The 60,948-nt window shown below is 31.4% G+C and overlaps 3 protein-coding genes across 5 annotated transcripts; 1 reads left to right on the forward strand and 2 right to left on the reverse strand.

Moving 5' to 3' along the window:
* Nucleotides 1–29,457: 29,457 nt before the first annotated feature.
* LOC108329434 (serine/threonine-protein kinase Nek6) lies at nucleotides 29,458–35,197 on the reverse strand. 3 transcript variants are annotated; one of them, XM_017563629.2, is made up of 14 exons: nucleotides 35,085–35,197; nucleotides 34,303–34,490; nucleotides 33,813–33,879; nucleotides 33,132–33,197; nucleotides 32,935–32,981; nucleotides 32,169–32,214; nucleotides 32,002–32,082; nucleotides 31,880–31,922; nucleotides 31,743–31,792; nucleotides 31,333–31,414; nucleotides 31,193–31,242; nucleotides 31,009–31,082; nucleotides 30,862–30,913; nucleotides 29,458–30,781 (listed from the first exon to the last, which is right to left on the reverse strand). In XM_017563629.2, the coding sequence occupies exons 2-14, from the start codon at nucleotides 34,422–34,424 to the stop codon at nucleotides 29,648–29,650; spliced, it is 1,914 nt and encodes a 637-aa protein (XP_017419118.1). In that variant the 5' UTR covers nucleotides 34,425–34,490; nucleotides 35,085–35,197; the 3' UTR covers nucleotides 29,458–29,647. The 3 variants fall into 3 exon arrangements, with proteins under 3 accessions (XP_017419118.1, XP_017419119.1, XP_052728151.1); XM_017563630.2 differs by having other exon boundaries at nucleotides 34,303–34,414; nucleotides 35,085–35,191; XM_052872191.1 differs by lacking the exon at nucleotides 35,085–35,197 and adding an exon at nucleotides 34,855–34,873 and having other exon boundaries at nucleotides 34,303–34,414.
* Nucleotides 35,198–37,649: 2,452 nt separating this feature from the next.
* On the reverse strand, nucleotides 37,650–40,034 carry LOC108327554 (chaperone protein dnaJ 6). Its single transcript, XM_052872192.1, has 8 exons — nucleotides 39,739–40,034; nucleotides 39,519–39,617; nucleotides 39,312–39,413; nucleotides 38,899–38,958; nucleotides 38,678–38,784; nucleotides 38,510–38,592; nucleotides 38,160–38,244; nucleotides 37,650–38,081 (listed from the first exon to the last, which is right to left on the reverse strand). Exons 1-8 carry the CDS (start codon nucleotides 39,814–39,816, stop codon nucleotides 37,868–37,870), a joined length of 828 nt encoding a protein of 275 aa, XP_052728152.1. The 5' UTR covers nucleotides 39,817–40,034; the 3' UTR covers nucleotides 37,650–37,867.
* Nucleotides 40,035–57,125: 17,091 nt separating this feature from the next.
* Nucleotides 57,126–60,603, forward strand: LOC108329533 (probably inactive leucine-rich repeat receptor-like protein kinase At5g06940). Its single transcript, XM_017563784.2, has 2 exons — nucleotides 57,126–59,726; nucleotides 59,909–60,603. Exons 1-2 carry the CDS (start codon nucleotides 57,440–57,442, stop codon nucleotides 60,271–60,273), a joined length of 2,652 nt encoding a protein of 883 aa, XP_017419273.1. The 5' UTR covers nucleotides 57,126–57,439; the 3' UTR covers nucleotides 60,274–60,603.
* Nucleotides 60,604–60,948: the final 345 nt, after the last annotated feature.

Here is a 60,948-nt window from a genome sequence, read left to right on the forward strand (position 1 = left end):
ACTTTCGGTTATTTGATTAGTTTTTTTTTTATCATCAATAAACAAATATATTATTAATGGCACAAGGGGTGTCTCTCTTAAATTATAATGTTAAATTCTACCTAAGTATGTTTTTCAACCCTCCCAACCCTACCCTTTCTTATACAGGTTTTGATTTTACATTCCCAACCTTTTCACACTCATATCTTCCTGTTTCTCTCCCCATATCTTCATTAGTTTTGTTTCTCATGAAGCTTCCATGTCACCAAATTACTTCACATCTATAATCACCAATCCCAATATGTTAAATTGATATTCCTCAACCTCTTCTTTCTTACTATTATAAGATACGTCTTTACCTTTTATCTTATTATTATATATTTTTTATTATTTCTTTTAGTGAATTTAAGTACATGATAAAATAATCAATGGATCTTGATAATCTGCTTTTGTTGGATTCTCTTTATTCTATAGTAATACTTTAATGTTAAACTTTCAAAGAAAATTGTTATAACTATCTTCATCTAATACTTGTCATCATATTCACTGCAGATTAAATAAAAGTAATAGTTACATTGGTTTTATTATATTATATTTTTATTGTATTTTTGTATCTATTATATACTGATATAACTAAACGAATTGGAGAGTGTTGATTAGTTTAGGTTATTAATGTTGACTTTTGATTGACTGTAACTAGTTCATATATTATACTATAGGTTCAGTGGTTCCATTGGTTAACATGATTTCTTATATTATAATTGGTTAATTTGATTTGTTAGTAGAAGAGGAGAGGAGAACAAAACCTTGAAAAAATTATGTAATTAATGGAAAACACGTTTAATTAAAACCTTAATTAACCATTAGTTGGTCCTTTTCTTTAATGTTAGTGTTCTTAATGTTATATACACTTTATGGTAACGTTTCATCTCACACTTATCGCTCTCTACATTTATCATCTTCATATTTTAAAAAACTATTATGTATTATTTTTCTCTAATATTGAGAAAATATTTGTTTCCTCTATTATATATATAGATTTAGTCTTTGAATCCTGAAAATAATATTAAAATTGAATTAGAAAAGGATAATATTGATTTAACATTTATTAGGTATGGCAGAGCTATTGATGGAAGGCACGCAGAATCTCTGCTTCTGCTTATGCTTTATAAGAAAGCTTCCTTCATCCTCACACCAGTCATTGAGTGCAACTTTTTTTCCTCCATACCCATACTGCAATGGGATAAACAGGTCAGGCATGTGTTACATCCATCATAGCCATTTCACATCCTTCAACATGGTATACCCAAATTTATTACTCAGATGATTAAAGAGTCATAGAAAAAAAATGTTATGTAACTATGTATATAGTATATTGAATATGACATTTTTTTTTGTGAAAAACTTGTCTATGGAATATTATTTTTTAGTGAAAAATATGAGGAAGTTTTAAGTTTTATTATGTGGTTCCAATTTAATCAATAAAATGTGATGTTTTACCAAAATAATACTCAAGGTGGGTTTATTACGCCATTGTATACGGAAAAGGAAAGTTAAATGCATAGTGATTAGACATTTAAAATTCTTTCTTTGAAATGTTGGATATTAAGAAAAGAAACAGATTTGGTTGGAAAGAAAAATATGAGATCCACGTCTATGTTTTAAAAATTATATAATTATGTCACGTAAACAATATATTTATTTAATGATTTTGTGTATGCAAATTGTACACAAATGATTTCCCTATATATAAGATTGGGAAGGAAACTTAAATAATATCCCACGTTTCTAACAATCAAAGTGTTACTAGTATTAATTAATGTTGTTTTTTCGATATCTTGCTTCTATTTTTGTTTTGCTTTTCTCTAAAACGAAACGAGGAGCCAAACGTACATTTTAGAGAAAACCTTTTTAAAAATAATTATAACTTTTTTATTGAAGAAAAATGGTGAAATAACTTTTTAAAAGAAATGTTAAATGAAGTTGCATTTTAAATTCATATTTCGTCTCTTCCATCGCAAACTAAGTGTCCATTTCATCATAAATTAATTGATGTTAGATAAATAATAAAACAATTTTAGAGAGAACTTTTATTAAAACTAACAAACATTTTTTAATTTTCTTTTCAAACTCCTACGTTGTGTTTTAACTGTAAAGTATGCAAGTCATAAACAATATGTTACTTATAATTTGAAGAATGTTAATCATAAAAAATAATGGATATCATCTCAATCTCAAACTAAACAAGAAAGGAAAGCCTTTTTTTTAATCACATAATTAAGAGTAAACATTATGCAATAATAAACTTCATTTCAATTTATCTTCTTCTTCTTTTTCTTATAAACACAAATTCAATGTACAAATATAACAAATTAATTATTGAGTTGAAACAAAAACAAACAAGGTAAAACTAGTTAATAATTTAATTGGGCTAATTGATAAGCTAATAACTTCTAGCAGACAAAACTGATTGTTAGTTGATAAACGACTTCCATTTTGATAAGTTGACTATTAACTAATGAGTTCTTAATATATAATTAAGTTTCGAGATAATGAATTAGTTTATTAAAATAAAAGTCTTTAGTAAACAAGCTCATAAAGTAGTTGATAAATAATATAAAAGGATACAACTACATAAGTTTTACTGTATAAATAAAATGTGTATTCCTAAAAAAAAGTTTTAATATTTTTATTTTCATTAAAAAAAAATTGTATATGTGATTCTTTTTATTTGGACAAGTAATTTTTAATTAGATTAGTTTATATAACAAATATTAATCAAACTTAATTTTTATTCATTTTTCAAAAAATAAATTTTTAACTTTTTTATTTCTCAATTTAATTTACTATTATATTGAATTAATTCTTTACAACTTTTATTGTGTGTAAATTTCATGTAACATCGTGAAACATTTATTACTTTAATTTTTAACTCTAAATACTTTTTAACTTGAGCTACATAAAGAATTAAGAAATAATTCAAAAAATATTAAAAATAAGGTAATAATTAATTATCTCTGTAAAATTCAAAGGAAAAACTGAATTAAGGATGATAAAAAAATTATTAAAATACAAGATATAATAATATAAGAAAATTAAATAAAGTTAAATTAAGCTTATAAGCTATAAATTAAAAACTTCTAGTAAGTTACTTTAAGATGTTTATCAAACACTTTTATGTTAGTCAAACTACTTTATAAACTAATCAAATAAATTTATAATTATTAAGCTATCGACATTTTTAAAAATTTTAAAATGATAATAATTATTAGAAAAAAAAAGTTAATTGAGAAATGACGTCGAAAGAATAAAACGAATACTGAAATATGAACGAAGGAGAGGGGCATGAAATGTAAAAGTAAAATAAAATAACATCAAAGAAAATGAATTTAGTTTTATGTGTTTCCATGCAAAAATTAATAATATAGTAGCTAGCTAAATGATCATGGAGAGACAACAATTTGGAGTTCAGAAAGATTGAAGTGAATTGGAATATATAAATTCAAACCCTACATTTTTCTCTCTCATTAGTAAAGCATACAATAGTTTAAGATCTTATTATATATGATTAATAATATAGTCAAAATAATGCATATAAAAAGAAAATTAACTATCATTCAATAAATAAACTAACTTGTAGGTTAGGTTTAAATTCAAATTATATATCATAATGATTATTCCTAGATGTATTTCATCATCTATCATCTACATATATTTACTTATACAAATTTGAATTAAAATAACCTAATTTTGGATGATTGAAATAATTCTAAGATTACCAGTTTGGCCTTGAACTAATTTTTGGAAAGAAGTGGGCCCTGCAGATTCCTTTTTCAGCATAGTATTAGCGTCTATTCAGCATTAATTTTGTGCTATTCACAAATTTATGAACCAAAAAGAGATGACTTGGATCATGTCAGCCTCTCCAGCAAAGTTTTCTGTGTAGCAGAAAGCGTGACCATTGGATTGGTATCTAATGATTAATCAAGGGCTGTAATACTTCAGAATAATTTCATTGCTGCAGGTTTCTACAAGATTTTTCATATAATCCTGTGCATTGCAGGTTTTTGAGAGGATTGAAATTTGGACCTGCCATATTTAGGGTGGCGGTATCCCTTTATTTGTTACAGTAATTGTAATCTGATAGAGTCTAAAATTTATTTTATTTTTTATGACAGATCAAATATTAATTATCATCTTGACCATAAGTCAGGTCTCTTGATAGATCTTGAAACCCTATGTCCAAAAACACACAAATTTGCAGAGATCATGTGATCACTTTGTCTCCTCAAAGAATATTGTCGGAAATCAATTATGGTAGTTCAGTCGGTGGGCCTGACGATCTTTATTTCAATGGATACATATTTTCTTTATCTCAATGGAACATTATGCAGGGCTTGAATTTCACCCCACTTAGTTAGATACTTGAAGTAATCACGCAACTAATTAATAACCTAACTTTACATATAGCTGAAATTTTTTTCTCAATGTAGAGACATAACCTAGGGTGTAAACTGTAGCGTAATGAGAGTATATTGGGTGTGTTTGGTTGTTTAGTTTAATTTTTGGTCTGTTTGGTTTTCTTCCTAGGTAGCTACACGATATGTGGCTTAGATTACCTATTATAGCTCCCTCCTTTAAACCATTACAATTAATTTGTTTCTTGGGATTTTAGCTGCTTCAACAATGATGTCTTCTGAGGTGGAAAAAATGGCAAAGATACAAGTCACAGATCATGCCAACCAGGCAACGTTAGGCAGCATTATTGTTTCAGCTTTCGACAGTTTGAAGAAAACGCTTTAACTAAATTAAATTTGAATCATATTTTCCCAATAGCCCATGTAAGAGGTTGACAGAGCATGCAGTATTACGCAATCCATAAAAACCATGTAATTTTGGGAAGAACTGCATGATCTGTCTCCCGTTGATGGAGGTACGATTTTGCAGTATTTCAATCGGAATTTATTCAATTAATTGTCAACACGCTTTGTACATGTTATTCATGAAACATCATTTGAAAAAGTCCTTAATTAATTAATTAATGTATTTGAATGAGTTAAAGCCGCCCCCATCTTGAAGTGACTAATGTGAGAGAAAAACGTGCAGACACAATAAACATCTTTAAACCCTAACAAATCAAATCCTCTTGGTGATTGATTTGCATGTTATGTACTCTTTTTCATGATATTTTATTTTTTTGCAATATGCCGTCTTATCAAATAAAAAGTAGACCAATAAGTTCACTTTTCATTGTACATAAATCAATCAAGAGAAGTATTTTATCTTCTGTTCATCAACAGTTACTCTAATGAAATTACAGTGCTATAGCTTCTGTACATGTATACATATATATACTACAGAAATGCACGCATGAAATGTACAGTAACGAAATCTTCTCTGATTTGGTGTATGTATTAACTCTTTGAATTGATCTTGCTGCAGACAAATAGAATAAAGGGCACAGTGTGAAGGTGACAGAAGGAGTCCCCACAGACAGTTGATTATGTCTGCATAATGAAAACTTGGATATAGTATATGGGTTGGATTAGTGTAGAGAGCATATATAATGTTAATGTAGGTATATGGTTATTGTAGAGAGATTGTAGAGAGAGCAGAAAGAACACATGGCTACTGGACCCTACAAAAACATAGGATCATAAATAAGGGATGAAAATGAGGGTAAGCAAGAAGAAAGTGGTGGCACAAGGTGCTTCTCTCCTCTGGTTAAACCGATGGCCATAAGTCCTTCATTTCATTAAGTTTCTCTTAGTTGGCAAAAAGGACAATATCCCACAAGTCTTCCATCACTGAACCAAAGTTAATGTCTTTGCACATTAGTCAGCTATCAATTTCCTAATTATTAATGACCCATTTTCCATTTCTAGTATTTTCCTTCCTTCCTTTCCCCACTCGGTTGCCCCTTTTGAAGCATACTATTGCCCTCAAAATAATAACTCTATACAAACAATCATGAACCATCACTATGTAGTAGTTTTTTTCTAACTAGACCCAGCCCTAAACATCAATGTTTTTTCTCTTTATCTCTCTTAACGTTTCTGTGTTATCATAAACAACCTCATTTTTCTTATGTCCAATTTTACAATATCTCTTCGTTAATATTGCTTTTACTCTTGCTCTTTTTATCTCTTTCCTTTTCTCCACGGCTGTATATACACTTTAAGGATGTCAAACCATCTTTATCCTATCAAAAGTATTACTAATTCTGCTTTTCTACGGAAGAACGTGGCTGAAAAATTGAATAATTGGTGTAAAATTGTATCCTCAAGTCTAACTTTGTGTTTTTAGAAATATAATGTTTTTCAAAAAGTGTCTTTGCTGCAAAACAACAATGTCCATTCAGAAAACGCTCCCTTGTTTGTACTTTTTTTTGTGGGCACTCCCTTATTGTACTTGTAACATATAAGATGCCCTGCTTCTGAAAACATATTACGTGTCGTGTTTTATTCAGTTCATAATTAGTTCACATATTTTACAGAGAGGTTTTGAACCGAATGTTTATCTTAACATACACCCACACATGCCTATCATAAAGCATACTTTTTTTGTATGTGTATTCTTTAAAATAGATATGAGAACATCATCTTTCGTCAGAAAATAAATAAAACGTAAACATGTCATAGTTTTCATAAATTTCTATCTTTAAATGAGAGAGGGAGAGAGAAGATATTGTTTTTCCATTAAGTTTGAAGTATTTTATAGTTTATCTTCAAAACAATGTTTCTTTATTACGAGGGTTACTTTTGTACGAGACTTTCATGATTGAAACTTAGGAAAGAAAGAACAAAGGCAAACTACCCTACTAACTATAGTGTTGATATATACATATACCTCAAACTTATATGATAATCATAATGATATATAATCATAGAGCCAAACATTCTTAATTTATTAATTTGTACAGATCACAGCTAAGAGCTTTATTTTTCAACAAAGAAACGCATCTAATAATGATTGGTACGCGAAAGCAATATGTACTATACATCACTGCATTCAGACACAACAACCAAAATGTTCACTACGTAACCAATAAACGAATATATGTACAAGTTTTAGCAGGTACGTTTCCTGACATATACTGTAGAGGCTAAAATAAAATACAAGTGAGTTAAACCATAGCATAGGATACATGTATAAAAATTACAACCTAAAACATCCCTTTACAAATAGAAAAATAGGTAATAAACGTTCTTTAATATAATTATAAGCATGTTAGGATAAATATCTTTATAAATACTTTTAAAAGAAAATAAAAGTAAAAAAGTAAATACTTTAAAACTAACCTAATCTTATAAAATTAACTTATATAAAAAAATATTTACCTCCACTTATGAAATATAAATTTGCTTATTTTTAGTTGAAGTGATATTTTTAACACATTCCTCAACTCAACATATATATTTCAAACGTGAAATTAGACATTAATAATCATCTCATAGCGGTCTGACGAGAGATGATATGATAAATCAAACATACAATAAATCTCATTACAATAGGCTTTAGATGACTCTGATACCATATTAAAAAGTAAACTTTAAATTTAACTCAACTTCATCAAACTAACTTATGATCTGAATTTTGCACACACTTATCTACTTTAAATTCACTTTATCTCTAATTGATGTGTGATATTTTAAAATATTCTTTTATAAAATAAAACTAGCTTACGGGTAAATTAAAAATATAGTTTTCGATAAGTTAGATGAAAACCTAAATTATTTCATTTGTTCCCATTTTTATAGGAAAATCTCAAATTGATTCCATTTTTTATACATCTATATTTGATTTTTGTTTTGAAAAATTTGATGCACTCAAGTCTTTTCTGTCAGTAATGCATTAACATTATCAAAGAGATGTCACGTGTCAGTTTATGATTTTTTTAAATGAATTTTAATTATTATTTTTAAAAGAATAAAAATTTGTCACATGTTAAATTGACATCGTGTCACGCGACAGTGTAGTGTAATGTAACAATTGCAATGTCACGTGTCAACATCATACCAGTTGTCATTGCCTTAGTCTCAATTTAGTTCTATTTTTATTTTGTCTTAATTCAGTCCTAATTTTTTTGAGTGAAATAATTTCATTCATTTTAGAGTTGAAATGAAATTTAATTTTTGTATAAATATTATACAAATATTTTTATTAAAATTTATATTTCTATTAAATATTTTTAACAATATTAAATTTTTTTATATTTATATTTTACGTTCAACTTTATTTAAAATTGTTTTCAAATTTTAAATTTATTTTTTAAAATTGTTATAAAATTGTTTAAAATTATTTTAAAATTTTACTGTAAAATTTTTATTTTTAAACTAACACATTTTGTATAGAAATTAATTAATTTTACACATTTTAAAAATATACAATTATTTTAAAAAATTGAAATTTTTTAAAAAATATATTTAATTTTATGAAATGCAGTTGAAATAAGTTTAACATATTTGTTAGATTAAATTAATTTTCTTTTCTATTAACAACTATAAACAATTTTAAATAAAATTCAATGTAAAATATAAATATAAATAAACTTAATCTTATTAAAAATATTTAATAAAAATATTTATATAATATTTATATAAAACTTAAATTTAATAAATGAAATTCTTTGATTTTAAAAATAATTATAATTAAATTGAGACAATAAAAATATAAAAATCAAATTAATACTAAGACAATAACACCTAGTATAATAATAATAACACAACACGTATTGTCACTGTAATTGCTACATTATACTGTCACTACCACGTGACATCACTTAAGTTTTATATGTAACAAATTTTTAGCTTTTAAAAACAATTGAAAAAAAATAATTAAGAAAATAAAAAATTATAAACTTAGTGCAGTACTAACAGAGTCTTCAAATTTTTCAAAATAAACCAAATTAAAACGTATAAAATAACGAAACTGATTTCAGATTTCTTTAGAAAAATGGAAACTAATAGAATGATTTCACCTAATTATATTCAACTCATAATAGTGATTTTTAATTGGTTAATAGTTAATTTAGCACCATCAATTGACCATTTGTAAATGTGATTATATTTAAATGGTCGTATTCTAGCAAAGTAAAATAACTGTTAACTAAAAATATGGTCGTCGATAAAAATTTTAAGATAACTATTATAAAAGTCAATATAATTGTAATGAATGATTATTTGTATAAAATTGTCTTGTATAGCCAATGCATGACCTATATATTTTTAAAAATTTTCTAATATTTTAAAATTATTAATTTTAATATTAGACACTATTTATCAATTTTTCTGATAGTGATGGTTAGATTTATTTCTCTATTATTACCTGTTAATGATAGGACATCCACTTAGATATTCATGTCACATGTTGCTTTAACTATTAGTGTAACATATTTAAATATATAGCAAAAGTTTTACGTAAAGATGATGTAAAAATATTATATCACAGTCTTATCATAAAATTTTATAAATAGTAAGTTTTGTTTAGAGATGTTAAAACGAGTAACCCGACCCGATTCGACCCGATCCACCATGGGTTGGTAGGTTAAACGGGTTGGCTTATTGATTCACTTAATTAACTTTTTTTGACCATCTTTTTCTCAAATTCTTATAACATGTTACTTTGATCGATCAAATTGAACCAGTAATAATTTGACCAATTGATATAAAAGAAAATGAAACAAAAGAAATATATTGGTATATATATATATATTATAAGCTATCAAACATAAAATTTTGCCAATTTAGTTTAATGAGATATACACAACCGTTTGACCAAAAAAGTACATATAGTCGTTAAATAAAATATATAGCACAAGATAAAACTGTCATCTTTGTAGATAGGTTTAAAAACAAGATAAAACAAATGATATATTCCTGAATTATCGAATCTATAATATTATCCATCTATTAAATTAGAGTCCTGAATGGACAAATTCACAGTATTATCCTGTCTTGAAACATCTTCTTCTTTATCTCCATTTATAATATTATATATCTACAATCTTAGATTGCAGAGGGAAACTTTTGAAAAAACAAGCTCTATTGTTAAGTAAAGGTTGTGCATTTTGAATAATTAATTTAATTAATTTGATTTCAATAAAAAAATAGGATTTGAATAATTAATTTAATTTAATTAAAAAAATAAGTAGGTTGGTGAGCCAACCCAACCCACCACGGATTCAACCCGTGTGAGTCGGGTTCTTATTGAGCAGGGTAAAATTGACCGCATAAGGTTTTGTATTTTTTTCCAACCCAACCCGGCTCAAATTCGTAGTGAGACAGATTAGCTCACGAGTTTCAATCCATTTTGACGACACTAGTTTTGTTTACTTCAAATAATCATATAAATTTCAATTTCTAATTAGTTGACAATATAAAATCGCTTTAAACTGTGCAAGCAAAATAAATCATGCTGCATTGCCATTAAATGACAATGGAGATTTTGAAAAAATGGGGATCGTCATTAAAAATATGAAGGGCTGAAAATTATAATTTAATCTTTACACATGGCCCTATATTTTTGGTATTTTCACTCAATAAGAAAAAAGTTAGATGTACTTTTGGAAATAATTATTATAAAGTGAACATATATTTACAATGTTTATCTATGGATGATGCTGTTAAATTTGCTGGAAATAAATTTAAAATATTTATGGAGAGTTGAAACTAATTGAAAGTAAAAGATATGTGTGGACAAAATATATATATATATATATATATATATATATATATATATATATATATATATATGAAATTGTAAATTATTTTCATAATTTATATCAAATTAAATGATATAGGGTGAGAATATCATAAAATTTTACTTACGTAAATGTTTATCTCATAAAATAAGTTCGAATTATTATAATTATAAATAAACTCATCTTTATAACTAAAACTACTCTTATATGCTTATCTATAAGCGTCAACTAATTAATTCTTAAGAGTAAAAAATATTCATTAAATTTGCCTCTTTTCTTTTCATAACTATCCTTACTATTAATGTTTCGCAGTCTCCAAAATGGTTGTAAATGCAACCTCTCCTCCCTAATGGGAGATATTTAATCTAAAATAACTAATACAAACATTGTGAATTGAAGCTAAAAATAACAAAATGAAACCAACATCGCACTTGTAGTTTAAGAGTTATAAACAAGAATGTGGTTGAGATAGTACAATCTATTTAACTAATATAAGACAATATATTTGATATGGTATATTAATCAATTACACATTATCATTGCATAGGAGACTTTATACATTGGATGAGCTAAAGGTTCCGGATGACCTCAAGGTTCAGCTTTACTTAACTTTTACAATTGATTTATTATCTTTTCATTTAATTTCTATATCATCTAATTTTCATTTATGACATTTTTTACTTTGACATTTGTTTTTTCCTCTAAGTTAACTACTTTATTTTCACTTGAGTTTTAGAAAAGTTACAAATTAATGATATTTTTTTTGTTGTGGCTGTAAAATTGTCAATTTTATTTTATCTTTTATTAACAGTGTTTTTACTTTTCATGTACCTTTTGACTTGGTTCTTTATGACGTATGAGGTCCATTATAAGTTTTTACCAAGGATGGATCCCACTATTATATCATTTTTATTGATTATCATGCTTATTATTGTTTGGTTTATCTTATGAATAGTTGTTTTTCATTATTGTTTGTATTATCTTATGAATGTTGTTGTTAGGTTTTTTATGTCTAATGTTTTGTAATAAACTTGAAACTCAATGTAATGCTATCAAATGTTTTCAACATAATTGGTGATTACTACATTTCTAATAAATTTTGTGAATTACAATATTGTCACATTGTTGAAACTAGTTCTTTTCTATTTGTTTTAGTTACTAGTCAATTTTTGGATAAAGTTGTTTTTCCTATTGTTCATGCTACATTAGTGCAGAAATAACTTTCAACGTCACCCATTAGACGTCGGATTACATAATATCCAACGTAAAAATTTGACCGGTGACATTTTCGTAAATAAGTTGGTCATGTAGACGTCGGTTAGTAGGGGGTCCGACGTCTAGAATATTATAGATGTCGGCCCCCCCTGTAGCAGACGTCTATATGGCTGACAGGGTAGGTGAAAAGTTAACCTGGACGTCAGGCACCCTCCTACCCGACATCTATATGCCCCGCGAATATTAATTTTTAAATCGAAAAGACGTCATATTAGTGAGTGCCTCGACGTCTATACTGTTATAGACGTCAGACCCTCCAAGAACCCGACGTCTATAGGCCAATATAATCCAAACGCGAACCCGCGAGGAGTTACGCTCACTGTTCATTGTCTTCCTCCTGTTTTCTCTCTGCGACATTGAGTTTCTAGGTGTGTTTTCTCTCTTTTCGACCATTTAAATTTAGTTTCACTCTGATTAAATTAGTCTTTGAGAAATATCATTCATTTGAACCGATTAAAATTCGTTTTCGTTGCGTTTTGGTGCAGTTTCTGGCGTGTTCTTGGGCGGCATTTTTGACTCTTTTTGGCCTACGTTTTAGGTCGTGCACTCCTCCATTTCCCTCCATTGCTTTTTTAATTTGCTAAAAAGGTTAGCTTCTTTGTTGTAAACTTATTTTTTATGCATGTTATTGGCTTTTGTGTATGCATGTTATTGGCTTTTGTGTATGCATATTATTGGCTTTTGCGTATGCATGTTTTTGGCTTTTAGGTATGCATGTGTTATTGACTTTTGAATATGCATGTGATAAAGTTTAGTTGTGTTATTATAATTGGCATGTTAGATTATAAGTATCAAATCATTGATTGAAACTTAGTTCCCGTTTGAAATTTAACACAAACGATTAATCTTTTAATCGTTTGTATTAAATTTTGAATTGTCCGATTGGACAGTTTGGAAAAATTATTTTTCATAATTTTCTATAACATGTACGTTGGAGTTTATGGATAAGATTGATAAAATTTCGGTTCAGTATTTGTGTTGTTCTCCGGATGCAAATTTTATTGTGGTCATCCTTGACTACTCTCATATTTGGTTGATGGGGATCCCTTGCGCATTGTGGCTGTCGGACGAGTACTTGAGGGAGGCAGACTATTCGTGGTGTTCCCATATTACCCCACCACGTGCGTGTGACAATTGATGAGGTTCGGGATCCCCAGGCTCAGGTGCTTGTACCCACTCTAGAAATTCATTTTGTGGGGGAGGTCATAGGATCATTTATAGCCTAGCCTAGAGCATTGATCATGTCACACATTGTTACTCCACAGGTATAATATTTTTATTATTAGTATTTCTATGTTAAATTTAAAAATATTTATTGATAACTTTGTACGGATTTGTTGAATCTTAGACCATTCAACCTTCTGGTAACACACTTGAAAGCAAACAATATTATTTGCAAACATGGATGGATGAGTCAAAAAGAGACGTATACCTTGTGCCATACATTGATGGGTATGTGTTGTTTGATGTAAAAGTTCATTAAAGTTTACTTAATTAGTTTACTAATTATTTATTATTCATGATAGGTCTCATTGGCAGCTAATGGTCATCATTCCCAATCAATGTAAAATTATATGGTTTTTTTCGCTGGAAAGGAAGATGAGAAATAACTTGAGAAGCATGCTTCAAGGGTAAGTGTTTCTCCAAAAATGACTTTGAATTTCATGTTGACCTTAAATTTTTATGATAAATATAATTATATTAATTTTACTTTGTGTTTTCAATCTAAATAGAGTTATGGGTAAATTCCGAGGTCAACTAGTTCAAGTTTTGTATCCAAAGGTTGTAAGTCATTTATAGTTCTAATTCATTTTCTATGTTATTGAATGATCTAAATTCTTGACTATTTAGTTTGTCATTTAGTGTAACAAGCAGCTAGATTCATGGGAATGTGGCTTCTATGTCATGTCTTGGATTAAGACCATCATCCGAGCTTCCATTACAAATGACTGGAATGAGGTAGTGATGCATACCTTCAATACATTACAAATCAAATTCATCTTTGAACATATATGAAACCATAATGAATCTTTCTTCATTTTGCAGTGCTTCAAGAGTACATCTCCTATACCAGAGGACACAATTAGGCAGATAACGCAAGAGTGGACAACTTATCTTCTGCAAAGATGGAGTTAGGAACACTTATATTTGTTGTTGAACATTATTAGGTTTAGTTTAAGTTTATATTTTGATAGTTTTGGTATTGGATTATTTTTTAGATTAAGTAGAACTTTCTTTAGTTGAAACGCGTATATATATATATATATATATATATTACAGTATACTGTTTTGGGACAATTTTTTGTTTTTCAGGTATGGTTTTATTGTAAAAATAAATTAATTTTAAAAAAAAAAACACATCGTGGACGTCTATTAGTACCATGTCTAACGTCTATATAGACGTCAGATATTTATACATCTAACGTCTATATAGACGTCGGACATACGCCCACATCCGATGTCTATATAGACGTCGGGTATACCCAGCCGACGTCTGATTAACGTCACTCGCAAAGGCGTCGGGTCTGGATCTGACGTTAAAATGCCAAAATAACAAACATCGAAAACCTTTTCTGCACTAGTGTTATTAACTAAATTTCAACTCCTATTATTTTAAGTATATATGTCTTTGAAAGGTGTATGTTTGGGTTTCTAATTATATTCTTTCTTGAATTTATTTTTTCATTTGTTTTATTCTTTGCTCATAAGTTGAATGTAGTAAACTATCTTCTCATTAAGCAATGTGTTTTTCTTCGTTTTAGAGATGTTCAAAAGAGTTATAATTGTTATCTTTTTTACCAACCACAAACTCTATTTTTCTTGTCCTATTATTTTCCTTGAGTATTATTCTACTCATTTTCCTTTTACTTCCACGACCCTACAGGGTTTTATCTCAATGATCATTTTTGTCAAGGTGATGTTGTAAACAGTCTTGAAATTGAAAATTGTATGGATGACAATATTACTACTTGTAATTATTGATCTCTTATCTCTTTAGTATCTCCATATGTTTAAGTCCACAATTTCACCATATTTTATTTAGTTTTTATATTCTTCTTCCTTTTCTTCATTCTTAACCACCATAGTTTTTTAGCCCTCTTTCTATTTTTTAAGATGTCCACTTGATCCACTTTGCAAACAAATTATGCAACAAGAACATTTTGCTTTATTTAAGATAATTACTTAGGACATGTCTTCCCTTCCTCGTTGTCAAATGCGACTCACATTACTGCTTTTGCTGTCACTCTTTCATTCTCCTCCCTTTCCTTCCCTTTTTCGTCGCTAACACGAACTGTATTGTCATGTCACCATTGTGGACCTCCATTTCCTTTTCATTTTGAAAGCAGCGAGAGGTTTGTTCTATTGACTTGCTTATTTTTCTGTTTCATAATCATTTCTTCCTAATGCAAGTATTTCTTAATGTCTTATGTTCAATGTGGAGGTGGGAAGGGTGGTGGTTCTACGGTGGTTCTCGAGTGGTTCTCGAGTGGGAAATGCTAGGAAGGTGAGGATGGAAAGAAATTGAAACAATAACTTTTAAAAAAAAAAAAATAGGAAGAGGTTTAAATTCAAACAACAATCGAAGCATAAAGTAAAGAATAGGCTTTGATTATGAACCGAAGTCTAAAGTCTTACATTTTTTACCTCGCTCAAAGTAGAATTTCCAAAAAAAATCAGTGTCAAAACTCTTACCTGCATTCGTGTAGTAAAGTATGTTATTTGTGTTGAGAATCATGAAAGATTGAGGATCAAATAACAATGTAATTATATGTTAAGGGTGATGAATTGAACCATATAAGAAATGTGATGGAACTATTTAGGTAGTTATGTTACAGAGAATGGAAATGAAGGGTAAGGCTATATTCTTTCTAAGGAAGAATAATATAGTTTGATAAGATTAAGGTAATGAAATTGTTAGGGATGCTCCTTGAACTTATACTTAGACTCTACTCAACTCTCAAACCTATATAAAGAATGAAATTTTGGCAATGAAGAATGCAATAGGTTTCTATAGTTGGTTTAGGAATCGTGAATTCCTTCTCTATTAAGTTATAATGAACTAACCCTATATAATGGTTTGTGGACAAGTAAATTTGGGGTCAGTCTTAGGTTATCATATTACAAAATGTGGAAAAGTGATATGGAAGTTAAAACGAGTGCCCAACTTCTAGTGTTCGAGCAATTGCATCAATCTGGATATTAAGTTTAAAGATGTCGTAGTCTTGTGTTTGTAAATGTGTGACTATATGATTATATGATATGATGAAACAATTGAATGTTTCATTTTAAAAATATAAATTTTGATATGACTGGACTTAATAACATTAGCTTACCCTTCTGCATTTTATGTTGTGTATATTTTCTTTTCTTTTGCAACGATCGTTATTTTTGGCACAAGTAGAAGATGTTGCAGGTTTAAATAGAGGAAATCAGTAGATGTAGTAGAGTCTATGAAAATGGGATATGTTTCTATCTGTTTTGGGATGATTGTAGTTAATATGTAATAGTAATATCATAGTCTCATCATATTTTGAAAAACTAGATAACGATAGAATCTAAATTTTAAATACTTAATTGTTAAAGACTATGGTATTGTTATTGGAATATATTATCATGTACATTTATCCTTCTCCATGGGACAGGTTTGTCTCTTTATCAACTTTATAAGTACTCGAGAAAGTAGATATGTCTATTTTCTCATGTTGATACACATTAACCATGTGCTTGAATGAAGGATTTTATAATTTTAAAGACATTCAAATATGTTGAATTTGAATTGATCTCACTTCAATGTTTTTTGTTTTGATAAGGCAATTTAGATTTAGTAAATTTTAATTTTCTTCTTTAAAGTATCTCAATTACCACAAAATTTTAAAAAAAAAATTGTTAAAAATTAAAAGAAAATATAAATATTGATAATCTTTTGTAGTTGATCTTGATTAATGTTTTTATTTTATTTTAAAGTTCTTTAATATTCTTTTCATTTTATGTTTGCAAAAAATTTTCTCAAGTTCAACAGGACTATTTCCAAATTATGAAATGCTAGATTAGGTAAAACACAAGTAAGATAACACCAAGTCAAGCTTATGTAAGATCGAGCCAAGTTAGTCCGCATTAGACTCAAGCCAAATTGACTTGAGCCAAGGTTGAGTTGAGTCAAGTCAGTATGGACCTAACTTGAGCCAAGTAGGCTCCTAGCCCAATGAAACCAAGTTGGCCCTAGCCTAAGTCGAAACGAGTTGGCCCTAACCAAGGTCAAGCTGAGTTGGCCTAGGCCTAAGTTGAGGCTAGGTCGAGCCAAGACGATTCAGACCCAAGTGGAGTCAAGTCAATTTGGGTTAGGTTAAGTTGAGTCGGAACATTTCACAATTTAGTCAAGTTAGGGGTCCACGTTCATTTGAGTCATGACCTACCCACATTCACCTAAGTTAGGCTAAGCCTAGGTCAGTCTTAGTTTGAACAAAATTTGTTCGATCTAGCCCAATCAAGACTAGTTTGGGTTAGGCCGAACCGAGTCTAACTAGTCCAAGTTAAGGTGAGTCTGCTCGTGCTTGATCAAGTCGAGTTTGCTCGAGTGAGTCAAGTTGAGTCTAGCCAAGTTCAAGCTTAGGTCAAGTTGAGCCAGCTCGAACCAAAATCAAGTTGAGTTAGGACGACTCCATGTTCATTAGAGTCTAATTCAACACATGTTTAACCAAGTTAGCCTAGGCATAAGTGGATCCTAGTTAATAAAGATTAGGTTGGTTCTAGCTCGATTAAGATCAAGTCAAGTCGTGCCTAAGTCGAGCTAAGTCCTCATATGCCTAAGTTGAGCCAAGTCAACCTGAACCCAAGTTGAATCAAGTCGGTTCTAACCCAAGTTGATTCGAGTCAATTTGGATTCAAGTTAAGCTGGGACAAGGAAGTATTACATTTAGTCAAATTAGACTAGGTCTATGTCAAGTCAAGCTTGGTCAAATCAAGCTTGAATTAGGTCAAGTTCGATCCAGATGAGACTGAGACAAATCAAATCGATTTTAAGTAATCCAATTAATTTAATAAAATTCTAAAATGTTAATTTCTTTCAAAATTCCTTACTAAAACAACATATTATATCATAAAAAATTTGAAATTCTTAAAATAATAATTGCTCTCTTAAAATGCTTTATCTAAATACATGATCTCCTAATATAGCATAGAACGAAGGTGGGTATAAATAAACAAAGTAATCATGGGGTTTTCTTTATTGAAGTGAGTGAATGGAGAAAGAGAGTGAGGCCCTTGAGTTGAGAAGAAGTTAGCACAAAGCAAAGCAAGAAAGATAAGAGATGAAGTGGTACCTTGTCCAAAAGTGGTGTGCCGTATGTATGGGATGTTTTTCATGTCATCGTTTAGGGAAAGCCACCCTTCGTACCACATGTAAGAAATAAAGAAAGAAAGAAAAGAAAAGAAATCCTATAGTATCTATCTCTCTACCTTGTCTTTTACATTGAAATTTGAGCGTGTCCTCAATTTTCACCCTAACAACATTTTCAGCACCATACATTACTTACCCATGCCTTCCCATCACCCCTCAGCCAAATCTTCCTCATGTTATTCCTCACTTGCTCAGCCTTCTGTCGGGTGATTTTCAGATATACATCCCTCTTCACATCACCGTTCACATATCCAACACTTTCATTAGGTTAGTTATGAGTACTTATCAACAGGGTATAGACCTAGACTAGCTAGCCACTTCCTCCTCTTCCCAATAAACTCAATAAAGTCATGTTCCCATCATTTCCATTTTATACTACTTTTGCAACTTTCATCAATATATATAAATATATATACATATATATATGAGCACTTGTGTTAATTAGCAATTTATCTCTTTTCATTTCATTTAAAGAGAGGATTCAAACTTTGATACATGGTTCAATCAAGTAGGTTAAACATTCTTGATGCTAACAAATAAACTCCACTAAAGCATACTTTAGAGAGAGAGAGAGAGAGAGAGAAAATATGGAATTATTACATGGTTGCTCATAATAAAATTATATACTTTTGTGTATGGAAAATACGCTAGATATAATAAAGGTGTTTTATGTTTAGGGTTTAGGATTTTACTGATAGACAATGTAAATATAGCCCAAACCCTAAATAGATAAATGATGAAATTGCTGACAATTTATTACACTTTATTTTTTGAAATAGATCCTGAGTTTTGTTATACAGCAATAGGGGAACAGCTATATGAATATGATGATTATGCAGCAACAAAGTATGTGTGTAGCATGGTACTCTTGATATATACTGCATGTGCTTTATACAAGGATCTATTCCTTTTGCGAACAAGATATTGGTATGGTAGATAAGATAACAGAGCTAGGAGAAAAGTTTGGTTGAATTTGTTTGTTTACTGGTCTGTCGAAAGGTCTGGGTTGTTGAGTGGATGTCTTTTCTTTTGCTTTCACTTGTTCCGTAACTGAAGGTGTCTTTATCTCCCTCTTTTCCATTTCATATCAATAGATCTTGGAGCACCAATGAAAGGGTCTCCTTTTTTTTTCCCTTATGAGGGAAAGCAGATTCAACATAGATGCACACAGCTTTTGTAGTCCCGAATGAATGACTTCCACAAGTTTATGATATTTACTAGACATTAAATATTTAGGACATGGTAATCCGAAACCCCATTAATTTAAAACTGACATTCTCTTTGGAATAGTGGTTGGTGTTGATGTTTCAATCACCATCCGTGACATTAACTGATTTTGAGTGGCATGTCTAGGGAATTTATGTGCCACCTTTAATGAGAATCATAAATGCAAATTTAGGAAATGGAGGATCTGTTGCCTCAAATGGTTTGGCATTGGCCTCTGTGGCTTCACTTCCATTGCTTTCTTCGTCACATCTCACAACCATCTTCTCATAGATTTCAGCTTAATTAATTGACATTGACATGGCACATGGAGGACTATGCCAAAATCCAAACGCTGCATGTGACCCCCGACTGTCACGTGCATCATCTCATCCATTTTATTTTCTCGTTTTTCTTTTCTTTTCTTTTCAGATATCCTCTGCTAAATTCATTCACTCCCTCTCTGCTTATTCCCTTTGTTGCTCATGGAAAACATCTGTCCCCACTTTGATGTGTGCCAGATGCTTGTGTTCCTCATGTCCTTCTTTTTTCTTGCTTTCCATATTATACTGCAACATTCTTTTCTGTGCTTTCGCTCTCTCATTTTATCTCAAGCTTTTTCCTAATTTCTTCTTCCTGTATGTCACCAAAATTTATCTCCATCTTTTTCTTTTCCAGAATGCATATTTTAGAACATAATTCTCAACAATGAGGATAGATTTTTGTCGATTGAAATATTCTTTTAACCCATAAGGGTGCAAGGTGTTTCACAACACGTAATTCAAAACAATCTCAAAACACATTTTATAATATGTATTTCAAAATAGAATCAGATGTCTTTGGAAGTAACTGTTTTATGATAATGGTCATCAGATATTTTCAAAAGGCGTTTTCTGGAATTAGGTGAAATAATCACTCTTACGTAACTCTAATAATGTGTTTCAGAAAAAAAAAAATAGATGATGTGGGTGGAATTGAAATTTTAAAATATAGAGGTTCATAAAGAAAAAGACATTTACAAGGCGGTTGAGTATTTCTTTTGTTCGGTTTCCATTGGGCTAGACCCAAGTATAAGTGGGCCCATTTTTTTTTTTCAATTGTAATATAATGTGAATAAAAATGTAAGTGAGGCGAGCCATTTGATATTGTTAAAATGAGTGTGAGAAAATATTATACATATTTTTTGTTTTATATGAATAAATTTTTGTCTTGATACGTTCGAGGTTTTTTTTTTTACGTAAAAAATTATTGGTGAACAAGTTAATGTATTAAGTAGGGATTTTAGTATTAAAATAAAACTGAATTAAGTGTTGATTTTAGTCTTAAAAATTATTATTTTTATATATTCGAAGTTTTGGCTCTCCAATTTTCATGATTATTCTCGTATTCAACTAATAAATCAGCAAGGGTTTAAAACAAAAACGAACGCATTTGAAATGTGAATACACATTGGGTTAAGAAGGATTTTCTCGATGGACCCAAAGAAAATGGTTTATATAGGAGTGATGCTCCCTCCACCACCTCATCTTCTTCCTACATCTTCCCAATCCTTTTTAAATTCTAAATTTATCCTTTTTACTTTTATTAATTTTTCTTTTTATTTTTTAAAATCCTAATTTCAATCTCCTCTTACTTTCACTTTCTCTTTCACTCTCACCAGCAAGTCCTCCACCCCCATTGTCACTTTTTCTCTCTCTTAATTTCCACCTCTGTTAACACAAAATTTAACAAAAAAAACAAATTTTGCATGGTATTAACTTAAAACATTTATAACTTCTGATGAGTTTTGAAATATCATGATTCCATAATATAATCTACTAAAAATCTCTTCTCCACTTTCTTGTCTTTAAATAACCAAACTTGAAAATCTATGCTTAAATTTGAAACTCTGAACCACTAGGAGATAACCTTTGTCGTTGTAAACCAAACCGTTTAGGTCATAGGAGCTGAACTTAAACCGTTTAGGCCATAGGAGTTGAACTTCTCTTCGATGATCACTGGATGTTCGGTGAATCTCATGGAATTTGAAAGGAAATAAAAAATGTTGTGTTAACGAAAGTGGAAATTAAGATAAAGAAAGAAAGTGACAGTGAAGGGGGGCTTGCTGCTGAGAGTGAAAAGAAAAGTGAAAGTGAGAGGAGATTGGGATTAGGGTTTTAAAAAATAAAAAGTAAATTTAATAAAAGTAAAAGATAAAAAGGATAAATTTGAAATTTAAAAAATATTGGAAAGGTGTAGAAAAAAGATGGGATGGTGGAGCATCACTCTTTACACGTCATATAGGCCCACTTATTATCAGAGGACAGTGGACACGAATATTTCTTTATAGGTTATTACTTTTCACACCACCCTCTTTCTTTTGAAATTGGTTTTCCTAAATTACGTATATTTTTTAACCAGAAAATTACTTATATTTAACTAGATGTTATATTTTTTTCAGAATTAACACTCTTTGTTGATTTTAATTTTAAAATTGATTTGTAAATTTTCTTTAACAAAATTCATTCCAAACCATTTCTTAGTAGTGTGTGATTGTCAGCAAATCTCTTAACAATCTGACTTTTTAAACTTGTTCAATATGTAATCATTTTGATCGTCAACACCATGATAATTTAAACTTTACCTTGAACTTCTGTTCTAAAATCAAACTACTCACAAAAGTTGCACTGTTCTTCGAAGCAATGAAGAAGCCAATTCACATATATTAAATAGTTTAATAAAAGAGACAAAAAAACTTTATTTCTTCTGATATGCATATAATGGAATCAATATATAATTACACCAAATCTATTCACACCATTAACGGATTATAAGCTGTAACTCATTGCAGCAATATGTTACAACAATGCCAAAAACAACATCTTTCAAGAGAAACAACACTTCAAATTCATTATGAACATGTATGTATATAATTTTAACTCATAAGACAAATCAAACATGAATATTCCTCAGCAAGTGACAGATTTTCAACCCCAAATGCCTTCCAGTTCACTGCATCATAAATGCCACAACAGAAGCCAACACAGAAGAATATAAGGTCACCTCAGAAACAGACAAAGCGGATCCTGCACCAGTCTCCATTTGTGATGTGGGTGCTATTGCTGAATCCTGTGCCACAGTTTTGGTTACGTAAAACATGCACAAAATCATTACTGCAAACCAAAAGCGGGCTTGAAAGCCACCAAGTTTTGCCATATTTCCACAGAAATGTTATGTTACTGTGAAAATGTGAGCAAGATGACTGAAAAGGATTGAACTGGTTTTGTGAATTAAGTTGTTGAATGACAGGGTCAAGAGTTGAGTTTATATAGAACTTGTTACGTACTATGTTGAAAGGTTATCCTTGTCAAGTTGGTAAGTGGTGCATTAAATCATTAACCATTCTCCATTACTATGATGCCGTTTAGATTAAGGCTTTTGTGACCCCACTTGGCTAATTAAAGCTAGTGATGCAAGGTGGTATTGTGTCCTCAATGAGCTTCTTACGTTACAGTTGAAGGGAAATCTGGTACCTACCATTTATGATACTTTATTCCCCAAAAACTATTAAAGTACAATTTTTATTTACCTTTAACAATGATCAAGTAAACTTTATTCATTTCAAATCAACGATGTACATAATACATATCTCACATTTTCATTTCACACATTGCTCGATTTGAAAGGGTGTTATTTTTGTTTTCTTTCATTCATTTTAGATGGTGGGAAATCACTTTCAGGCATCTGAAGTGCATGACTTGACATAGCAACGGTGGCAAGACGCTGAGAGAGGACAAGACTGTAGTGCAAATATGGTGTCTTTGTTGCTTCATAAGGAGTGGTCTAGATATGTTGAATAGTTTTGCAATATCCTTGGTGTTATAATATAGTGGTTATACGTACCCTTTCTATTAAGGGTTTTCTATTTTTCGTTTTTTCCGTTTTCTTTGTCCTTTGCATGGGTTGCATCACTTTCTCTCTTTACTTTTTTTTTTACAAAGCAGTCTCTGCTCTCTCTCTCTCTCTCTCTCTCTCTCTCTCTCTCTCTCTCTCTCTCTCTCTCTCTCTCTCTCTCTCTCTCTCTCTCTCTCTCTCTCTCTCTCTCTCTCTCTCTCTCTCTCTCTCTCTCTCTCTCTCTCTCTCTCTCTCTCTCTCTCTCTCTCCCTGCATACAACTTTTATCATATATAATACAATTCTTCACACAAATTTTCTCACATGGTATAAGAGCTCACTTGCTATGATGATCTGAATTCAGAGGGGTGAATTCCTTTTACAGCTATATCTAGGTTGAAATGCTAATAAGAAAAAATTTGAACAAAATTAGTAAAAAGGTAGACAATATTTTAGAAACATCAATATTTCGAATTGTAGAATTTTATTTAGGATAATTTTAAACCGAAGTAAAAGTTCACGTTCTAAACTTCGTCCAACATAATGGATCCCTTATGGTATCCTGATAACATTACTTCTCATCACATCACCAACGATGTCACCAACTATTCATCCAAAACTCCTTATACTAGTATAGAACACATTAAACTTGGAAATGGATCAAGTTTACCCATTACTTACATCGGCTCTACCATGTTTTCTTCTGCTTCAACAAATTCAAAATTTATTCTTTATAATATAATTTTTCCAAATTATTAGATTTAAAGTTGTCCCAAATTACATTTCAACCATTTTTATTTTATTTAAAATTGCAGAGAAGTCTAGAATTTTTCTTTAATTGCACTTTAGCTATTTCTTTCTTTTCAAATTTGCTTAGGAGCCCTAAGTTGACCATATTGGACTAGCTTTGCATTCAATTTCTTTCTTTAAATGAATAAAATTCATCAAAAATAATTTATGCAACTAAAAATCACATTTTAAGCATCTTTAATTCTCAAACCCAATAAATTCAATCCTTATAAATTCATTTTAATCAATCACTTAAGCACAAAAATCTCATCAAAAATTTGAATTTTAAAACATAAATGTGGACATAAATATGCACTCATCAGTCTATGTTGATGACAAACTTATCTCCACTCTGGGACACGTGTCTAACTTCAAACAATTTATTAGTTGACCAGCTGTCAACAAAGAACAACAACAATATTTAGGAACCAAGTACATAATTGAACACAATTCAGAACTAATAAATGGGATTTACATAGGAATTCATTGTTTGGTTAATTGTGATTCCTTTCAAAATTTGGTATGGATCTTAGGACAAATTGATCCTGCAAAGGACTGAATGTTAGATTTGTTTCTTGCCCCTCTTTGCATGATGTAATCCTGGATGTTCTCCAACATGGTAATGATTGGTTTACTCCTGGTATAACCAAAACATTGTTGAATGTTTCACTCATGTTGTTCACCAAGGTGTCACATTTAGCTGTTGTAGTGAATTTGGACCTTGACCAATATCTACAACATATGATGTAAACAAATGTTAACAATAAAGAAATACAAAATAAAGAGTTAAGTTATGAAGAGAAACCTTTGAGGAATGGCTATCAAATGCTAGAATGCATCTTTATTCAACTCTTTAATGTTTCTCATCTCAATCTCTCATGTTTGTGGGTGTGTGATTGTAAATGTCGTCCACATTAGACGCTTAAGATTCTTGCCATGATATTTCTTCCTAAAGTTGGCATACAAGTGTTTGACACAAAATCTTTAGTCAACTCTAGGAAGTAGTTCTGGTATAGCTAGAAGTAGACCCTGTGGTTTTAAAACAATAAAAAGCAGTTAGCAGCACTTATAATTAATGAATCAATGTACGAAAATACCAAATTATAGATCACTATTACCTTTTGTTGGTCTGACATAAAAGTTATTGATGAACATATTTCAGGAACACCAAGGTCTTCAATCAATAACTCCATAAACTAGGTTTAAGAATCTTTGTTTTCCACTTCAACCACAACATATGCAATAGACAACATTTGATCATTGACATCTCGTTCAATCGCAGTTAACAATTCCCCATCATATATTAAAAATACCTTTAATTGTATATTTCTTTTAAATTTTAGTAAATTAACTGATGTCTTTAATTAATTTAATTAAAAAAATATTAGTTTTACATACTCAATACTTCAAGTAATAATTAGAACTTTATTTGTAGATATTAATAATTTAGCTTATATTATTATTGCATATTCAAATAATACAATAACAAAAAAATCATTTTTTATTTGTTAATTTTTAATTTAAGATAACAAGGTCGAAATGTCAACCTCTCTCACTTGAACGTGTAATATAATTTATTAACAAAACTAAAATTACTTTCTATCTAAAAATTATAACCTACGAGAGCAAAATCACACAATTGTAATGTATGAAAGAAGAAAAGTAATAAAAAAATAAACAAAATAATACTTAGAACAAGTGCTCAATTTGTAATATTTTAAGTTTTATACTTTTTAATTTAAAATATTATTATATTATTCAAGTGAGTTGTGTTTTTCCGTTGGAGATGTTGTTAAAATATGTATGGTTGTAGTTTAATCAGAAGTTGTCAAAGCACAACATGAGGTTGAGAAACCTTTAATTAGAACGCATGTACGATGTATTTCAGCCGAAAGCTACGACAAGCCCTGAAACCATGCAAGACCATGAACTAAAACAAGAGTTTTCCCAAAATAACTGAAACCCGCTTCTTTTAAATACCATGCAAGACCCATCGTTGTACCTCAGACCTGCAAGCTAAGGCAATAAAACAACACATTTGTCTGTTTCATCAGCACAGAAGCGGGTCCTAAACAAATCATATTCAACTCATCATGGACATGAAGAAGGTCACTTGCGCCATCCTCATCGCCGCCGCCTCCATGAGCGCAGTAGCGGCTGCCACCGAAGTTCCTGCCCCGGCTCCCGGCCCAGTCAGTGGAGCCACCGTGCCCCTTGTTGGCTCCTTGGTCGGTGCCTCGGTCTTGTCTTTCTTTGCCTTGTTCCACTAAGCCTTATATATGTGGAAAAGAGGGGGCTGCAGGGAATAATTGATGATGAAAATTGATACAAATGAATATGTTTTTGTATTGTTTTGATGATTTGTTAATGAAATATTGATTTGTTTAATAATTTTATCTTGTCTTCTCGTAACAAGTATATCTCATCACCCTCAAAATATAACCACTTTCAATCACAGCTAAAAGAATCTTAGAAAATTAAAAGGTTGTTATGTAGGTAATGGAATATCATCTTCTCTAAACAGTGTATTTTGTTCTGAATGAGTGCTCTGTCGTATCAGGAAGAGTGAAATTTAACCTCGTTTTACGTCATCTTATCAGTATCAGATCATGGAAACGGGTATTCTATGTTAGCAACGAGACTTTATGAAATAAAAAATTAGATTTCAATTTTTTAAAGTATCAGCAATACACTATTAAAAGTTATTAAAAACTTTACGACTCAATAAATAAAATAACGCACAATATATTTTTTATGAATTCCAGTAAATATAATTAAGGTTTAATACATCATTTGGTCCCTACTTTTAGGGGTTTGGTTCAAAGTGATCCTATCTTTTAAAAAGGTTCAGTAAGACCTCATATTTCGTTAAAAAATGTTCAATCCGATCCTTTTCGCTCACGCCGTTAAAAACATAATGATCTAAATGCCACTATGGTCAAACCTGAGTGAGTTGTGCTTTGATGAATACGTGGCACGTTTGAAAATGTTGCACTGTGTAAATATTTTAAAAAAATTAAAATGAGTAAGTTAGGTGCAAATCTCAACAACCACACCATCTACAAATCCTCCAACCTAGTCCAAAATCACTCTCTAATCATGATGGAATGACAACGTCATTGCATTTGCATCAGAGGGCTCCATGCATTCATCACGCTGTCGCCACCACTATCGGACCGAGACTGGTGGGAAACCGCACCAACGTATCCCAGTGGATAGTAGAGGGAGTTCAGCGAGACCCGGGGGAGCGGGGGAGCCACTAGCTGGGTATCCTCAACGACGGCGGCAGTGGGGGAGGAAGAACGCACGGCCTCTGCCGACTTGTGTGCAAAATAAGAAGCAACCCTAAGCTACATTCCAGAACAACTCGAGAGAGTGCGCAAGAGAGAAATCACCACTTTTTGTCCTCCACCTTGAGCGTAGTGAGTAATAGGGAGAAGACTGTGAGTACCAAGGAGTTGTGCAGGGGCCCTTGTTACAGTCATAGGATTTTCTAGGAACCAAGGAGCCTTTAAAGAATTCATTGGAAAACCTAGGTGAAGGGAGTTAACATTTTGATGTATTGATTGAGCATGATGCGTTTCCTTTGAAACTTGTTAATCTTGAGAAACGGTGTGGATAGATAATATACTCAATTGGAAGGTTGTGGGTTGCTAAGGAAAAACAATGGTTTGGGATGTTATTCCCAGAATATGAATGCACGGGTTGGAGGATTACAATGCATGTGGTTTTGTAGTAAGGGATAAGTACATATCGTGAATCTTTGGAGGGTAGCCGTGGATTGGCTAGGTTAAGAATGTAAATAAGAGTAGGAAGTGTTAACGTGTTGTATGCGTGAAATATGACAATAGAGTGCATTGGTGATTAGTTGTGTTCTCAATAAAGATACCAACATGGGTTTATGGGTATAATAAATTATTATTTTGTAATTGCATGGAATGTTTGATGGGTATTAAATGTATGGAAGTAGTATAAATGTTGAGTAATGTATTGTTATCACATAATGATATGAGTGCATGTTTTCTTTTTGCAAGTGAAGAGTTTCAATGCATGTAAGGGCCACGGTAAGATGTAGAGAAATATTATATTTTCTTCTTGTATAGTGTAGACGTTGGAATCCAGAGAGCTAGAAGGGGTTCTTGATATTGACATTTAATGGTTTTCGTGGTACCTACCTTGGGAGGGAAATCATAATATGGTTAATACCAAGTGCATGAAATTGTTGTTGTGCATGTGCTGCTACGTCCCTTGTTGATAGGTAAAGTATGCAAATGATATTCTAGGGTTGCATGGGTGGATTATAAGAATGGTGAAGGGTTACAGGCTAAGGTTTTCATTGTGCAGATTTTAAATTTTGGGTCTATAAAATAGGTCTAGGGAAGCTAAAGGAGTTTTCTTTGAAGATATAAAGATTGATGAGAGAGGTGCAGAGGTTATCTAATGGTCACGGTTTTGTTGTTAATAAGCAATGATTCTTTGTTTTAGTTATATTGATGTCGTCCTAACAGTGAAATATCTAGTTTTATGGGTTTCGAAAATTATATTATTTTTGAGTTATTATTGAGTGGAATAATATATAGGGTGAAATCTGGAGGTGGGTGTATAAAACTGGTGCATTGTTGGGTAGTGTCGAGAGACTTGAATACTTGATCATGGAGGGAACATAGTTGTTTTGGAAATATTGGGTTATGTACTTGGTGTATGGTCAAGAAGTCATGAATATATTGATCTTTATGGTTGATGGTTATGATGGATTATATTCGTTTGATGTTGATATATGGATAGGTTGGATTGTGTGTGAATGGATGTTGTGTAATGTTATTGAGTGAAAGTGGTGTATTCTCTCTCTACATTTAACGACGTGAGCGAAAAGGACCTAATTGAATATTTTTTAACGAAATATGGAGTCTTACTAAACTTTTTAAAAATTAAGATCACTTTGAACCAAACTCCTAAAAGTAGGGGACCAAATGATGTATTAAACCTATAATTAATAAGTAGTCTATTGATAGCAATTTTGTCTCCATTTTTTGTATGTTGAAACAATTTCACTGTCCAAATGCAACAATGCAAGTGTTGACCACCCTTAGATGTTTATAGGTCATGAATAACAAATAAACCAAATAAATAAAACATGAAGCTCTGATATTCATGGTTACCTTTTAGTTAGGAAAAGGGGAAGTAAAAAATTTATACAATCAATGACGCATAAACTGCTGGAAAACAAGCACAAATGACTATTAACCTAACTAAAATAATTTAATTCATTTACTATAACCACTTACTGTACCAAGAAAGAAGATATGGCAAGCTATCTTCGTGTCTCCAATCTTCAACCATGCAACAATCTCCAACGGAACAAACTCATGTAACATTTGAATTACACGTTTCTTACAATATCTATAAACTTATAAACAGAACCTCTCGTAACTAGGTCTGAGGATTAAATTTTTGGGCAGAAATGAGGCTTTTTGCCAGCCATATTGCTGTTTCTCTTGATGATACAGCTTCTTTTCCAAATGGTCTCAGAATCCCAGCAAGCTCTTCAAGTTTATCTTGCTTGAGTAGCTGAGCACATAATTCGAGCAGAGATTCCAGAGCATCAGCTCTTTGTTGGCAGGGACTATCCAACAGATTTGTCTCGTCGCCGACCACTTCTGTTATTACACTCAATGAAACGCCACTTGTCTGATCAACCTCCACCGTGTTATCATCTTTATGCGTGGAGAGAATGTGTCTGTTAGCTGTGTCATCATCCTTAACTCCACGTGCATCATTACAATCAGATGTCAAGCCGTTCATGTGTGAGCCTTCTGTAAATACATTCAATTGGTTTCCAGATTCGGTATCATGTTCGACTGTAATATGATTCACAGTTAGTGATGGCTTTTCCTCATTGATGGACTTATCTTTATCAGTGCTGCTACTGCCTGCACTGGACATTGTTGATTTACCAGAGATGTCAAGGCTCGAATCTTCCCTTGGTGCTTCAGCATTGTCCAAACCTTCATTGCAAGAACCGTCTTCAACTTCTGGGTTCACTGCATTAATGACATCTTCTAATTTATGAAAATGTTTAGCAGCAAATATCTGTTCCTCATGCAGTGATTCTTGTGAAATCTTTAAACAGATTTCGTTGTTATTCGTTTCCCTTGCAGGTCTACCTTTAAAGTCCTCCTTGCACACACTGCAAACAGTTGATTCAGATGTTGTTGACCCATCTTTTGAGCCGCTAATACTAGTAGAAGATTCCACTATGTAGCTGGTAAGATCAACCATCCTGGTCTCAATATTGTCTTCTGCACTGGTTGAGATGGTAACAGCATCATTAGGAAGATTGCTTACGAGTATATCTCCATTTCCCTCAATTGGATGAATCCGTTCCAAACGATTTACTAAGCTTGCTTCTTTGTCCTTATGGTCCTTACCACCACTAGATTTATTTGATCTTCTTGTTTTATCCTTTGAATTAACTATGGGATATACTGGAAGAATATTAGAGGATGCATTATGACAACGAAGAACATAAGGTTGTAAAAGCGGATGCCTTAACAATTCAGCCGCCTGTCAATGAAGACAAACATCATTAGAATCCGCAATTCCATCAAAATGAATCAACATAAGATAGGTTCAGTTGAACTCACGGTTGGCCTATGCTCTGGATTTTTTCTAAGCATGCTCTTGATAAGTTGTTTCCTGTCACAAGGAAAAATAATTGAACACCAAAAGCACAGGTTAAAAATATATCATGACAGTAGAGTGACTGGGAATGGTTTGAGGATGTTACTTACAGTGTGGAAGAATAAACAATTGGCAGGGGAGAAATGCAGGATCTGTTTATTTTATTGATAAGTCCAGCCATGTCCTGTTTTATTCATTCAAGCATGTGTTAATTGTTTTGCTAGTTTAAAATATATTGAAGAATAGAGACCATGTTTCCATTGATAAAACTAAATTCCTGCAGAAAGTTCTTACTGGAGCACGAAATGCAGGTTGATGTCCAGCAATCTCAAACATGCAGCAACCTTAACATAGAAAGAAATATCATTCTTACACAACGTTAATTATCTATCATGTGACTTTCTCAACTAGAAGAAGGTATCCATGAACCTTACCAAGAGACCACATATCTGATTTATAACCATAAGGTATATCAGCGAGGAGCTCAGGACACATGTAATTTGGAGTTCCAACAACCTACACAGGATATAAGTATGCAAACAAAAAATAGGTATCACTATGTGAATCAAGTTAGGTATCATTTACCTTTATCAATAAAAAGTTCAAAGCAAACATATATATATATATATATATATATATGCAGAAATTTAATCTTTTTTGGCTCAACCAAGCTATTCCCCAACCCGAAGTTATTTCTCCAAAATACTGAGACCCATTTAATATTTTCAGCTGAGATCCGTCAATTACTGGGCATGACAGCCAATTTCCATTGGATAAAATACAGGTAACTTCCTAGAAGGAGGCATTAGATAAAAAAGCTAACACAGCATACATGTACCCTTACCGAGGAAGTAAGGTCTTCTGCATTAAGTCGCTTTGCAAGACCAAAGTCACCTGTACGGATCATGCAATAAACATACTTCTTCAGATAACAGTTTCTGACAGCCAAAAGTTAAGTTTTCAAGGAATAATACTACATACCAAGCCGAATGTTGTTGTCTTTGGTGAGAAATATGTTGGAACACTGAAATTACATGAAGTAGCATTAGTGTAAAAGTTACAACAGATTTCTTTATCAGCATAAGCAAATGAATTTGCAATACCTTAAGATCTCTGTGGATTACACGATTAGAGTGCAAGTAGTCAACAGCTATCAACAACTGAGTCAGCCATTTGCAGACTTTCTGCGGGAAGAATTGACAAGTCAGGGTGGGTAAGGAACAGTCATAAGAGGAATTATCAAGGAAGAGCAGTTAAATGTATTCATTACCTCTTCAGGAAAAAATGACCCTCGAGCTTTCTTTATGTTATCTGCCCTGCTCCACAAAGAATGTAAAATTCCATGATTAGGACTTCACATCACTGTTTGTATTTCTCCTTTGTAGCATGTAAATGCATGCATGTAGACTATGTTGTATGAATACAAGATCCACAGAATCCCAATTATTGTAAATGTATTTCATCTCAAAAATAAGAATGCAGATAGTCAACATATCTGTCTAAAACTTCTAAATGGAAAGGATACTACGGACACTGCAAAAATTCAACATCAATCAACAAGGACTCCATCCAGATCTCCATAATATGTATTAATTACAAAGCATATTTATGACAGATTTTCAAAAGGAGGTTCCTGTGCCTTTTTTAACACCTTAACCTTTTAGGTCAAGGATAGGTTTTAAAATTCAGTACTTGTCATCCTGTCTTATAATTAAAAACCACTATAACAGTTTGATTACTCCTTAGAGTGAATTCAGCATAAAATTGTGTAGCTCTGTTTCCAATCCAAGATAGCAGCTTTTATAATGTCCACATTGCAATCCCAGTAGGTCTTCATCTAAAATAATGTGTTAGGAGTTATGAGAACCATTCTGTTATCCTTGTTTAATAGATTATACTTTTTGGTTTAACCTTTAAAAAGTGTGTATTTAATAAATATTTTCGTTTCTCCTGAGATTATGGGAAAAATAATAAGCCCAGATCCTTAATTTATCCCAGAAAGAACTAGATTTACCAACAGATATTACTTTACTTACATGTCACCTCCTTCACAATAGCCTGTTATAATGCATATGTGGTCCTCCTACAAAATATAAAATATCAGAAACATGCCTATGAAGTTTGGTTACATCAGAATGAGCTGATATATCTGTAAATATTCAAACTTAGTTTTTCATCTCTATATAAACGTATGACTGAAAAATTTTAAATTAAGAAAAAGAGTAGTCCCTACCTTCTCCACCCAAGCATCTTTGTACTCCACAATGTATGGGTTATTCAGTTTTGCAATCAGGTTCATCTATTTGAGAAAGAGGAACTGAGTCACTTTTATGTTGGTAGAAAGAAAACAATCATTTGAAATCAGCTTCACACAACCTCTTAGGATTGGATTAAAAAGCATGAGATCATTATTAAAATATCCACTTATATCTACATAAAACCAATATTACAATGGCATTTCGCTCAAAAATGAAAATGATATGGCATATGGTGTTCACGGCACTTTGTGAGCATAATAACATTCACAAAACAAACATCATCTTGTCTGTAAGTTTGATCAACCATTAGACAACAATAATGAGTAGCATATATCCTACCAGATTTCAAAATCAAAATTAACTTAATTTAAGTTTACTAAAGTAATTTTCTTTGTTTTCTCAGTGAAGATTCAATCTCATGATTTAACTAAATATCCAGGCGACACGTTTATTTGCGGTATGGAAAAGCACAGCCAGCAATGGCATATTCCTAAATCATTATGGGAAGGAAACATAAAATATTGAAAAGGGCAAACAAATAGTTAAGTTGGCCTGATTCATGCAAAGAAAATAAAATAGATTAAAACAAAAGTTAAATAAATAATTGCATTATGGACACCTAGGATTCCTCAGGTGGAAGGATTTGTTACACCAACCTCTTGGTGTGCAGTACGTTTGAACTTCTCTGTCTGTTTGGCCAACCGAATCTTTTTCAGCACATACCTACCGAGGATATGAAATTATGAGACATTATGAGAACGAGTCACAATTGAAGATGAAAAGCTAACCGAACTGAACGAAAAGGCTGGATTTTCATCCAACAATTAAAGACCAACATCCAAAATAGGAAAAACCAAAAACTTTTCAAACTTTCTTGCTATGGTTGTCCATCATTTGACTGAAAAAATCAATATCCAAGATTCAACAGTCCATGTTCCACGGTTTAGTAGGAAAATTATTGAAGCACAAAAGCTCTAACTGCCATCAAACTTCTCAGGCCTCAACTCCAACAATTAAACACAAAGTCTTTTAAAAAGCTGAATTTTTTCCTCATGGGGCTGTCCATTTTCCAACTGGAAAAATAAATGGATCCTCAAACCGTTTATGTAAGCATAGATGAAGCAGTTAAAGGTGTCATTGGCCTACCTCTTTTTCTCGGACTTGTGAAGAACGAGGAAGGCAGAGCCAAAAGCCCCTCTTCCAATTTGCTCTATCACTTCATAGTCTTCCATCTTTCTGGACTTGGTATCCCCGTTCTCTGTCTCCATAGAAAATTCCAGAAGGTAGAAGACAAAGGGTGAAGAAGCAGTGAAGCAGCAGATCCTGATTTGCTACTACGAAGTTGGGAAAGAAAAAGAAAGAAAATATTCTTTATGGCAACGTGTGTGTGAGTGTGAATTCTACTACCAAACTTTTCTACCCTTTTTTTCATCCAAGTGCTGTAATTGAAGACACCCCCAATAGGCTGAAGGGCATTAATTGGGAAAAGTAAATGTATCCTTAGAGAATGAATTTTGGGGACTATTCAATAGGTTGTAGCAACCATATGAAGGGGCTTCACATGAAAGATGAGTAAAGCTACATTCCACAATTATGACACTAAACTACCTCCTCAGAAGACAGAATTGGAGAGAGAGAACTCAGGTAAAGTAGAATATATCACCACCAAGAAAATCGAAAGGTTATGAGTTAACTTACCCAAAAGAAAATGTAGAGAGAGAATGGGGACATAGCAACAAGGTCTAGTACAGACTATATATATATATATATACCAAGGTCTTAATTTTTTAGTCAAACCCATATTGAGTTTATGAAACTTACCAGAGTCAAAACAGATTTTACCACTAAAAATATGTCTGTCGATTATTTATCAGTAATCAAAAACAAAACTTGAACTTGAACATGTTGCATATATTAACTGTACTAACCTTTGATAAATGTTTTTTAATGTTGACACGAGAGTTGTAGTGGTGAGTGTATCATAGCTACAACCCCACACAATGACTGAAAAGAAAATGGGGGTTGGGGTAAAGGGCATTGGAGGACAGAACTTAAAGGTGGCAGGTGTGCTGTGGAAAACTAAAGAAAAAGGAAAAGTCTTGCTTGCGTTTGCAAACTCATAGGAGATCGTTCAAAACAAGGAATGTTCCTAGCTCGCAGATGTGATGTCACACTCCGTGCACCTTAATAAACAAAAAGATTAAATAAGTTGCAAGTTGTTAATTATTTGAATACAGTCTTTATTAAAAGTATTAAAAAGGAATATTTTTGCTCGTGGTTATTAGATAAAGCCATGAGTATTCTTGTATGTTTTTATCTGAAGTTTTTTTTATTTAATTTAGAGAATGAAAATCATATCAATTTTGATAAGGAGAATTAAGGTTTACATGTCTTCTTTTTTATGTCATTTTAATATTGTTCAGGATTTTAATCTTATGCTTGAATGAGATTGTTCTGGTTTTTTCTCGATTCAACACCCTTTAATATCCATCAATTTTTTTATCCATAACAACATCAAAACGTAACGAGTCGAGGAATTGCAGTCAAAGTATCATGAGATACAATAACTTCATTTATAGGTGTATGATCTTGCTCCATTCCACATACTGCACTTCGTCACTGCAACACATTCAAAAGTAAATTTCAATGAAATAAACACAAATGCAAAGAGGATGTTCCTTCTTGAAGATTGATTCGCCTAAGATTGTGATCGACGAGGTTGACAAATATGTTCTTATCGTTATTAGTGCACGAAACAAAACAAGAATCAAATTCTTATATAACAAAAACGGGGAAATTCTAGAGTAAAAACTCGAAATTGAGAGAATGTGAAACTTGATTTCGTTCAATTCAATGATGACAGATTTTTTGAGAGAATGAATCCAAATAACAATTCAATAACAAAGCAACAAGTAGCTTGCAAGAATTTATTAGGAGCACCAACATTCCATAAATACATGGAACATATTTTTTATGTGAAAAACTCTTCAAATGTAAGGGTGAAAACAACAATTCATCAATAATAAAATAAATAAGTTCCTTATAATCAATAAAAAGTATAAAATAGGCTCTAATAAGTAATTATAATCCGTATGAGTACAATATAAAGTGAATAAAGAGGTTTGTAGATTCATTGTAATGGAAGATTGTTTGACAAAGATTTTAGATAAAAGTATTTTGACAAATAAGTATCACTACTAAAATAGTTAAAAAAATGTTTATGTTTGAAAAGAAAGAATATAATATAGAATGGACTTACATTTTAAAATAAAATTGTTAGATATTATGAGTTGAAATTTACATATTAATTATACAAAAAAAAAGCAAAATAATATATAAAAAGAAAAACACAGTCATTAACTTTTTATAAGAAATGTTATTTTAATTTCTTATATAAGTTTGGTTATGTCTCGTTAACCTAGATTCAATCGAAAATACATGAATTTATGAACCACTCAAAAACTATTTAAACATAAACAAACTCATCAAAATTGGGCAAAGTGTATAAATACTCTACAAAAAGTAAATAAACTAATAAAAGTTGCGTGGGTTTGTGCTAGTTATAGTGCGCTGGCCAACTACCGTAGCTGGTCCAAAAACATAATTGTGGTTTAATTTAACAACTCCACCTTTTTTAGAGGCCTAGAATTTTTGTGTTGTTTAAAGTTTCACGTAATGATATGATTAGTTTTAAATTAAGTATTAATAGCGAGTGTGTTGATTTATGCAAATATGACAGGTCAGCAACAATTTGTTGCATATTTGCACAACTTAGGTGGAAATCCAGTTTATTTAGCTCTAAGAAATGTACTTAAGAACTAACAAAAAAGTTTCAACTGCTAATTTGGTGATCATGGTGTCAGATCAAAACCTAATTAGTTTGTTTAACAAAGCCGTAAGAGATGAAGGGGCAATGTCATTATTATAGTAGACCATAGACGGCCTGCCACACGATATAGGTTTTACAACATATTATCACAAACAAGAAAGTCAAGTCAATAATAGTAATAATAATAATAGAACCAACGTCAATCGAAAACAAAACCGCACTGATGAAGCTGACGCAAAGAATTGTAATTTAAAACTCTATTAAGATTATGAAATTCTCTAAACTGAAACACTAATTTTGATTAAAGAATGAAGGTATATGATTTGAAAAAATACATTGTTAGTGTTTAACAGAATGCCCAGGAGAGAAATTGTCATTATCATTGAAGAGAATAGATTGATGCAAAGCGGAAGCAATACTGTGACATGTTTGACGATTCCCGTTATAAACAGGTTGTGTTGTGCTTTCCCAACTATGCATAGAGAAAATGTAATGCTGAGAATCTCAATTCCTCCTAATTGTCCTATTGGGCCTAAAAGATTGGGCTTCATTCATGTCCATATCACATTCGCTACCATTTACAATCAATTTACAGAAATCATTTAGTGGAAACTCAATTTTAAGTATATCAACCTTGGTACTAGATAAACAGCAAACACACCTATGAAGAACTGGTAGGATACCAATCACTTGCCGTAGCAGCAAAGTAATAAAATGGTCCCATCTCAGTTTTGAAAATAAACAAATAACATCAACTTACAAATTGAAAACAACACCCCTTTAGGTCTGCTAAGTACACCAACGCTTGAAAACTATAAGACAGGAGGCAACGTCATGTCACAAACAAATTTACTATACAGTATACACCTACTTATATTATTTTTAATTTCGCTTGGATTGTTTTGACTTTTTGGAGGATCTACCAGTCTCTAGCTTTCGCCGTGTAGCTTCAAACTCCTCTTCAGAGGGTTCCGGCATATCATCTCCACCATATTTTGAAACTAGAGATGAGAACATTGAATCAAACTGGCCTTTCCTCTCATTTCGGCGTTGTGCTATCATTGCATACAGATCTGTTTCTGACTGCTTGTTAGACCTGTAGAAAACAACGGATCATTCTTAAACTAGAGCATAGATAGCACTGGTAATGTAAACACCTGCTTGATCAACTTACTTTTCCCTCAAAGGATTTGGAGACGGTTTGGTTTCAAATACTTCCTTAGCCCATTTCTGGTAGGCTTTTGTTGCCTTTAATTCTCCTGCAGAATATGATGAAGAGAAAATAAATAATCATCTAGGAAATACTTAAACAACCCGTAATGGATGGACTGTCATGACATCGCATGTTAGTATACTGATTCACCGAGCTAATGCTTAAAAGTTAAAAGTGAAGTAAGTTCATCTTATTGGCTTGCATTGCAAATCTAACAATCAAAATACACTTTTTTCCTGCAGATAAACTTAAAGTCTACAGAAAATGTCCACCTAATACCCTAGTTAACAAAATATAGTCAATATCCTTACCAGCAGCTATAGCCTCATCTAGAATATCCTTGAATCGGTGTGAATCAAATTTAGGATCTGAACAAAGCATTGAACAAAAAAGCCTGCAACGGGAGTTAACTCTTGATATCAAACTCAACCTTTTCAAATATGGCTAATGTGCATCACAAATTTGCAATGCTTTCTTACCTATTCATGTTACCCTTGCACTTCTTGTACAAATCCATCAAATCATTTTTTTCGGAGTCAGATCCCTTGTAGTTTGTTTCGAACTCCTCAATATCAGCTTCCGTGACCTATATAGCACATTTTTAAGTACCACATCGATAAACGCTAATATACTTTCAAAAAGTTGAACATACATACACCACAATGCATCAGAAAACAGAACATCGTAATAAAACAAATACCTTCTTGTACATTGTTCTGAAGAACTCTTGAAGATTCTGAACAACATCTCCAGCAAGGTCCTGATACAAAAAAAACTTGTGGCTGAAGTATCCTGAATGCTACTCTCTGATGATAGTTAATGGAGTATAAGGATTTCAGCTCTAATTCTTCCATTCCTAAATTCTATACCCACTTTGCACCCATCTCAATCTCTAGGTCAGTTTCTTTCTCTTTCTTCTTTATATCTCTCATACCTCCAAGATGCATATTTTCTAATTGGGTAAATTCAGCTCCCAGAGAACTGAAAACCAACCTAAACACTCATTTGACTCTTTTAACATCTCTATATTTTCATTTCCTATCAGATCATCATTAACCACCAACAGCACAAGAAATTTAAAAGTAGGCTGAAAGAAATCAGAGTCTAACTCACATCATCGTCAACACATCCGGTCTGATCATATAGTGTCCTCTTCTCTTCATCCCCAAGAATCGATATCACCTTTTGCAGTTGTTGGAATTTCTCTTTAGCTTCCTGCAACAATAACAACACAAGAAATTACTGTCAACCCCTAAAATCAATCTACTGAACAAAATAAAAAAAAACATGACAATTGGTATATTGAGCTTAAAGAATGACCTCATCACCAGGGTTCTTATCAGGATGAAGCCTCAACGCCAACTTGTAGTAAGCCTTCTTTATTTCCTGCTGAGAAGCAGTTCTCTCCACGCCAATAACCTGCAACCAACAATTCAAATCAAATGCTAACAACGTCACATATCACTGACAGTAGCAACATAGAATATTAGTTGGAAGAGTTAAATGTTCCATGATCAAAGACAATAGTGAATTTAGATACCTGATAGAGGCTGGTTTCATCTCCCTGCCCTTTCATTTCCTCGTCGTCAGAAACCCTAGCTTTTTTCTTCTGCACCATTTTCTTTATTTACAAACAAAGTGGTTATTCCAATCCTCCTTTAGCGGGTTTATCAAAACTTGCAGTTTATGTTAAACTGAAATTATTATTTTAAAAAAATGAAAAATGAAAGTCAGGCTGTTCCCGCCAAATGATTACTCCTCTTCCCGCCTTAATATTTCACAGATGCCAGACAAACATAAATCCCAATTATCCAAATTTAACATTTGTAAAACAACAAACTCAAACAATGAAAACACATTAATGGAATTACCCATTATCCAAATTCAAAAGGCATTTCTCTACAATATTATACAAGTTAACACATCCATCACCAACAAAACAAGAAATAACACTTCTAAACAAAAAGAAATTGCAATTGAAATATTAAATTTTAATTTTCTTAATAAATGGAAATTATATTTTAAAACTTTGGAATTTATATGTAAAATATTCTATAATATAAAATAAAAAAGATGGAATCATTTGAAACCTTTTTCTACCGATCTCTTAGAAGAATGAAAAAATGAGAGTTAGTCTCTCCACCACCACACAATGCTCCTACACCTCATCATTCTTTTGTTGCCCTTCAATAATATTTAATTTCTATTTTTATTTTTTTACCCAACAACCAACCACTTCATTAATGGTCTCCACCACTATATCAATGCACCTCTCCAACAGTTCATTGTATCAATGCACCACCACAATACCACTGCACCACCACCGAAACACGAACACACGACCAAGGGATCAAATTGGAAAAGAAAAAATTAAAGAAGTAAATACGGATATGAAGAATGGGTTAGAAAAACAAATCTCGAGAGAAAGAGAGAGTGAGAGTTGGGGAGTGGGGGAGAGAAAGTGAGAGTTAGGGGGTGAGGGGTGGCCACATCCATTAAAATTTTTTTTTTTTTTAGTTTTTAATTTTTTAATTTATTGTATTTTAAATTAATATATAAATAATATTTAATTTTTTTAAAATTATTACTTAATTATTTATAAATTAATTTATTTTATTTAATAAAATAATTATTATTAATTTAATTTATATATTATTATTTAAATAATTTTTATAAATGTATTAAAACGGATAGTTTTTTACTTTTAGTTTTTAAATTTTTAATTTATTATATTTTAAATTAATATATAAATATTATTTAATATTTTTAAAATTTATTACGTAATTATATATAAATTAATTTTATTCTATTTAATAAAATAATTATTATTAATTTAATTTATGTATTATTTAATAAATTATTTAAATATTTTTTATAAAATTATTTAAACGGTATCAAATCCGTTATAATTTTTTTTTTTCTAAATAAAAATAATAAACTAAAATATAAAATATGTAAATAGATGTTAATATTCGTTGAAAGTGAAATAGATATTATTATCTATTTTATAATAAAGACAAATTAGATATGATATGATATAGAAACATTTGGTGGTGGTGGAGACCAACTGAAAAGATTTATTCATCGAGCAAGTCCAAATCATTGTATGACTACAGCATACCGGACTTTTCTTGGTTAGGGTACATCCTACATCCAAATGAGGCCGATTCTTCTTCCACCCCCATTTGTTTCTTCATACACCCCATATCCTTGTTGAAATGACCTCATTGCCTTTGAGGAAAATTTTAATAAAAAAGCCTAAAATAAATCACTTCATCTTCTACTTCTTCTCCGCATGTTCTCTGCACAACGCAGCTGCTCACACAATCCATCCTCTACACCTTCATTTCCTTCGATGTTGAAATGCTTTTGAAGATAAAATAACTTTTGTTTCCCGGAGATGGTGTTTCCCAGCAAAATCAATATTTGTTTTCTTTTCTTAGTGCTGCAATCCTTAAACCCTTAATTCCGTTGTTCTTTCTCTGCCACTAAAAGATTCCCATGATTTAAAAGATTCACCATCCTCAATGACTAAGTTTCTAAATGCCTTGTTTTTCCGATTTGGTATTGCTGAAGAAGATTTTCCCCAAACAGAAGCACCTCTCTTGCTCAACGACCCTCTTGTACTACCCTTGGAGGCTGGACGAGGATGCAGGTGGTGGTGCAACACGTCCCCATCCACAATGTTATTGTCATCTAGGAAGTGATGAATACGTCCGCATCAAGAAACTCATGAACCAAACCAACGTAGCGGTGGACATGGGTCGAAGAAACTCTTCTTGGAGCTCACCAGTCTCGTCCACACCTCTTCATTTTTGTATTATTCCAATTATGTCCCTATTATTATCCTGAAGGAACATATAGAATATTTTGTTTTTATTTGGATAAAGATTGTACAGTTGTCTGCATTTGGAAGTGTGACTCTAATTTGAAATATTCTAAACGTAGTTGGAGGTGTGATAAATCATAGGAAAACGTTTCTTCAACAACAGATTTTTGACAACAATTTGACAACAACACGTGTCTCACTGTCATTGGTTGTTTTTATTAAATTTTGTTTAAAGATTCATTTTGTTTTGGAGGGCATTTTTGGAATAATTTTCAAAAACTTTTTGGCGCTTTTCAGAAACCCTACTCTCTTTCCCCCTTTTCGAAACTCTCTCTCCCCCTTCACCGAAAAATCCTTCAAAACTCTATCTCCGTCATTGAAGTTCCTTCCTTTGAAACTCTCTCCGTCATTGAAGTGGTGTCTCTGTCCACCGTTGTTCGTCCGTCGCTTAGGTCCACCAATGTCTTTGGAGGAAGTCGTCTCTCTCTCTCTACGCCATTGAAGTGCTTTCTGTGCGCCATTTCTCCAAAGCTCTCGTTTTTCTGCTGGCACCGTTGTTCCTTCGCCATTTCTCCAGAACCTTACCTCTCAACCTATAAACACCCTTCGTGGGTCTTCCATCTACATAGGACTCACCAAAGTTGAAATTGCTTGTTGTGAACGCCTTAAACCATCACCAACAGGGGGATCAATCCAAAAAACCTTGAAAACACAGTCGTCAGGACTGTTGGGGAGTGCTTCGGCCATGTTTGGGTAGCACTCCTCAAGTTTTGGTACAAAAGGGGATTTTTCCACTGGTAATCGATTACCAGCTCCCTGTAATCGATTACAACAACATCAGTCCTGTGTCAATGATGACGAACAAACAATGATCATGCACCTCACCTCAGTTGGAGAAAACCACCTACATGGACATTTTTTTTGAAGAAATCAATGACTTAACCTCATTATTGGTGCAGGGAGCACACCCAATAACGTTTAACTCACTCACCCATCTCAAAAAATGAAAAATTCAACAAAAATAGAGAATGGGGAGCAGTGTTCATCTAGCTGGGGAGTACAGTTGAAGTTTCTGTACAAATTACCCTTTTTCCTCTTGTAATCGATTACAGGGGTCTTGTAATCGATTACCAGAGGAAAAAGGGTAATTTGTACAAAAACATCAACGGTACTCCCCATCTAGATTAACACTGCTCCCCAACTCTGTTTTTCTGAACTTTGCTACTTTTTTTGTTCTTAACTTTCTCCACCGAACTCCAAATGACTTGATTCTTGTTTTGTTGGAATCTAGACTCAAAGAACTTTCCAACAACACAAGAATCAACGCATTTGGAGTTCCGTGAAGAAAGTTATGAGCAAAACAACCAGCAAAGGTCAGAGGTGGTAGAAATATATAAAACGTTAACTTTAAGGAATTAACTGCACCTACTCAGGTGTCCAAAAATTATACATTAGTAATCATTGGAAAGATATTTGAGTCTACGTTCTAATAAAAAAAGAATCACATCATTTGGAGGTCTGTGGAAAAAGTTATGATTAAAATAGTTAGCAAAGGTCAAAGTTGACAGCATGGGTTATGCACCTCACCTCAATTGGAGAAAACCACCTAAATGTACATTTTTATTTTGAAGAAATCAATGACCTAACCTCATTATTGGTGCAGAGAGCTCACCCAATAACGTTGAACTCACTCACCCATCTCAAAAAATGAAAAATTCAACAAAAATAGAGAATGGAGAGCAGTGTTCATCTAGCTGGGGAGTACAGTTGAAGTTTCTGTACAAATTACCCTTTTTCCTCTGGTAATCGATTACAGGGGTCTTGTAATCGATTACCAGAGGAAAAAGGGAATTTGTACAAAAACATCAACGGTACTCCCCATCTAGATGAACACTGCTCCCCAACTCTGTTTTTCTGAACTTTGCTACTTGTTTTGTTCTTAACATTCTCCACCGAACTCCAAATGACTTGATTCTTATTTTGTTGGAATCTAGACTCAAAGAGCTTTCCAACAAAACAAGAATCAACGCATTTGGAGTTCGGTAGAGAAAGTTATGAGCAAAACAACCAGCAAAGGTCAGAGGTGGTAGAAATATATAAAACGTTAACTTTAAGGAATTAACTGCACCTACTCATGTGTCCAAAAATTATAAATTAGTAGTCATTGGAAAGATATTTGAGTCTAATTTCTAATAAAAAAAGAATCACATCATTTGGAGGTCTGTGGAAAAATTTATGATTAAAATTGTCAACAAAGGTCAAAGTTGACAGCATGTTATCTTATACGTATATCTTTCCCTCTTAGAGCATGGGGAGTATTGTTCATCTAGGTGGGGAGTACAGTTGATGTTTCTGTACAAATGACAATTTTTTCTCTGGTAATCGATTACAAGACCCCTGTAATCGATTACCAGAGAAAAAATTGTCATTTGTACAGAAACTTCAACTATACTCCCCACCTGGATGAACAGCACTCCCCAGGGTTATTTTTCTGTCCCTATGTGTGATTTTGTTCTATTTTTGTCACTATAATTGATTGACAGGGGCTTTTATAGGTGTTTAAACCAAGGTAGTTCAACTGGACTCCCCATGATGGTTTTGCCCGTGTTTTTGGTGACTTTTTTCCAATTTTTGAGATGGTTGAGTGAGTTTAATGGTCATGTGTATCAAATCCATTAACATTCTATGATGAGAACATATTTTGGTTCAATCCATGAATATTAACACTGAAAAAATATGTTGTGAATTGGAAATGTTCAATACAATCTATTACAATAATTTTTTAAAATATTAACGTCAGAATGATTGGAAAGTGGACATTCCATAATTTTATCAAGGAGACATTCCTCTCCTCATGAGTCAATCTTCCATTCAAAACATCAACAAACTTGGTTTTGAAAGAATGTTGCACACACAACTGCATAAAAAAAATTCATGTTAGAACAATCCAAAAAATAATTAACAAAACAAGAAACACAAATTGGCAAAGAGGAAAGGGGAAAGGCTAAATGGAAAATGGGAAAGAGGAAGTGGAAAAGGGGAAAGGGAAAACGTGAAAGGGGAAAAGGAATAGTGGAGATATCTTGCTCTCATCACCAAAGTCACCGGAGTTTTCCATTTTCCACAACAAAATCAATATAAAGGAGAACATGTTTCTCGCTGGGTTGCCTCGCCGAAGAAGATGAAGCTAAAATAAATAGAAACGAAAGAGAAAAAGAAAGCTTGAAGGGAGAAAGGAGAGAGCTTGAAGAGAGAAAGGAGAAGGCTTGAAGAGAGAAAGGAGTGAGCTTTAAGAGAGAAAGGAGAAAGCTTGGAGAGAGAAAGGAGAGGGAACGATGACAAAGGTTAAAGAGAGGATGAAAATGGAGTAAGGGAAAAGGAAAAAAGGGGAAATGGAAAATGGGAAATGGGAAATGGAAAATGGGAAACGGAAAATGGAAAGGGAAAAGAAAATACCTTGTTACTGGAGCTTTCCATTGCTTCACCGGAGTCTCGCCGGAGAAGATGAAGCTTCCTTCGTGCGAGAGAAAGAGAGAAAGGAGAGAAAACACACACAAAATGAAAACCAAAATGCAACAGTGGAGAAGAATGAAAACAAAAATGAGAGGGACATTTTCGGAAGCCAAATTCATTGTCAACTTTAATGAAAAAAAAAATATTTTAAATAATCCAATAGCCTTTTAACACGTAACGTTGTCAATTTTTTGTCAAAATTGTGTTGTTAGAATATCGGGATCCTAAATCATAATGTGCAATTCGAAATGCACAAGTTTTTTCATTCTACATTTATTACATTTAATTGTTTTTAAATTTTATTTGCTTTATACTTGAAAGTGCGGTGAAAGTTTTTTCATTCTATATTTATTTTATTTAATTGCTTTTGAATTTTATTTGCTTTTTATATTTTTTTAATAGTTTATTTAAATATTAAACATTTTGTGGTTAATATTTTGTAATTTATATTTTATTTTTGTATTTCATATTTATTTAAAATTTATTTTTAATATAATTAACTTTTTTAAATTTTGAAAATTTAATTTATTTTTTAAAGTTTTTGAATCTATATTTATTTATTAATATTTTATTTTTTAATATGAATTATTATTTAGTTATTTGTTGCATATATTTTGTTTTTATTAATTTATTAATTTAAATTTAATTTGTTGTATTTTGTGGTTTTTTTAAACTTTTTATATTGAATTGTTAACATTTTTTTAATTTTTAATTTTTATTATATTTGATATTTATTTAATATTTTTTATAATATAATTAATTTGAAATTTATATTTGTTTGTTAATATGTAATGTTTTTGAAATTATCTATTTATTTAAAAGATATTTATTACGCATAAATTTTAATTTTTAAACTAATATAAAAATAAAAAACAAATCAAATTCAAAAAATAGTAAATCAAAACAAAAAGAAAGAGAATAAAACATTCATTCATTGCATTTCTAGTTGCGGTCAAATGAGTCGTCCTTCTAAATGCGGCTACCGCAATTCCAACTGCGGTGCCATATGAACCACACTTCCAACTGTAGTTACGGCAGACGCTTAACCCAATTTTCAAGTGCGGCAACCTTTGTAATCGCTCTTTCACCGGCGTGCTCTCAACCACTACGTCTCGACTCGACCTTCGTCGCATCCAACCCAGAAATGCATCCAATCCATACTTTCGTCCCATCCAACCCATAAATGCATCAATCCAACATTGACGTCCTCTCAACCACTATGGTTAAGGTATTGACTATCATCCCATTTAATCCAAAAATACATCCAACCCAAAAATGCATCCCAGCACATACAAACAGCACATACAAATATCACATACAAACAACACATACAAATAACAGTTTGTAAGATAGTTAGAATAATAAAAAAATTTGGAAAGTGCAGGGTGAGACTGATAAGGCGCAGACATATGTTGATTAAAGGTCGGTGTTGGTTTTTTGGGATCCAGAACACTAAATAAGAAAAAATATATATTTTTGGGATTAAATATTTTATTAACCATTTTCAGATTTGAAAATAGTTTTTTTAAACATTCAATTTAGAATAAAAAATATTTTGTATATTATATATTTTGAAAGGTTCAATTCAAAATATATTTTGAAATGTTCAATTCAAAATTTAATTTTTTGCTTTATGGGTGTTTTGAAAGGTAATTATGGTGGAGATCGAAAGCGGAATTGAAAGTGGAGAAAAAAATGGAAGAGATGGTGAATAGTTGTTACGAATATTATGGGGGTGCATGAAGAAAAAAAGAGGTGCTGGAAAAAAAAACAGCCTCTGGTGTACATGTTTGATACTCTATTTCAAAGAAGCTCATTTTTTGTTGGCTTGACAGTACATGTTTTTTCATAAACAATTTCTCATTATGTTTGTAGTAAATGGAATTTGAAGTGAATTTGATTTCAATTTCTCAAATTTAAAATAAATTATTATGGTTTTAAACTTAAAAAAAGTAAAAAATTAGTTTCTCTAGTTCATTTGGTATACTTTTACTATTTGGCTTTCTATTATATTATTTGGTTTAATTAGTAATTTAGTTTGTTTTGACTTTAATATTTATTTTTTATTTAAGTAGATTTTATTTTTGAAAAATGATTCAATATGATATCTTCAATTAAACTATTGTTAACATAATTAGAAAATGTCGTGTGTAAAAATATAGATTTGTCACATGTTAAAATTTGAATCTAATTTTCACATATAACACCTTTTAAATAAAAAATGTCTAAATGTTAAAATGTGTATTCAAAAAAGAAATCACATTTAATATTTCTTACAAAAATAGATATTCAATTGATTTTTTTTTAAAAAAAATAAGAATTTAATTGAGTAAAAAAATATAAAAATTAAAACAAATAAAAAAACTTAAATATAAAAACTCAATTACTAATTAAATTAAATTAAGTCATATTATTTTATCAAAGTAACTTAAGTGGAAAATTTTAAATAAAATTAATGGATAGGGCTCCATTTATTTAATATATCATGTTGGGTGTGTTAATTAAGGATGCTAATGAAATCGGATAAGATGGTGACGAGTTTAGCTCTACTCATTCTGGATTTTACTGTAAAAGAACATCTTTTATTTTCCTCTTTGATAATATGTTATATTCCAATGATAGAGGCATATCGTCCACTCTCAAACTCATTCATAAAATTATTGTGTGAAACAAAACATTTTCAGATGAATTAGATGCTGAGAATGCAGAATTTTCTATAAGAAAAATGTTTTTTTAACAAAATTTTTTTACAAATTTTTAACAACAATTTATGTGTGATAAGGTGTGATTGTTCCGTTTATACGAACCAATAAAATAACGATACATCGTATTGTTATTAAAAAATTATTAAAATATCATGATCTTTACATAACAGAGATTCACGGGTGTTACTGATGTTCTATGCCTATTTACCTACACCTACTCTCGTAGCTCAGGAATCAAAAAATGTCTGCAAAAACAACTATGGTTCTTTCTGTATCCTTTCTGTGCTCAGATACGTGTAACTAACCAAATACGAAACAAGACAAAGCTGTTGAACCTGCACAAATCAAAAAACATCTTGCTTTTTAACTTTTCTTTCTCTAAACTAAACATAACTTCACATAAAACAGTATTCTCAAACCAACGGTTAATATGTATTTTATCGCATCATATAATTTATTTATTACATGTTTGTCATAATCTTGTGTAATTGTGTTAGAAAATTTAAGTTTAAGTCTAAGTATCAGTAAAAAATAAAGAAAAGAGGATGTACCTAAAGTATATGTAGTCCTATCCATAACATAACATTGATGTAAACATGGACAACAAAATGAAAGAAGGGTCCCCACAGTAAGGCTCATATTGGTACTATGAGAGGCTAAGTTATGGAATGCTTATTATTATTCCTCATGGCTTTCTTCAATGCAATAAGTGCAATTTGATAACAACATTGCCTTTCCCTCACAGCCACCATTTTCTGTCTCCTTTCTTTATCAAAAGAAAACCTTCAATACCTCACTGATTTCTTAGCTGTGATATGTGATTTGGGGTCAGGGAATATTGCAAACAAAGAGGAGGGAAACACACAAAAACTCATGCTCATCTTTCTTCTAAATCAACATCTATCAAATCTCAACTTCACACAGGTATATGGCAGTACTATTCAAAGAAAAAAAATCGATTTTTTTTTAAAGATTGTAAAATGAAAGTTTAAGAAATACTTAACAATGAAAAAATTAGGTAGATTAAGTTTGATGTATTAGGAAGTAATAGAAAAAATATTACATTTTGAAATATAACTATACAAAAGATCTCATGCATTATTTTATATTTTTTCATACTAATTACCCAATTACTCTTTCATATTTATTACCTGATAAGTTGATGCTTGCTTCATATATAGTATGGGAATATTTCTTGATATTTTCAAGGGGGACAAATTGAGATATATGTCAAAAGAAAACATTAAAAATGACATTAACAATACTTTTTGATCAGTTAACTAGGAAACTTACATGGAATTAGCCTCGTACTTTTACTGATAAAAGATGGCATCAATGGAAATCATGATTCCAAAGGGCACGCACAGTTTTGATGCCTTTGACTGCTATGATCGATTTGCCAAGCTAATAGTCCTTGGTGATTTCACACCTAAACAATTATTCTTTGCAACCACTTTTTCAATTATTTGTTCCAACAATCTTCATTGGTACTACAATATACTATATTATATTATTATATCATTGACTTTATTAGTAGGTAATCAAACATGATGATTGTGCGTAAGGTGAATTGCAAGAGAAAAACGGTAGAGTCTTAGTTTCTTGGTTTTCTTTGATGACCCTGATTAAAACTGACATTGTAGTTGGAGATTAATTATTATTATTTTTTAATTTTGGTTTAGTCCTGAGTGATTGATGATAACATAGGTTTTGGTACCATGCAGAGAAAAGTCAAAGGAATTGATTGGTACGATGCAAAAATTGTTTAACCTCTGTGTTTGTCTTTTAGCTTGTGTCTTTTATTCTTTCTTCTTACTGATAATTTTTGTGAGGATGCGCTACAGTGGCAAGAATCTAAAACCATAGGGTTTGTTTCTGATGCAGGGACTCTTCACTTTTTTTAGTTGTAATTGTGTTTTGGCCCTAGGAGCTTCTCACTTTCTCTTTGGATTTTTCTTTGCATTTTCACCCTTCTTCCATGTTACTGCAGCATTCAGCAAATTTCGTTATCATGGTTCAGAGACTTAGACAGAAGAAGCTCACTCAAATAATGGTACTGCTATCATGCTATGTCTTAAACAAAATTTAAGTCAATGGAAAAATCACTTCTAAAATCATGATTGCAGAAGACAAAAAGAAGATACAATTATTTTAATTAAGAAAAAAATATTTTACACTGAAAAAAAAAATACATATATGTTTCAAGCCTTAAACCTGTAATATATATATATATATATATATATATATATATATATATATATATATATATATATATATATATATATATATATATATATATATATATATATATATATATATATATATTCTCAAGATCTGGAAAAAAAAAGTGCATTGTAACTCTAACCCATCCGAAAAAGGAGTCACTGCAAGATAACAAAGATCAAAGTGAAAGCGACTCAAAAGAGTCTATTCCTCTCGTTCGTTGATAAAATATTAAAAAGAAAAGTGCACACAAATAATAACAATTGTTTGATGGAATCAAATAAATAAAAATACCTTTTAAAATGGCGAGATTTATCATTGTTACTTAATATTTATATATATTATTTTATTTTTTTACTTCAGTTCATTCATCTTTTCTTTTTTATTTTCATCCAATTTTATTTTGATAATAGGATTTATTTAGTTGGATTAACTTATTAGGAAAAGAGAAATAAAAAGAAACAGTGAGAACATCTGTTTTTATCGAATTTTTAACTTGAACGACTCGATGTTGCTTGAGTAGAAATATTCTTAGCTCAGGCGAATAATTATCACTTAGATGCAAAGTAAAAAAAAAAAAAGAGTATAAATTAGTTTCAATCTCATTTTTACTTGAGCTAGAGAGTCCCTACTTGAACGAAAATCTTTTCTAACGAAGGTAATTGGTTCAACTTGATTTTCGCTTGAGCGAGAACAATTATTTCATAACTGAATTGAATTTGATTATTTATTATTTTTCATGATTTAAAATATTAATAAAAAAATAGTATAGAACAACAATCTCATTGTTATTATTTGTAAGCTAGGTTTAAGGTCCTTGATATTTTAATATGAAATTTTAAAGTAAATAAGAAATAAAATTTATAGATAAAAGTTATACATTTATTCCTTAGTTCATTCTAAAATTTTCAATTTAGAAAATCATTTTCTCTTTGCATTCTTTCTTACTCCAAAATAGATTTTGATGGTATAAGCTCTAAAAATTTAAGGTTTGAGGAACAAATTGATTTGGAAAGATCAAAACTTAATTTTGATATGTTTTAAATTGTTTATTCTTCAATTTTTAAATGGGATGGTTGAGACACGACACTAATAATGTAGGAGGATGGATCTCTTGAATTTGAATATATAGATATGTTTATGATTATGACTTGAATTTGAATAAAATAGAATAATTTTGAAATGTCAATGCATTGAAACTTTCTTGAGTAATAATCCAGGTAATACTAAATATATAATATGATTTCTGAATCTGAAGAATCTTGCTACTTGCTAAGTGAAATTAGAAATAGTTAAAGGAGTAATTTAATAAATAGTAGTTTCTACTGATTGTTAGTTTATAAAGTGGTTATTAAGTTCTTTGTTAATTAGTTACTTTTATCTCATGTTTTAACACCTTAGACAACATGTTAGTCACGGTGGTAGAGGATTCATCAACAAGATATGTGATTTAATCAATATTAAAATTTTCATTTAATCCATCAAGGAAACTCATCACACAATGTTACTCTTTCTAAAGTTAACATGTAAAGAGCTACAATGATTAAATTCTTCCCAAAAAAACCTTTAGCTCATTAAAGAATATTGTTTTGTTTAATCAAATATAATTTCAGTTGGGTCTCAAATTCTAACCACGGTTAATTATTTGTTTCTTAAAAAAATATTATATTTCATTTCAATAACAAATAAAATCATACCATTTGGTAGCAGATTATTTTATTAAATTATAATTTCTTTTACATTTTTAAAATTTACTTTAATAATTAATTTTAATTTTTTACTTTTTATTAATATTTTTACAATTAAATACAACATTAATAATTATCATTTTATATTACTTTAATAACTAAAAGCATTTTAGTAATCTTTAATTTTTATTCATTAAACAATTTTTTTTTATCTGTGATATCAATCAAATTTCACATTAATTTTCACAAACTTTATTTTCAAATCCCCTCTTATTTATTTTTAAATTCACTCAAATAAATAATAAAAAAATTTACTCTCAACTTTTCTCAAATTCATCCACTAACTCTCTTGGATGATCTGTTTGAAGTAAACAGAGCTAAGTAGCCTATGGTGGATCATAATTTGATTGGTTATATACACGTATATGTGTCTATACGTGTGTGTGGACTTGTGTGATTTTACCTATTTGGATATTAGTAGTTAAGAGTTTCATCAAGATAATCAATTGCATATTTTTGACCAGTGATGCATAATTTTACTAATTTAATAAAAGTGAAGATGACTTTAACATTAAATAGTAAAAAAGGAAAAGAAATGGTGGTCAATTAGAGTAGGAAGGCAAACAAATTCCCGTAAGTGTGAGGGCATATTTTGCGTAATTTATTTTCTGCGAAGATAAATAAATTGAAATGTCAGAAGCTTTGGTAAGTGTTGAATTGAGAAAGATAGAAATGAGAGAGAAAGTTAAGAATCTTTTGATATATTTCGGAACTTTTTGGATTTCGTCCACTTTGTCAGAGAAAGCCCACATTTTATGATTCTCTTTCTCCTTCTCAAAATATAACGGAGGGCATCGCAACTTCTCTAATTCTTAAACTTTTGCTTCGGAAGCATATCATCTTTTCTTTAAAATATTGCAAGTTTTAACATTTGCATCAGATGTTATTACAATGGCAAAAAGTCCAATCATAACTTTCGTGTCCTTGAAGTGATACCATAAACTATATTTTGAAAGACAATATCTTAAATATTTTGATAGACAATGTCTTAAGGTCAGTTTAGTTTACTAAACTCTTTTTTCTACAATCGTTTGCTTCACTTGTATTGTAATCTTTATATTTTAAGTTTATAATTTCTTTTTCTTATATTCTTTTTACTCAGTTCAATTTTTATATTTTTTAAGATGATATCCTTTGTTAATAATGTTAAATTAATTAATGACAAAGCGAAACTTAATACATAATTAAAATTTACAAATCATGCACTCAAAACAATTCATAAATAATAATCAATTTTAGTAATTAATAATTAAGAATAATTAATTACTATTATAGCCAATTTAAATATTAATTTATAAATTAAAAATTATTAATAAATAAAATAATTTATATTATAAATAAAAATTATAATTGATTTCTAAATTAGAAATAAAAATAGTTTTTATTATAAATTAGTATTTCAATTGATCACTAAGATTAGTTATTAAAACTTTAACTACCAAATAAATTAATTTTTAAAATAATTTTTATTTAAAAGATTTATTTTTCGTCACTAAAATTAAGAATTTTTCTAAATTAAGAATTTTTCTAAATGTGAAATGAGTGTTTATTTGGTTAGGGCAAAATTTTGTTTTCTTTTCTAAATTAGATTTTAAGCAGAAACATGAATTTGGGATCTGTGAAATTGGGGACCCAATTTGGCTAGTGACAATTATTATTAAGGCTATTAAGGCTTTGTTCGTTTAGAGTGATTTGGGGGAGATGATTTGAATGGATTTGAGTGAATTTGAGAGTAATTTTTTTGTTGTTTTTTTTAGTGGATTTGTGGGTATTTGAAAGTGGATTTGGAAGTAAAGTTTGTGAGAATTAGTATAGGATTTGATTGATGTGATAGATTTTAAAAATGAGTTTAATTGGTAGAAATTAAAGATTACCAAAATGCCCCTAGTTATAAAAATAATATAAAATGTTATTTATAAATGTTATATTTAATTGTAAAAATATTTATAAAAAAATTGTGAATAATTTATAAAATTAATGTTTAAAAATTATAAAAATTAAATAATCAACTTATTTTTAATAAATTAAAAAATATAATATACCTAATTTTATTAAGATGTAGATTTTTTTAAATTATAATATTAAAATAATTATAAAAAAAACTGAAAAATAAGTTTGCATAATAAATATATATAAAAAAAAAAAATCTGTAACCGGTTACGCGTTTGCGTAACCGGTTACATGTGTGCCACCAAAATTAATAAGCTCCTGTAACCGGTTACATGCTTCTGTAACCGGTTACGCCACCCCCTCCCAGTGCTTCATACCTCTGTAACCGGTTACGACTCTCCTGTAACCAGTTACGCTCCTTGTGTTGCGTATGAAGTGAAGGGCACACACAACTTTTCATCAACAATCCACGCAAATCTCTTCAATTTTGCGAGTGATGAAAACGGAGTGCGTCCCGCAAATCCGTCCTCGATGATCCGTTCATTTCCGCTCAAATGAACAACGATGCATTCAACAATCGTCGCTCTCAAATTCGCATGAACAGTACAATCTGTTCATGCGAACACAGGCTAAAATGAAAAAAAATACTTTTTAATTCTTCTATTAATCTTTTAAAATTTAAAAGTATGTAGTTTTAATATTTAAATTAAATGTTTAATGAAGATCTTTTACTGTTATAAATTTAGAACAAGACTAAATTTACATATTGTATAAAATCTGATAATTAACTTATATCTAGAGCGATACAAACAGAATTTCTGAAAAAGTAGAATAACCAAAGCATATTTAATCGTATTAAAAACGTTTATTCATATAAACTGTTTGCACTTTTTATAATTTTTTATATATGGTTTGATAAAACTTTCTCAAAGTAAGTTTTTTTAATCTTTTTTATATATAACAGAGATTTATTGTTCAAAAGAAATTTGTTATGTATTGAAAATAGTTCTAAGGAAAAATGAGGTATAGTGTAAAACAATTTCGCACCATTTTTCAATTAAAAATCACAATTCATAATAAACTTCATTAAAGTTTAAAAGAGTACATTTTTATTTTACTGTCCTAGATAAAAATCTTTATTGGTGGAGCTAGATTCATAATGAATCATGTTGTCCTCCACCGCTACAATAAATTGTGTAGCAGAGGATCTACCAGTTCATGTCCCATACTCTTATTTATTTCCTCAAATACCCTTTTGCCTTTTTTTGTCTCATGCATATAAATAATTGTGATTATTTACATTGATCAAGAACAAAATGTACTTTTATTTTTTGAAATAAGATAATGGGTGGTCTAACTAAATTAATCAAAGAAAATAAAATATTGCATATGTTTTGTAGAAGCAGTATTATTATATATTACTATAAAGTTAATATCCCAACTTATCTTCACCTTTGTCACTCTTTCATGTAATTCCAAATCATTCTGATAAAACGTGCCATGGGGACCTATGTCTCTTATCAACAACACCCTCACTCACGAGAACACTTTCTTCCTAATTTTAAAAATATTAAAATTTTGGTACCGAATAAAACAAAATTCTTATAATAAATACCTAATAAAAAACTCAAAATTATTATAAAAATTTAAAATTAATTAAATTACATTAATTTTTAAAGTTAAATATATTTTACTCTCTAAAAAAATTGTTTATTACGTTTAAAAGTTTGATATATTTTTATTTTTCAATTTATAAAATGAACTAAAATAGTTTTCTTAATTTAAATATATTAATTTTTTTATGTGTTAAACTATTTTAAAAACAAATATTTAAATTATATTGACTCACTATCAAATTATGTAAACAACACCAACATTAATTAAAAAATTCTTTTAATAAGTAGAAAAATTAACATAACTGATACATTAACCCAAAATATTTTGGGTATATAAAAGAATTAACATAGTTAGTTGAATTAAAAAAATTATATTTATTATTTTTTAAATTGAAAAATAAAATTATGTTAAAATTTCAAGATAAATTTTAATTTTATATTAAAATTTAAAAATAAAAAAATATATTTAATTGTGTTTTTAACATTAAAAATATTATTGTATTAGATTAGTAATAGAAGTTATTTTCCCGAGGAGAAGATGCCAAGTTTAATGAAAAGTTTTGTTTGGTTATTGGGCATAATCAAAGCTGTCTGACTTCTGAGTTCTGACGGTCAATTGGGGACCCCACTGCGAAACACAAATGGACAATGTGGCCACGTGACCCAGTGACCTAGCCAAAACGTCTTCAATGTAATGAGGTACAACTTAACATGCATTCAATTCGTTTCCCCTCGAAGGTAATATTAACAACAATACTAAATAAAATAGATAAATGTTTGGTTTGGGTGTTCCAAGGTCAAATCCTACATTACTGTTCGCTTCTTTGGATTCGATTTCAAACGTTGAAAAAACTCACCTCTTTCCCTTCTTGGGGTGAAAAGTTCCGCGACATTAGTGACTGAATGCTTTATAACAGTGACAACAATTTTCAGACAATGCCTTCTAACTTCTCACCTGACATTGTTTCCTCTGTTTCGGAGAAATTTACTACTACTGGTAACAACAAATAAATACACTAATAAGTGAAACAGAGCAGACAGGTAAGAGAGACTATGCTAGGTTACTAGGGTGGATATAAAGTTCAAATTAACTTTATTATATCATTATTATAATATTTTATAATGTTAAGTTCAGATACATGTTCTTATTTTTTAAAGGAAGTGTCTGGGACAAATAAAAGAATGTGTAAACATAAATCTTTGTAAAATCCTGTTTCTGCTGGTTTCCAACGTGTGTTTTTTCACAAAATAATCTATATTTTATCACCCGTGTAAAAGTAAAACTTAACACATTCGCATGTGAGTAAACACTGAGAACATATTTAGTCTTATGTTTATGATATTATGTTTTTTTTTTATGTTTACGACAGTTTGACATTTTATGTTTTCTTATCTCTTGATTCCCTTCTATTATCTCTTTCTGTGTTGAAATTATTGTACTATTTTCTTGTCCAGATACAATTCCTTTTGAACACAATGTCATGAAGGGAAAAAAGTCTTTAAAAGAGAGTGAAGGGGAGACTTTTGTGGTTTTATCAGCAAATTTCTCAAATGCCATGATGAGTTTTTGCACGTAAAAATGCAAGCTTTTTTTTCTTTCCAGCCCATCGAGCTCCAGTAATCTCACTATACACATTCCTTCACTTAACAGTTAACACGGATATATAGAAACCGCTGAGAACAACTCAAAGCAAGTTCTTTTGCAGTCACCAAGCTCATGGCCACTACTACATTCTGTACATACCTATTCCTTCTCTCCGTGTCCCTTTCAATCTTCAATCTTAGTTCATCTTCATCAGAGAGGGACACCCTTCTCTCCTTCAAGGCCTCCATAGTAGACTCTAAGAAAGCCTTGTCTGGCTGGTCCAACACTTCATCAAACCATTACTGTAACTGGACTGGAATAACCTGCTCCAACACACCTTTACTCTCTGTAATTTCTATCAACCTTCAGAGCTTAAACCTTTCTGGGGATATCTCATCTTCCATTTGTGACCTTCCAAATCTGTCTTATCTCAACCTTGCTGATAACATCTTCAACCAACCCATCCCTCTTCACCTCTCTCAGTGTGGTTCCTTGGAGACTTTGAATCTCAGTACCAACCTCATATGGGGCACTATCCCATCTCAGATTTCTCAGTTTGCTTCCTTGAGAGTGCTCGATTTGGGAAGAAACCACATAGAAGGAAACATCCCTGAGAGCTTAGGCTCCTTGAAGAACCTCCAAGTCCTCAACATGGGAAGCAACTTGCTTTCAGGTAGTGTGCCTGCTGTCTTTGGCAATCTAACTAAACTTGAAGTTCTTGATTTGTCTCAGAATCCATACTTGGTGAGTGAGATTCCAGAGGATATCGGCGAGCTTGAAAATCTTAAGCAGCTTCTGTTGCAAAGCTCTTCTTTTCAAGGCAAAATTCCAGATTCTCTGGTGGGCCTGGTTAGTTTGACCCATTTAGATCTCTCTGAGAACAACCTAACAGGTGGGGTTCCTCAGGCTCTACCATCTTCTCTGAAGAACCTGGTTTCCTTAGATGTTTCACAAAACAAGCTTTTGGGGCCATTTCCAAGTGGCATCTGCAAAGGAGAAGGCCTTGTAAACCTCTGTCTCCACTCAAATTCCTTCAATGGTTCAATACCCAACTCCATTGATGAATGTAAGAGTCTTGAGAGATTCCAAGTCCAGAACAATGCCTTCTCTGGAGATTTCCCCGCTGCCTTGTGGTCATTACCCAAAATCAAGCTCATTAGAGTTGAAAACAACAGATTCTCAGGCCAAATACCCGAGTCAATTTCAGGAGCTGTTCAGTTGGAGCAAGTTCAGCTCGACAACAACAGCTTTGCTGGTAAAATTCCTCAAGGTCTTGGCCTTGTCAAGAGCTTATACAGATTTTCTGCTTCTCTCAACCGTTTCGATGGTGAACTTCCTCCTAACTTTTGTGACTCTCCTGTTATGAGCATAGTAAATCTCTCCCACAATTCTCTTTCTGGTCAAATACCAGCGCTAAAAAAATGCAGGAAACTAGTTTCATTGTCTTTGGCCGATAACAGTCTAACTGGAGAAATCCCCTCTTCTCTTGCCGAGCTACCTGTACTCACCTACCTTGATCTTTCAGATAACAATCTCACTGGTTCAATCCCACAAGGGCTTCAGAACTTGAAGCTTGCTCTTTTCAACGTCTCCTTCAATCAGTTATCAGGTAAAGTACCATACTCCTTGATTTCTGGTCTCCCTGCCTCATTTTTGGACGGAAACCCTGATCTTTGTGGCCCTGGATTGCCTAACTCTTGTTCTGATGACATGCCAAGACGCCACATTGGTAGCATTACAACCTTAGTATGTGCTCTCATCAGTTTAGCCTTTGTTGCTGGAACTGCCATTGTTGTTGGTGGGTTTATTTTGTATAGGAGGTATTCCAAGGGAAATCGAGTGGGGGTCTGGCGATCAGTGTTCTTCTATCCTCTCAGGATTACCGAGCATGATCTACTGGTAGGGATGAATGAGAAAAGCTCAATGGGAAATGCTGGGTTTTTTGGTAGAGTTTATGTTGTGAGTTTACCTAGTGGTGAACTAGTAGCTGTGAAGAAGTTAGTCAATTTTGGAAACCAGTCCTCCAAAAGTTTGAAAGCGGAGGTGAAGACTCTGGCAAAAATTAGGCACAAGAATGTTGTTAAAATTCTGGGGTTCTGCCACTCCGATGAGTCAGTGTTTCTCATTTATGAGTACTTGCACGGAGGGAGCTTAGGGGATTTGATTTCTCGTCAGAACTTTCAGCTGCAGTGGGTGGTTCGATTAAAAATTGCAATTGGAGTTGCTCAAGGGCTGGCATATCTTCACAAGGATTATGTCCCTCACTTGCTTCACAGAAATGTCAAGTCAAGTAACATTTTGTTGGATGCAAATTTCGAGCCAAAGCTCACAGATTTTGCTCTTGATCGAGTTGTGGGAGAAGCTTCATTTCAGTCAATTTTGAACTCTGAAGCAGCATCTTCATGTTACATCGCACCAGGTATGATAAGTTGTTTTCAAACAACATCAAATGCATTCTTCCATAATTGAGCTAACTCATTGGTAGAGTATTTTTTTCATACAAATTAAGACCTACATGCATGCTTGGATTTTCACTTTATATGAAGTAGCTTGAATTTTGAGATAAACTCTTAAGATCGTTGTTGTGTTGTTGCAATGCAGAAAATGGTTACAGTAAGAAAGCAACTGAACAATTGGACAGCTACAGCTTTGGCGTGGTACTACTGGAGCTAGTGAGTGGTAGGCAAGCAGAAGAAACGGAGTCAAGTGACTCAGTTGACATTGTGAAGTGGGTTAGGAGGAAAGTGAACATCGCTAATGGGGTGCATCAAGTTCTTGACCCAAAAATATCAAACACTTTTCACCAAGAGATGATTGGAGCTCTAGATATTGCACTTCGTTGCACTTCTGTGGTGCCTGAGAAAAGGCCATCCATGGTAGAAGTTGTTAGAAGCCTTCAATCCCTGGAGTCAAGAAGTTGCATTGCAAATTTGCATGAACCAAATGAGGAACCCTCACCAGTCTGAACTTCTGAGTCCAAACTCAAAGACTGCTTTGTTTTTTGTTGAGTCTTTGTATGTAAATTTTAAGGTCTGTATTTCACATAATTTTTGTTTTTTCTTCTTTCTATCTGATGAATTGAGATATAGGAATGGTTTGCATGATATATTCTCTATTTGGCATTGGATTGTAAGTGTTAATCAGGAGTGCCATGACGTATTGGTTTAGACACTTGCATTTATGATGCAGACTCAAGGTTGGAGTTGAAGTAGACAAAACCAACTTCAGTGTACTTTTTTCTGTCATATGGTGGAGAATACACTACATCTAAAACAGATGTCACGAATCTTTCAAAATACATTGTGAACTAAGCATTTAGCTTATTCATAGCAGTACAAAACCAAGCAAACTTTTTCAATGGGTAAAGAAGATTTGATAGCAGATTTATGTAATAATAAGGCAAGTGTGAGGTGTGAAAAGTGGTTTGACACGTTAAACTTTATCTAAACTTTAGTTTGCCATTTTCTTTAGTCAAAGTGGTAGTAACTAGCAAAAGAAAATAATCCATATGGTACAAGTAGTGGTGATTGGTTTTTAGATAGTAGTTTGTTCTTTTTTTATTCAAATTTGATCATTATTGTTGTCCTTATAAAAAGAAAAAAATAATAATAAAATAATTAATCGAGAGAATGAAGAGGCAC

Source organism: Vigna angularis, chromosome 2, assembly GCF_016808095.1.
Source record: "Vigna angularis cultivar LongXiaoDou No.4 chromosome 2, ASM1680809v1, whole genome shotgun sequence".
In the NCBI taxonomy this organism is placed as follows: Eukaryota; Viridiplantae; Streptophyta; class Magnoliopsida; order Fabales; family Fabaceae; genus Vigna; species Vigna angularis.

What these genes read in the sequence shown, in the direction of transcription:
- LOC108327554 (XM_052872192.1), bottom strand. Translation starts at nt 39,816, where the DNA reads ATGGTGCAGAAGAAAAAAGCTAGGGTTTCTGACGACGAGGAAATGAAA. An exon ending in TGCAAGGGTAACATGAATAG is followed by an intron (nt 38,593 to 38,677) that starts GTAAGAAAGCAT and finishes CTCCCGTTGCAG; the next exon opens with GCTTTTTTGTTCAATGCTTT. An exon ending in AGATGAGGCTATAGCTGCTG is followed by an intron (nt 38,245 to 38,509) that starts GTAAGGATATTG and finishes CATATTCTGCAG; the next exon opens with GAGAATTAAAGGCAACAAAA.
- LOC108329434 (XM_017563629.2), bottom strand. Translation starts at nt 34,424, where the DNA reads ATGGAGACAGAGAACGGGGATACCAAGTCCAGAAAGATGGAAGACTAT. An exon ending in AACCTGCATTTCGTGCTCCA is followed by an intron (nt 31,083 to 31,192) that starts GTAAGAACTTTC and finishes TGAATAAAACAG; the next exon opens with GACATGGCTGGACTTATCAA. An exon ending in ATCCAGAGCATAGGCCAACC is followed by an intron (nt 30,782 to 30,861) that starts GTGAGTTCAACT and finishes CTTCATTGACAG; the next exon opens with GCGGCTGAATTGTTAAGGCA.
- LOC108329533 (XM_017563784.2), top strand. Translation starts at nt 57,440, where the DNA reads ATGGCCACTACTACATTCTGTACATACCTATTCCTTCTCTCCGTGTCC. An exon ending in TTCATGTTACATCGCACCAG is followed by an intron (nt 59,727 to 59,908) that starts GTATGATAAGTT and finishes GTTGCAATGCAG; the next exon opens with AAAATGGTTACAGTAAGAAA.